Source organism: Pelmatolapia mariae, linkage group LG16_19 (assembly GCF_036321145.2).
Source record: "Pelmatolapia mariae isolate MD_Pm_ZW linkage group LG16_19, Pm_UMD_F_2, whole genome shotgun sequence".
In the NCBI taxonomy this organism is placed as follows: Eukaryota; Metazoa; Chordata; class Actinopteri; order Cichliformes; family Cichlidae; genus Pelmatolapia; species Pelmatolapia mariae.
The window spans coordinates 30,699,435-30,771,523 of NC_086241.1; the positions used below are offsets into that span (position 1 = coordinate 30,699,435).

General features: G+C 40.1%; 1 protein-coding gene across 1 annotated transcript; it reads right to left on the bottom strand.

Annotated features, from left to right (window-relative positions):
• Window positions 1–6,771: 6,771 nt before the first annotated feature.
• Window positions 6,772–59,055, bottom strand: LOC134645622 (SH3 domain-binding protein 4). Its single transcript, XM_063499128.1, has 5 exons — window positions 58,939–59,055; window positions 35,901–36,122; window positions 32,619–34,975; window positions 10,012–10,200; window positions 6,772–9,593 (listed from the first exon to the last, which is right to left on the bottom strand). The coding sequence occupies exons 2-5, from the start codon at window positions 36,022–36,024 to the stop codon at window positions 9,369–9,371; spliced, it is 2,895 nt and encodes a 964-aa protein (XP_063355198.1). The 5' UTR covers window positions 36,025–36,122; window positions 58,939–59,055; the 3' UTR covers window positions 6,772–9,368.
• Window positions 59,056–72,089: the final 13,034 nt, after the last annotated feature.

Genomic DNA, 72,089 nt, shown 5'->3' on the forward strand with positions numbered 1-72,089 from the left:
TTACACTGAGCTCCTCTTCAACTGGCAGGAACGTCAAAGCCTTTGTCACAGACTCAGCTGTAGTCAAACTGACATTTGGCCGCTGCTGTTGACAGAAGGAGCCGTCGCACTTTATGGAAAGGCGAAAAAAAACCTAAAAAGCACAATCGCTGTAGTCAGAGATGGCTGGTCTCAGTCTTTGACTTCTTTGTTTACATTCAGCTGAGGAAAAAAAAAATTGTGACCGGTTAGAGAATCTAATGAAAATGTTTCTAAAGATTCAAAGGAAAACCCACCAACTGTCAAGTCTATCAAGAACTAGTTAGTCTCGACTGAGCTGTCTTGCTGCATTAGTAAATAGGCGTTTCATGCTGTCTGAATTTCAATGTGCAGTTTAAGAACATTCTCATTTCTTAAATAAGGCTGCAGTGTAAAGCTGTGGCTCCTTGACATTCCTTTGGTATTAGGTTTATGTTATTAACTGGTTTTTCTAATGTTATATATGTTCCCTTTAGAAATACTTTGCAGAGGACAATACCTTGTGACTGATAGGCTGTTACATACCACCGAACACTGTATTTGGTATACCTTGCTGGTACTGGGCTGGACCCTCTTTTGCCTCCAACACTGTTTTGTTCTTGGCTTAGTTTCAACAAGGTGCTGGAAACATTGCTCAGAAATTTTGGTCCATATTGACTTGATAGCATCACATTGTTGCTGCACATCCATGAACAATTCTTCCAGTTCCATCACAACCAGTGTTGGAACAGTGCTGTAATTAAATTACTTTTCCACTGAAAAAGTAGAGTAACTAATTACTGTTCATTTTTAGGTATTTTAATTACAGTTACTTACAATGTACTTGCGTTACATTGTAAAATAATTAAACTCGCTGAATATCATTATTTAAATTCAATAATCTATCTTCTAAACGTAGAAGTAAACTCTGCCGCTTTAACATCGCTGTAGTGCAGGTGCACGTCATTTCGCGCCAGTTTGCTGCATAGTCGTATTCTAAAGCGGAAGATGTCGGACTCGGCTGAAGCGAGTGGCTGTTTTATGAAATGGACATATTCCCGTCTCTTCACTTTTCTGAAACAAGCAGACAAGAATATTACAGTAATATGTAAGCTATGTCCTGGGGAGAAAAAACTATCGGCTGCTGTTAATAGCACGAGTAATCTACTGAAGCGCCTGACACGAGAGCATAGACGAACACTTCTGAGTGATCCTTGTTCATCACCCATGGATAACACCGCGGCAACTCCTGCTAAGCAGGCAAACCTTGATTTTACTTCAGCAGCACAGAAAGCGTCTGAAAGTGAGCTTAAAAAATGATTGCAGGCTACATTGTGGAAGAGATGCTACCCAACCCCCGGGCCACGGACCGGTAGCGGTCCGTGAGTCATTTGGTACCGGGCCGCGAGAGTTGAGACTCGGGTGTGAAATGTATGGTTTTCAGGGTTTTGATCGGTTTTTAGCGTTATTTTGTTATCGTTTTTTTCGTTAACTCGGTTTTCCTGGGTCTTTTCACGTGTGTTATGAATAAATCTTATTTTTTTCGGTATCGGTACTAGTTTTATTTTGTTGTATTTATCCGCGACACCTTAAAGGCCGGTCCGTGAAAATATTGTCGGGCACAAACCGGTCCGTGGCGCAAAAAAGGTTTGGGACCGCTGCTGTAGAGTCTCCGTCTTTAAAAAAAATTATTTATTATTTAAAGAGTTTAATTTCTATTGTTTGTCCACTCAAGATTTATAGGGATTTTAAGAAGTATTTAGTTTAATTACTTATTTAGTAATTAAGTTACTTTTCTGACACAGTAATTAGATAAGTATTTTAAATACAATATTGACTAAGTAATTAGTAATTAGTAATTAATTACTTTTTTAAAGTAACTTACCCAACACTGATCACAACCTAAAAGTGCTCTATTTGATTGAGCTCTGGTGAGTGTGGAGGCCATTTTGCCATTTTGTCATGTTCACAAAACTAGTTTGAGATGATTTCAGACATGTTATCCTGCTGGAAGAAGCCATCAAAAGATGGGTACACTGGGGTCACAAAGGGATGGACACAGGCTGCAACAATACCCAGGTACTCTGTTGCATTTAAACAATACTCAGCTGGTAATAAGTGGCCCAAAGTGTGCAAAGATAATATGACCAAGAAAGTTACAGCACCACCACCTGTCTGAGCAATGGATACAAGGCAGGATGGATCCATGCTTCCATGTTGTTTGTGCCTAATTCTAACCCTACCACCCTAATGCTGCAGTGGAAATAGAGAGTCATAAGACAAGGCAATGGTTTTCCATCTTCTATTGTCCAGTGTTGGTGAGCCTTTGTGAATTATAGCCTTAGTTTCCTGTTCTTCACGAGAATGGCACATGGTGTGGTCTTCTGCTCCTGTAACAAGTGGCTATTTTAGTTACTGTTACCTTCCTATCAGCTCAAAGCAGTCTTTCCATTCTCCTCTGACCTCTGACAGCAACAAGGCATTTTTGCCTGGAGAACTGCTGCTCTCTGGATATTTTCTCCCTTTCAGATAATTCTCTCTAAACCCTAAGGATGGTTTTGTAAAAAAGATGTGCAGTAGATCAGCAATTCTTGAAACACTTGGACCAGCCCGTCTGGCACCAACAAACATACCATGTTCAGTCACTTAAATCATCTATCTTCCTTTGGTTTGAACTTCAGGTCAGTTTGCTAAACTAACTGAGTTGATACCATATGATTTGCTGATTCGATATTTAGGTTAACAATCGGTTGGAGAGGTACAGCTAATAAAATGTCTGAGGAGTGTGGTTTGGATGGACTTGAAGTTGTTGGATTCCTGGATTTTTAAATTAGTGTGTATTAGTGTATCATTCCTTTATCTGTGACAAATTCCATAATCTTATAACTATAGTTTTCAGTCCTTATTGTATAAGAAGGGGTTTAGAGATCACAGATTACGTCTTACTTCGTATAGAAGGAATGTATTGCCTGAAACTGAACCTGCCTCTGAATCCTACCAACTGTTCTTTCACATAGTTATAAGGCTGTTTGTCTATTTTCTGCCAATAAATCATTAAGTTTTAACCTTTAAGACCTTGGTGGACGTACGCCAAATTGTAATGGATTGTTAACATGAGCCCACTCCACACAAAGTTTTATCAGACTTATCTCAAAACGTTTTGATCTGTCATGTTTACAGACAGAATAGCATAACCTCATTCCATTCATAGTAGTACACAGGAAACATATCAAATGTTTAAGCTGAGAAAACGTACCATTTTAAGAATATTAGAAAGAATTCTAAAATATTATCTCACTGAAAGATCATTAGCCCATTTTATGAATTTTATGGCAGCCACATGTCTGAATAAAGTTAGGTCCAAGAATTGTCCAATTCTTTTCTCATATGGGATTCTAACTGCTTAACAGTTCTGGGTCACCTATGTTATATGTTTGGTGTCATGATGCTCCCAATATTATGATGAGACTCTTCTACTATGAAGCCATGCTTTTGAAATAGATGCAGTAATCAGTTTAACATGGTCTTGTTGAAATACAGAAGACAAAACAAAGTGTGGATAGGAGCATGTTTCTCTGAAACCTGTAGATACCTTTGGTGCTTTTAGACAAATGCAAGCCGCCCATTCGATAAGCTGTATTGAACTGGCAGCTTATAATCAGAGATGCAGGCTTTTGAAATAAGAGCTGATAGCGAGCCGCAAGTTTGTTAAAAGCTTTGCTCTGTAATCCGAAGAGCGCAGAATCCATCTAAGTGTCGATTTGTCTGACCACAGAACAATTTTCCAGTTTGCTGCAGTCTATTTTAACTAACTAAGCTTTATCCGAGAGAACACAGCGTTGTTCCTGGATCATGTTCAAATACGGCTTCATCTTCATAGCTTTAAGTCTCTGTTCGTGGCCAATTACTTCAGATTTTTGAAACTTTTCCTGATTCCATGCAGTGATTTCTAATACAGAATCACGTCTGTTTTTAATGCAGTGCTGCCTGAAGACCTAAAAGATCTCAAACATCCACCACTGATTTTCAGAAGACAGAGATTTCTCCAACTTCTCAGAATCTTTTGATGACATTATGTTCTGTAGATGATGAGATACTCAGTCTTTGTATATTTACATTGCTTTTTTTTTTTAAACACCACTAACTTTTCCAGCTGTTTCTTTCCCTGCCTTCCAACCTGTATGAGATGTGTTGCTGGCCATCAAATTCAAAATGAGTTTTTTATGTTCTACTGTGTATAAGTTAATTCAATTTTTCACAGTGCCCCCACCTTTTGGTGGTAAAAAAGGGTTAGAGATTTCTGATTTTAGGCAATGGATGGCTTCTCTACATTTTTAGAGAACTTTGATTTCCTGCATCATGCGCCACACCACAATGGGTCCAAATTTAGAAGCAGCATTATGGAAATGGAAATATCATTCAGCAAGCATGAGCAGAAAGAGAGGCAAGGACATAAAGACTCAAACCCCAGTGAAAATGTACAAAGTGTGCAAAAATTGAGCAGATCATTGCTTTTAACATGTCTTTTCTGGTTTGTACCTGTGCATACTGTGGAACCTGCAGGCATTTATGAGGCTTAGACTATAATCCACTTATTTATATAAAACAATAGAATGTTTCTCTGGAAACCAAAGCTTTATGCCTATTGAGTGCAATGATTAAAAATGTTAAACCCCAGCGAACGAACATCCCGGACACGTTGGACACGACAATAAAAAAAGTCAACATGTCGAGTGAGTCGTCTCTTTGTACAGATTATCCCTGGATTTTGAAGCTAAGTGCAGAGCTGTGTGCTGTTCTGTAAGCCCTGTCACCCTGGGGGAGCTCATTACTGGCACTCCAGGCAGGGATTTGAAGCCTGTCAGCCCATACCCTACTGTAATTAATTCTACTCCTTTTGGCTCTTTTTTCTCCTCCATTAATCTGTGTATTTAATTAATGTCTGCTTGCTTTTACGGCACAGAGAGTGAGAGACAGAGAAAGGGATAGAGAAAGGAATGGAAAGAGAAAATGAGATACAAAGTTACAGACCTTTTGTTTTTATATGGAAATCCTCTCAATTATCTGAGTAAAGAAGCAGAGACACTCATTTTTGCTCAGTCAAGATCTGGTGGCTCTTTGCTTACATGCTCTATAATTAGCTGTCTTCATCTCAACATAACACTAAGCTGGTATACTACTATATATGACAAGTGATTAGTAACATATGACCTGTGAATTTTGGAGACACAGACAGAAGCTGGTTGTCTAGAAAAGTATTTGTTAGTGCCCAAGGCACATGATGTGCTTTGAAACTAAAACTTCAAGGCACTGCTTTATTTCTGTCTAACATTCTGCATAACATTATATTTTTGACAGCACATTTATGGCATCTGGGTCTAGCAAGGCAGCTGCAATTTCTTTGTCACCAATTCACAGAATTTATCAAACACCTTGGCACAATCACTCTTGCTGTTTCTGGGTTAAAGTCCATAAAGTTTCTCTCAAAGGAGATGCCAGTTTCCAAGAGACTCTTTAAGCCCAATCACACAGGCCTAGAGACTGGTTGGCAACTGCCTGGCTACCAGTTGCAAGGCAAAAATAAGTATTGCCTGAACAGATGTAGTGGTTGCTGATGGTTGCTATGAAATTAATTGCTAATTGAGTCATGCTGATCCGATCAGTGAAACTCCCCACATTCACCACGAGTTGCTAGGGGGAAAAAAAACTGCATTCCTCCACCTGGTTTGCAAGTGGTTTTGGAGGTTGTGTGCTGTCGCTGAATGAGATTGGGAACACAAAGATCTAGGCCTGACTGACTGAGACCTTAGCTTTGCCATGCACCATTTTAGCATTAGCCATCTTCTCCCAACTTTTTGCACACATGCTGTCAGGCCTGTTAACGATAGTTTTCTTCAAGACAAGAATCTTTCCATTCTTGGAAGACTGAGCAGTTTATCAAAATGAGCTTAAATTTCAGATGTCAAAGAGACATAAAACTGCAAAAGGCAGAAAACTCAAAGAACTTTACCTTTACCACCAAAGTAACTTTCCAGGAAATTATACTTATAAAGTCTGTGCCGTTCCAAAATTCCAGTATTCTCCAGTACATTTATGTTGAGGAATTTTTGAGTTCTATATGCCTCTCCTTTAAAGTCTGTAGTTAAAATCCTCAGTCCAGATAGTCTTTTATTTGGTGGGGATTACACTTGATTACCAAGACGGGCATGGACAGCTGCTGTCACTGCAGACTATGGTCTTTTCACAGATGGCTGCTAAAACTCACACTCATCAACTGATGACAAAATTAATTTCATACTGACCCAAGGGGACCCCAGTAAATTTGCAGTTGTGGAAACTATAAAAGCCTTCCTGGTCATCTACACTGGTGATTTGCTCTATGCACGTGATCAAGAACCTCCAGCCCCCATCTTTAAGAAAATGGACAGTATAAATGGACAGTTCAACAATGAGAACAGGGACTGGTACAGATCATCAACCCTTTTTTTATGCTACCTGAGCCACCCTTCTAGTTTCTCTTGGTCTTGCTATGTATAGCCAGAAACAACCCAGAATCTCTCCTGCATCCCTACCACCTTCAACTGCACACTTTCTCAGCCATTGTTTTTTTTTCCACAAACAGAGCACTGATAACACCTGAAACATGATGGCCTGTCTCCCATGCTTCAGATAAGGAGTTTCCTGACTGTGGTGCCCCGTTTGTTGGTGATGGTGGTGGGGGTGAGGGGGTTGTTTGCGCAGCCAGCAGCAAGTCAATTCTCACAAATGTCGTGTACAAATATTTACATTTTATTTAGAGTCTCTTCCGTAAAAGTATGCAGTCACAAAAAAGGTTTTCAACTCAACACTGGCTGTGTCACTAGCACATTATACAGTATGCAGCACTGGGACGAAAGCTAGAGAAGCTTTGATAGACAGTGTCATTACAACAGTGGTCTCAACATTGTACATGGTTATTTGTGTAGAGCTCTACTTATTTTTGGCAAGCTTTATAAAAAACACAGAAAGAAAAAAAAAACAGATTTTGCATAACAAAGATGAGAGATTTCAGAACTAAGAGGTGCGAGTTTGGTTACTATATGGAGGTACAGGCTCAAGGTAATCGTTAATCAAGACGTAAATCCTTGATGGACCAATCCTAACACTCAGTCAGTGTTCTTGATTGTTTAGTTTATTGTGACCCATATTTCAGCCAGTTCAGTTTAAGGTCCCCATTACGCAGGACACAGTGAATCATGCCCCATCTCCACTGTCCCCCTTCCATCTCTCTACTTTGTGCTTTTAGGGCTAAACATGCTTCACTTTTCTCCCCATAATTTCGCCAGTGCTCTTCTCCTCGACTTTACTTTATCCTGAAATAAAATTAGCATCTAAACCCCACTTACAGACACACACACTTCATCATGATACTACCATTTAGTAGAACAAAAGCACTCTCCCAAAGCACAATGCAATGCAGCTCATTAAATTTACTTTGTTTTGAGTCATTCTGGAGCAAAGTTACAAAGTTTTCTCTCACAAACCTAGCAGTTATTTAAGGTGAACCAATTATACTATTCCCTTTTTTTTCTTTGAAAGTGGTCGTTACTAACAATGAACACGGCCAAGGTTTCAGATAATGAGGTCAGCATATGTAGAAGGAATCCCTGTGTGTCAAAAGCTCAGGCTTCATGCTACTCTAAATACTCTTTCAGACATTTTATTTTTACTTTTGGTGCTTTTTTAATGTCAGTATGAAGCAGTGTTTCTACGCTCACATCTCAGGCTATGAGGATAGAAGCTCCACCTATCTGCTGTTCATGCTTTCTTTACGAGGGGCAGCCAATCAGAGGAAAGTTGGCTTAAAGAGGTGAACAGAGAGCAAAGCTTGTTTCAGACAGAGGAGGAACTGAGGGGCTGCGGAAAGGCCATGTATGAACTCACGAAATGCTACTTGAAATTAAATGAGGTCCACTCTGAAACAGAGATTTTCAGATGTGCAAAGAAAAGCAGCAGGAAGCATTTGACCACCTAACGTTAGCAAGCAAGTCACATGCATCCTGTCAAAGTTCCTTTAAAAGAGAGTCTCATAACTTAACAATTCATTTGAAATGCCTCCAGGCACTTATTTGGGTGAGATAGAGGCAAAAGACCTGCTGTGGTGATCCATAAGATTTGAGGGGATTATCTAAATTAACTTAGATTTCAATGATCTGCAGGGAATAAACACTACATGTAAAGAACCACTTGATTTAAAAAATTATTCTGTCTGATTCTGTCCGAAAATAACGTTTTAAACAGCCCGCCACAGTTTGACTTCTACTACCATCTTGTCTGCTGCACAATTTTTGCACAGATTTTAATTCAGGACTCTTTGAGAGACCTTTCTCTCCCACAGGCGGGCACGATGCATTCACACTCCTCACACAAACTGGACTGTGGAGGGTTGAACATGCTCAAAATTGCCTAACGGGAGTGCATTCTAAGTCAAACATGGACTGAGGATGTCCATGTCTGACATTCTCAGTCTTGGAAAGGTTGGGACAAGTTGAGTGAACTAGAACAAAGTGAGTATGGCTCAGGTCGAGGCTGATTTATCAATTGATGTTTAGAAGGTCAAGTTTGTTACAATAAATTTAATCAGAAAACAATAACATTTTTTTAGGAGGCCAAAACTCAAAAGATGATTTAAAACTGACACAAGGGTTTTAAATTTTGCTGAAACTAAATAATCAGTTTAAATCTAATAAATCCATTGATTCATGTTCTACAAAAACACTGCGCATTTCAGTGTAAAACTGAGTGTACAATATTAATAGATGATTCTGTCATCTTCAGTCTCAGATCTTCGAAAATAGAGGACACCAAAATATTTGGATCACTGAAATTTGAAGGACTGCAGTGAAGGAGAAGCTGAAGACAGACCAAAGGTGATGCTTCTTCTTCTTAATGTATAAATAAATAGAACAGATCTGACACGTGAGGATACGAGGATACAATATCTAAAAATGTCTTTTCTTAATAAAAATGTCTGTGTTGGCATTCAATCCACAGATCTTAACCAAATGGTTGCTTAAAAAACTGCTGTGCCATAATAAGAGTACAAAAATACATAACTGTGCAAGACTGAAGCTATTAAAAGAGTCTCTGTGAATACTGCAAGCTCCATACAGCACTGTGTTGTTTGCTGGGGACTGGGGCCTGTCTGGTGATGTTGCCCTGGGCACGAAGAGCTGAAGGCAACGCTGCAGGAACAATCAACAACGTACGACAGCAGTAGTGGCATTCAGAGTGAGCAAACAGCTGATATGCAGCATTTCAAACGTTGCAATTTCAAAAAAAAAAATTGCTCCTGAAGAGCAAGGTGTGCTGGTGTGGGGCAATGCTTGGGTTCAAATGGCGTAGTCGTCCTGAGCAGAGGGGCTGAAGGCGGAGCTCCGCAGGACATCCAAGCAGTTGACCAGGATGAGCGTGCCGGTCAGGTGCTTCCAGCGTTTGGTGATGGGGTTCTTCATCTTGTCCAGGCCCATGTGAAGCTCTTGGATCACATCCCTGTAGCTATCACCAATCTGAGCCGCCCACGTGACCAGGAAGTCGTATGCCGGCTTCCACATGGCCTGCAGACAAGAAGAGAAACAAACGTGTCATGATCTCCTGGGACACTGACATGTCGGAAAACTGTCACCGGCTGACAGAATGATACAGATGCACTCGGTCCTCTTGTGATTTTGACAGAAGAGAAAAGTGAAACATTTGTATTTCTCAAGATGTCTCACTGTTCCTTTAAAACACAATAATCAGGTCAGGAATCACCTACAGTTTCAGCTGCTTAGGTCAGCTGATTTCATCCTCTGAGGAACATGAATATCTTAATGTTACAGATTCAAACAACAGACAAGCAAATAACTGAGTGTTAAGTCCTAAAACATAATAAAGCTGATCAGGCTTGTACAGAATGGATTTGTTGTTTTTGCCAGTTGCAACTGAAGTTGTTGTTGTGTGAAATCTTTTTTTGGGATGTTAGGACAAGCGTACCTCGCTGTCCACCACCCCATTCTTGTCACGGTGTGGTGCCTCGTAAGCATCCATTTGTTGGCGCGAAATCTTGACGAGCCTCTCGGCCATCTCTCTCCAGCGGCCGGCTACCTCCACAGCAGTGGTGAGGAGGACAAAGTCCATCACCAGTCGGGCTACAAGACCCTGACAGTCCATCTTCAACAGGGCCTGCAGAGAAAGGAGAGGGAGAAGATTTCAGATGTGGGTTCTAAATAAATTATTCACCTTTGTGTGATGGAGGTCGATTCAGATTCAATTCCTGATTCTGAAGAATTCTGGTTTGGAATCAGTTTTTAATTTCAATTCAATTCAATTTTATTTATATAGTGCCAAATCACAACAACAGTCGCCTCAAGGCGCTTTATATTGTAAGGTAGACCCTACAATAATACACACAACATGAACATACATACAGTGTGTTCACAAAAAGTCTGTTTAAGGTGCAAAGTGACCAGACGCCAGACAGAAATCACCCTTTACAAAGATACAATTAATAAATAAATGCACATCTACAGGTTTCAGTCCACTAATATGATCCCATGTTTTTTTTCCACAGCTGGCCTCTCTAACCCACTGCAAATCTCAGCTTTGTGCAATTTTTACGAGCTTCGTGTTGGATGTAGGAGTGAGAACCTTGTGTTGCTTCAGTAGCATATTTATGACATGAGGAATGCAGCAGCTCAACACTGGTACACACAGGATCCAATATGAGATCCAGTACACAACAATGACATGTCTGATGTCCAAAGTGTCCCAACATTTTCTTACAAAATTCCCCAATCTGGTCAAAAATGTCTCTGGTCTTTTACCACGTTCATGATGTAGTTGGGTCTAAATAAACAGTAATTATCTGACTTTCTTCTAACCAAAAATAGGACAACTGAGGACAGAGAGAATAAAAACCAAGAAAGAAAAATGCATGACGCTAAAGTGACTCCTGTTTGTTTGAATTTAACTGGTTTGGACAGGAGCCCGGCCCCTCCCATCAGCCCCTGCAACCTCTCTGTCTCTGTCAATTCTGCCCAGATGACTGGTGATTGTGGGAAAACTAAAGACTGTGGAGACTCGGTGTGTTCCTACGGCGGAGAGGACCTGCAGCACGTCAGAGCAGATTTGCAAATCCAAATGAATCTCATGCAAATAAGTGCATTTCCACTAATGTGTGCTGACTTTTATGAGTACGCTTGTGAAGACAGTGTATTCTAGAGGCTTATATCCATTTATGGAGAAATTTTCATAAAATGAGTTGCAAAGTGTTTTTTGAGCTTTATTTTGATAGATACAGTGAAGAAGGGTCAGGAAAGCAGGGGAAGACATGTGGTAGGCCACGGGTTGGACTCGAACCCGGGCAGGCTGCTCTCAGCAGTGTGGCATGTGGTCGCCACGTGGGGTGGGGGGGTGTACACCTGGAGTGCTAATCTTCAAGCAGTGCAAGTTAAGAACTAAGTCTGAACTAAGTCTGAATCCTGCCCTTTACAGAAGCTAGAAGGCCCAACAGCACTGATATTAACTTTAGGCCCAACAATTGGTGCTGTGCTGGTTGCAGGTTTGTGCCAACAACACTGATCTCTTTTTGATAGAAATGCATGGAAACGGTTTCAGACTGTATCACCAAATGAGGACCGAAAACCTTCTATTCCGAGTGTCCTCACAAAGACAGAAGTGCCGGCACACACTCGGATGCAGCCTTTGACTTGCAGGCTCAACAGAGCGTAGGTGAGTTTAAAGCTCCACTTTGGACCTCAGCTGGATGTGCAGGAATGTGTGGAACGACAGGATATGGGGGGGGGGGGGGGGGGGGGGGGGTGATGGAGGGAGACTGGGGGAGGGGGTAAGGAATGCAGATGTCATGCTCCAGCAGCCTCTCTCGCTCTGAGACAAGACCAGAGGATGAGATAGCGGCAGCTGGGGGCCAATCACACGGCGTTTCGCTGTTCTGCTGGAATGCTGATCTGTCGCCACATTACATCAAAGACGGAGAAGCAAACTGAGTCGATCAGACACTTCTGGACAAAATCTGCAGCTGAAGTTTGATCTGGACTTTGAGTGACAGACAGAATCACACAATGTTTGTTTGGTATTTTTCTGGATATCTTTGTGAATGTTAAGGGGAAGAGGATTTTAGCAATACAAGCACCTGTTTCCTTGCTAGATAACAACAGGAAATTCCTGCCAAAATAAAGGAGAACACTTCCTGTCTCAACACAACTTTAAGTCTCTAACAATATTAGAATTTGTTTACTGCGGCAGAAACTGTTGGACTAACAAAGTCCAGCAAACATTAGGAAAATAAACACATATTTATTGTATTTCGTAGGTTCAGAGTTTTGGATTTTATTAACAAGGCAAGTTTAACTGAGATGTTATTATTTTGCTGTATACTGGTATTTTAATGTTTAACGTTTTAACGTATTTCCAAAAAAAGAGAATAAGCATTCCCACTCTGGACAAGGAACTTTATGAAAGCACACAAAAACAGAAAAGAAACACATGACACAATAAACATAAAAAGAAGTGAGTGGTCACTATAAAGATAAAAATGCAACAGCACAAAAACCAAGAACAATGAGCTAACACACCACCCTGTGTCCTGCCGCAGAGCACACAGCCATGTGGTGACCAGAGACCGAGGAATTCCAATGAAGGCTCACGAGTTAGACGAATCTCAGCTTTGAGGTTGCAAGCTTGAAGCAACTACCAGTACAACAGGGTCACCAACAGCCACTTTATTACCAATTATAAGCTACACAGCAATGGCTAATGAGAAAATGACTTTACTTGTGGAGAAAGGGTTAAAGGGGCGCTCAAACAGGATGACTTGACGCAGTGACGTGGTGACCACACACTAGTGCTGGGCGATATGTATGGGCAGAAATCTGTGCCATCAGAAACTGAATTTGAATAAGTTAAATTTGAATCTGAATTGTAACTTGAATAAATGCTTTTGAAAACTGAATTTGAATTAGTCTAATTTGAAATTGAATTTATGGTTTGAAAATGATCATCACTAAATTGAAATTGAATTTTATATATTGAAAATGAATTCATTTGCTTTGAAACTGCATTTTATCCTTTAAAAATTCAGCTCTCGAATAATTTCAGTTTCACTCTCACCATTCAGTTTCAGTTCTACAATTCAATTTCAGTTCCAAAATTCAGTTTTTTGGAACTTACTTCCGGTTCCGGTTCAAGCGCAGATTAATAGAACTACGTTTTGCCAGCGGACCGAAAGTGTTACTGACGGGAAGCTACAGCATCTTGAGCTGAATTAAGACTTCAGAAGTCATTCGTCATGTCGAATGACCAGCGGATAAACTCTCAGGTTGGTAATAAATGTATTACATGTATAAGAACAAGCGTCATGTTAACAATTGATAGCCGTACACTAACTTTTATGCTTATTGTAGCTGTTAGCTAAAAACGCTAATTTAGCCTAGTTTGCCCTGAATTCAGCTTTGACAAACAAATATGATCGACTGTTTCTAGTAGAATTCCACAGTTGTCATCTTGTACCCTGTCAGAGCCCTGTATGCTTGCAGAGACCCCTACAGTAGGGAAACATGCAAAACAGCGTCCAAACCTTTGTATTTTAGCTTTATTTATGTCTCACACAGCATCCCAACTCTTTAGCTAACTTAATAAGTGAATAGTTAGTCTAATTCATTAGTGTAGCATTACTGGATCACCTCTGTTTGAAGTGATACAATATGATATACAACTATCACTGAAACAGCAAACTTTGTAAATAAACAACACTTCTCATTATCTAAACGTTTGGCCACAGCTGTAGATTATACTATCAGTGCTTTTTCACTCTTGACAATAATTACATTTCTAAATTCTCTTTGTGCATTTACAGGTAAACAATATCTAATATTTTATCTAAATGACTGCTTTGTCTTTGAAAAGGTGAAGAGCCTGAGGCCGGTGACAGTCCAGTTCTACTCCAAGTACATCCTTACGGTGGCTCACAGGACAAGGCCACATTCCTGTCCTGCCAGAAGAGAAGAGAAGCTTCAGAGTCTTCATGCAGTTCAACCACACCTGTCATATTCCATATGACAGGGGTCTCAAACTCCAGTCCTCGAGGGATGCATGCAACTTTTCCATGTGTCCCTGGTGCAACACACCTGAATACAATTAGTAGGTCATTAGCAAGAGTATAGAACTTGACTGCATGCTGAGGTGGCAGCCCCTAACCCCTACCTACTCAAGTAAATTTAAGTAAATATATGTATTTGGAAACATATACTTCTAAAATACTTTTATTGCACCATGTTCATTCACTCATGAGCTGCTGTAACGTGAATCAAATGGCTGAATTGCCAACTCAGCATGCATTCAAGTTCTATACTCTTGCTAATGACCTACTAGGTGTGTTGCAACAGGGACACATGGGAAAGTTGCAGGACAGCGGCCCTCGAGGACTGGAGTTTGAGACCCCTGCCGTATGGTGTTCATGCAGTTTTCTACCCCATAGTTACAGCATGTCTGACTGCCTGTTCAGGATATGCAAAAATATATGAGTTTAAGCATGTGATGACAAAGGCCTTCCATTATGGTGTTTGTCATCACATGTCACAGACATCTGGATGATCATTTGGAATAAACAAAAAACTAAAAACTTGTTACTTCATCTTTTATCTTTATTATTATTGTTCTTATTTTACATTTTTCATTGTTAGGCATTAGGTTTATTTATAGTAGTCCTTTCCAACTTCTTTCCCTCTTCCATGTTACTGTGTCAGCATCTGTTTGGGGTTGGGAGTGGAACAGAAAGAAAGTGCCATTAAAACCAGGAGAGGTTCTTATATTTCAGAAGAAGGGATTAATTCAAAAGAAATGACCTCAATGCCATATTTTATTTAGGAACCCTAGAGAGCACTTTGCAAAATAACACATTCTTATAATTTCACCCTCAGATGAGCCAAGCTACGACTGTCAGGGAAGGTGATGTAGGTACAGAGCATGTGAGAGTGGTTAAGTTAATGTCTCTTGTCTAGATGAAGGCACAAGAGGGATCAATGGCAATGCGTAGAGATTCAGTATCTTCAGTCTTCAGTGGACACTCCATTTCTGGCACAAAACACCTGTAAAAGATGGTCGATTTAGGAGGTGACCCGACAACTTCAGCCTGTCAAACATAGCAATGGAGCAGTATGTTTAAAAAAACAAAACTAATTAAGCATGCACTCAGTACCCTAAGAATTATTATGGTAGTTAAACACAGTGATAGTTACATATCATATCACTTCAAACGGAGGTGATCCAGTAATGCTGCACTAATGAATTAGACTAACTATTCACTTTAGCTAAAGTTATTAAGTTAGCTAAAGAGTTGGGATGCTGTGTAAGACATAAATAAAGCTAAAACACAAAGGTTTGGACACCGTTTTGCATGTTTCCCTACTGTAGGGGTCTCTGCAAGCATACAAGGCTCTGACAGGGTACAAGATGACAACTGTGGAATTCTACTAGAAACAGTCGATCATATTTGTTTGTCAAAGCTGAATCCAGGGCAAACTAGGCTAAATTAGCGTTTTTAGCTAACAGCTACAATAAGCATAAAAGTTAGTGTACGGCTATCAATTGTTAACATGACGCTTGTTCTTATACATGTAATACATTTATTACCAACCTGAGAGTTTATCCGCTGGTCATTCGACATGACGAATGACTTCTGAAGTCTTAATTGAGCTCAAGACGCTGTAGATTCCCGTCAGTAACACTTTCGGCCCGCTGGTAAAACGTAGTTCTATTAATCTGCGCTTGAACCGGAACCGGAAGTAAGTTCCAAAAAACTGAATTTTGGAACTGAAATTGAATTGTAGAACTGAAACTGAATGGTGAGAGTGAAACTGAAATTATTCGAGAGCTGAATTTTTAAAGGATAAAATGCAGTTTCAAAGCAAATGAATTCATTTTCAATATATAAAATTCAATTTCAATTTAGTGATGATCATTTTCAAACCATAAATTCAATTTCAAATTAGACTAATTCAAATTCAGTTTTCAAAAGCATTTATTCAAGTTACAATTCAGATTCAAATTTAACTTATTCAAATTCAGTTTCTGATGGCACAGATTTCTGCCCATAGATATGACGATATATATCGTGTGGACGATAGAAAAGTGTCTATCGTGCCATTTGTCTTCTATCGTTTATATCGTACTAACCCAAATTTTATAAATTATTACATGAAATATATAATTAACCCTTTACAACTGGTCGGAGCAGGTACACTCCGTTTTACCTAACTATTTTTAAATCCCTGTAGAACTGGAACCACATAAGGTAGCGCAATAATTTTTTTTTTGCATGTGAAACCGGAGTTGTACTTACATCTTATGCCATTAGCTTGTCCAAAGTCACGGTTTCCTTCCACATATAACTTTGCAAAAATTGCATAAGAAGCACTTGCAGCAACAAAAACACAATATTCCAAACTTGCAGCAACAAAAACACAATATTCCAGAAACAGGCTTTGCCGACGTTCATAAGACTTCCTACGTTGGCATATACGTCAGCGCGAACTATCGCACGTCCGCCATTACCTGCCCGAAACCGGTGACGTCATTTTCGCGAAAGGGCCTTATAAGCCTATGTTGGTGTTTTTAAAAGACATGTTTGACTTTATGTTTTTCTGTATCGTTTCTGGGATGCTTAGAACTCAAATTACACTGTTGGAAATAGTTTATTTTGATGCATTATAATATTTATTTTCATTTTTCCTGTAGTATATAAAAATTAGTGTATCTCAAAAATAAAACTATGAAGACACTCAAAATAAATTTCTCGTGGTTGGAAACTTTTGTATTTACAGTTTTGAGGGATACACCGCTTAAATTTTTTTTAACTAGAAATATATGTAAAAAACAAAAAAACGATTTTCAATTTTTTTGTAGTTTATTGCACTACAAGTTTTTGCAATTTATGTAGTTACTATGGACTTAATGCATACATATTATTAAAATTTGGGCTATAACGGTTGTATTGATATATGGAAACTTGAAATACTCCCACAAATGGCACTACAGCATGTAAAAACATAAAGATAAGCTCTGGCGGACTTGGTTCTATGGTAGGTCTTAAAGGGTTAAATAGCCTGTGGCAAATATATTAGTGTTGTCTTCTCACTATACATGCTCTTAACTTTATGCAAGTAAATAATATGGTATAAAAAAATGATATTTTTCGCAAAGAAACTCCGTCTCGTGGTTTGCTGCTGTACGTGCACCCGGATTTGCGACATACTTTACGGTAACTCAAAACAAAGACTGCACCCTCGGCACTCGCTGTTTACAGACTGCGTACTTTCCAGATGACCACAGGTCAGGTCGTATATCGTGATATATATCGTTATCGTGATATAAAATAATTCATATCGTGATAAATATTTTTTCCATATCGCCCAGCACTACCACACACCATACAAGTCAGTGACATTTAAGCCCCTTTTCGATTAGTACCTACTCAGATCAACTCGCCACGGTTTTCAGGGTTTTCCATTAGGTCACAGTACCTGGGACGAGGTCGTTTTTTAGTACCTGCTCGGCTGGGGTTCCAAGCAATCCAAACAGGTACTAAATTGTGACGTCATCAGACTGCATGCCACTGATTGGCTGGTCAGTAGCGTCACTCGATGAGTCATGAGAGCGTCTCGTTCACGAAAATCAAAACTGCCAATTTTGAAACTCGACAAGGGAAATGGCTACAAAAAACAACGCTGTGGTTCCTGAGTCTGACGAAAAGCAACAGACTGAGCAGCAGGTATATATTCGCTTCGATATCCACCTTTGTTGTAGCGTTCATCTTGCACATTTATTGTGTCACGGGACGCACAGACAAGCATGCAAACAAGGTACTCCTGGGTTGTAATAGAAAACCAGTCGATCCGAATCGAGTAGGTACTAATGGAAAAGAGGCTTTAACAACTTCAGGGAATGAAATAACTGCTGTCAGCGCAAAGTGGGCGGCTCCTCAGTGGCAGCCTCGCCTCTGTCAGTGCGCCCCAGGGCAACTGTGGCTACAATGTAGCTTGCTATCACCAGTGTGTGAATGTGTGTGTGAATGGGTGGATGACTGGATGTGTAAAGCGCTTTGGGGTCCTTAGGGACTAGTAAAGCGCTATACAAATACAGGCCATTTACCATTTACCATGAAGTCAAGTAATTGAAGCAACTACCAACAAGAGTAAAGGATACTGCTGATTGACATATGAAAGGTTGGTATATAGATTAGGGGGTTACCTAGGCTGCTTATGTCTGGATTGTCCCCTAGCAACCACATATCAGCTACAAAGCAATGCTGAGTGAGCTAATCACTTGCTGTTCCACAGGGGCATCTGAACTGAATGTGAATGACTGAAGCAGCCTACCTGCTGGTGTTACCTTCCCTACCATTGGCGACCCAGTATGTGTTAGGGTTGGAGGTAGGGTTTCTTTATCAACCACCCCTTTTTAAAAGTCTGAAACTTCATTGAAAATGCAACATCTTCTAGTTTCTGAAAATGTGCCTATTTAGCATGTTGCTAAAACAAAACCCAATAAAACCCTTAATCTAACCCTAGACAGGTCATTGGCCACCTGGTAGACCTTATCACACTTTTCTAGGGTAGTAGCACAGTGGTGTAATAACTGTCGGCTGTAGCAATGGTCCTTATAATGACCACCCGGTCCATTACAGGCATTATCATGCCTATAATGGACTGAGTGCTCAGTAATCCTCAGTCTGTTAGGATTTTCTGCTTCACATTTTAAACTTTAAGTGTTATTTTAAGTAAAACTTGAATTTTGCTGCTTCAAAGTTTTATGTTGGTAAGCCAAAAACCAGCATTTTAAGTAAACATGCTACAAACCCTATCTTACATGTGATCTGTAATGCTGATGTAGCTCCAGACACAGTACAGGTTCTATGAATGTTTTTTCCCTGCAGTAATGAGGTCTATTTCACTGTTTGAGTTTAAAGAAGATGTTCTGTGGATTCCCACTTTGGTCTCTTTTTGGAGCGTCTTGGTGGTTGGAAATATTCTCCTTGCTGTAAATTTTTGATGGCGTGTTGTAAAGTATTTATCACAGAGCGTGGCTCCCTCACGAGTCACCGAGTCTGATTCTAAACTAATAATTGCACTGCAGAAGGCCGAGCTGGGCACACTGTCATTATTGCCATTTAAAAAGCTTCTATGCAGTGGGATAATACTCTGCCTCTATAGAGGAATCAACTGCTGTGCTGTGTTTTTCCAAAATGTCAGAGGCTTTATGTGTTATAGGACTCTCTGAATGTGTGTGTGTGTTTGTTAAATGCCACCGAGTTTGTTTCACTAGCTCAGCAATCAGTGCTCTGAAGCCCTGCAGCTCTCCCTGCTGCATAAATCATCTGCTTGTCAAAATGAGAAGAAAATTCCTCCAGACATATTTTCAGAGATAACGGCGATGTGGAAACGAACGAAGCGGGTGGTTTCGGTGTCTGTTGTTACACACCAAAACACACACACAAACACACAGAGAGAGAGGGTGCCTTTAGACTTGTAGAAAACAGCCAAACTAAAGCTTAGATGTGACCAGCAATGACAATTTTGATAAATGATTTGTTTCTTCCATTGTCCTGTTGCAGTTTTTTCCCCTCACCTAGAAAACTGACAGTCAGTCTCTCCACTTCAATCTCCTCTTTATTATTTTTCTATCCCATCTTCATTTTCCATCTGACTTCCTCCACCTCACCCATTTGCAGCCTCTGTGCTCTATCTTTGGCGCACTTCTTTCTTTCTTGTCTGTTCTTTCTCATCTCTTTACCACTTTGCGAGCAGCGGCATCAGCCTCAAAAACCAAAACGTTGGAGAGATTGGAGAGCCCAGCTGCTGGTTTTTACCCTGCATCTGAACTCTCCTAATTCTTAAGTAACTCCCCCCAAAAAGGCAGAATCTCCTGAGAGTAAGCGAGCTGTTGTTCAGACAGTTATTCCAGAAGCAGCAACTCACCACACCCAACCACTGAAGGAGGGGGAGGAAGAGGAAGTGGAGGGAGGAAAAAAAAGAGGAAGGAGGCCAGGGATGGTGAAAAAAAAAACCCTAGACTGATCTGTGTACAAAAATGGCATAGCAGAGAGCAAATTGCATATAATGGGCCTCGCCATTTTTCAGAGCCTTCCTCCAGAAATAGGATGTTATTATTATTCCCAAGCTCGATTTGCTCCACTGATCTCACTGCAAGTAATTCAGTGGGGTCAGATGTTCAGCTGCAGAGCTGAGTGAGAGCTTTGAAATGAAAATCCCCTTTTAGCTCTGAGATACAACAGAGGTCCCCCGCCCCCCATGTGGTCTCACGCCTCAAGATCTTGTGGAATCTCTACACCGGCATCTGACTGAAAGGAAGAACAGGACGTGGGGTTTCTTTGGTGCTGAACAGAAGACATTAGGCTGAAAGAGCAAAGCTCACAGTCTTTTTTTAAGGGTGACAGAAGGAAATGTGTTTATTACATACTAAACTTAGTGAGCCAATACAAAATTCTCTTTGTATTTGATGCTTTATGTTGAAACAATGGAAATTTTTCTTTTGATTTTCCTGTTGTTGGGTCAGAATTAGAGCTTAAACGATTAATCCTATGACCTCTAAGTGACCGTAACCCTCATGGTCTTCCAAAGTCTGGAAATCAGGGGGCAAGCAAAGTAATCATTCAAACTGACATGCATCATAATTTAATTATTTTACAAAAGTCCTTGTTGCTTTACATAGAGTTTCAGAGATCAGGTTGATCAATGATTACTTGCACAGCAGACGGTTCATCTAGTCCAGGGGTCCCCAACTCCAGGCCTTGAGGGCAGGTGTCCTGCAGTTATTAGATGTGTCTGTGATCCAACACAGCTGATTCAAATGGCTACGTTACCTCCTCAACATGTCTTGCAGTTCTCCAGAGGCCTAGTAATGAACTAATCATTTGATTCAGGTGTGTAGACCCAGGGTGAGATCTAAAACCTGCAGGACACCGGCCCTCGAGGCCTGGAGTTGGGGACCCCTGATCTAGTCCTTTGACTTTTTGGGGACTTACCTAAGCTGTACTTGGCCTTTTACCAAGAGTCAGGTGGGATAGGCTTCATCCCCACTGGACTAGTTAACAATAGAGACTGATGGATGTTTAGAATATTAATATTATGAGTGACATGAAATCATAAAGGACTGATCGCGGTGGGAATTCAGTATTTTTGTGTACTGTGCGAAAGGAATGAAAGCTAGGAGATGAGTGTGGCATCAAAGACCTTTCGCATACCATAAATTGTTTTGAGCAGCCACCTATCCCACATGCTCTCATAAGCCATGAAATTCAGAATCAGAATACTTAAATTTTCAACTTTTTGATCATTTCTCACACCACAGTACGGACGTTGGTTTCTGTTACTCTATGTCAAACAGTAATAGAAACCAGTGTCATGTTTTTGTAATTGAAACTATGATATATCTCTTGACAATGTTGCTGTGAATGGATGTAGAAAAAAAAGACCTGAAAAAATCTCTAGATCTCTATATTGTGATACTTGAATTGGATTCAAAACTTATTTGGTTGTACAGCTTTAATATGTTTTTCAGCCATTATAATTTTACAGTATTAAGAATAACATTTTGCATGGCTTCATTAAATATACTGAAGCCACTTCACTATAACTGATTCTGAATAGTTTTGTACTCTTTCCATTTTTAGATTTGCCTGAGTTTGTATGGAAGTACCCTACTCATCTATGAGGCATTTGTCTTGACCAGACTGATATGGTCCAGAGACCTCAACTACTTTGAGCAGGCACAGAGCAACCCTGAATCCTAATATCAGAGATGCATTTGAAAGTCCTGCATATCCACTGACAAGAAAAGCAAACATCAGTGTTACTGAGGAAGCCAGCACTGACCTGCCACCATCGAGATGGAACCACAGAGATGGAAACACAAAAGCCTAATCAGACTTAAATGATGCTCAGAGGATATCTGGAGAAACCTCAAAAAATTTTACACATCATACTGGGAATACCTCACAAAGTTGCAAGGAGATTCTTTTTTTTTTCACTCTTTCAATGAAAATGAACAAGCTGCCACAGAAAAGCTACAGAACACTCACATCAGTGTCCACACTGAAAAGGTCTGTGGAGTTGGTCTTTTCAGTCATTTAAAGACCCATTTTAAGAGCACCACAGGAGGTCCATCACACTCCACTACTTTCTTCAAAGTGATCACTGCTGATAACGGCGTGTAACACTGTTACATTTACTGTTGCATTACTACTGCAAATGACCATCAACAGAAGGTACTTTCAGCTGATCCCCTATTTCCCAAGAGGCCACCACAGTGGATGTATCCACATGTTGACTTGCCACATGTTTTTGCTCTTCCTGATGCAACCCTCACATTTTACTCAGGCTTGGGAGAGGCACTAGGACTACAGCAATGTGAGAACCAGTTAGGCTGGGTTTGTTTGTACCCCTCGGAATCGAGCCAGGGGTCTTTCAGACGTAAGGTTAATGTGTTTAAGTAATAGACTTAGGTGTCTATACATTTCCCTTTAACCATCCAATCCTTGTCATAACATAAAATGACTGCATTTGCAAAAGAATTTTAATAGTTGTAATAATACATGTTTTGTCATTGTCATTTATATTTCTAACACAAATGCTGGCAAATTATCATAAAAATTGGATTTAATCAGTTTCCACCTCTGTGTGGAAGAGAAAGACAGAAAGGTTATGACACTGACTTGTCAGAAAAACATTAAATATTTACAAGTTTATTCCCTCAGATTTTTATGATTTAGCTGCAGAGAGATTTTCCTAACATTTCTACTGCTTTAGCCATTTTCCATTAAAATGCACACTATTACTGCAAAGGCAAATCAATGTTGGCAAACGAATGGTGTCTGAGTAAGCATCTAGCAGGCAGGTTTATATGGGCTCAAAATGTGGTCATAAATATTTTGTACTTGTAAATCAGTTTTGTACTTGTAAATCAGGATTTGTATGTGTAAAAAAGATTTGTGTGTGCGTAAAAAAGATTTGTACGTGTAAAAAAGATTTGTGTGTGGACTTAGCCAAAAAACCCCTGCAAGTTACACGTACGAATTTTGACCCTATTTTTCTTCCTTTCATCTGATTGGTCAATGTCATGTCAATCACAAATGTAATAATCCAATCAGAGAACAGATGGAGTTGGCTGTCGGAGGGGCACTTTTTTGAACTGCAGGTCCTTGAAGGGTAATACAGTTTGAAGCTGGAGGATCTCTATATAAATATCCGATAGCAGCTAGGTCCGCTAATTTTCAGCAGCTGTTGAAAGGATAAAGTTGTGGTATGTCAGTGGTTAGAAATACCATCATTACTTTAGGATTAGTTTAACACAAAGTCAGGGCTGACCCGGGACCATTGCTGTGAGTCACAGTGCGCAGCATAAAAGTCCTTTCACATCAGACGCAGGATGTGCTGCTAATGCTAACTGCTAACTAAAAGCAAAGGATCCAGAATTTGTTGCGCTGGCTGCTGGGCTCTGTGGGTTTTTGCAGCAGCTCTACCTGTACTAGATGCACCTGCTCCTTGTCATTTCTGTCTCTGATTTTATGTCCTCTACAAGAGTTTCGGGTTTTTTTTGCTAGTTCTTCAAATGTTCAATAAAAACATGTATGCTAATTCATAAGGAAGAAAGCTTTGTAATGAAGACTGTCATTTCCAAAACACTGCCCGCCCCCCGCGGTCCGCAGCGCTGTTGAAAAGGCTGTGGAAGTCCCTGTATTAAGCACGTAAACCTGTGACACAAAACTCACCAAACTCAGACGACCACAGACTGTTTTCCTTCGTGGTGATGAAGGAAAACGCTGGGTTGGCATGTAAAAGGGCATTTATTCCCTTCAAAGACCTGCAGTTAAAAAAAAGCGCCCCTCCGACAGCCAAACCCATCTGTTCTCTGATTGGATTGTTACATTTGTGATTGACATGACATTGACCAATCAGATGAAAGGAAGAAAAATAGGGTCAAAGTTCATACGTGTAACTTGCAGGGTTTTTTTTGGCTAAGTCCACACACAAATCTTTTTTACGCACACACAAATCTTTTTTACACATACAAATCTTTTTTACACATACAAATCTTTTTTACGCACACACAAATCTTTTTTACACATATAAATCTTTTTTACGCACACACAAATCTTTTTTACACATACAAATCTTTTTTACACACACACAAATTCTTTTTACACATACAAATCCTGATTTACAAGTACAAAACTGATTTACAAGTACAAAATATTTATGACCACATTTTGAGCCCATAGGTTTACAGTTTAGTGTAAAAACCTGAACGTGCCCAAACATCATGTTGAGGTTACAACAGGCCATGAGCAGATAAGGGGAGAGGAATGGAGTGAGTTAAAAATAAACTTATGGGGGAGTGCAGGACAGAGAGAGCCTGTAAAAACTTGTCCAGAATTTCTCAATCACACAGCACTCAGTTTAGGGCAACATAGTGTTGAAATCATGTAATTTTCTTATAACATCAATAAATATTGTTCAATTTTTTGATATGGGTGGGTCTCTACTAACCCCTGAGGGAGATGTCTCGCTCTTTGATGTAAGCATACTGTTATCAGGAAACCTTAATGTGTCTGAAGTATGTGAATCCCTTGCAACGCCCTAGAAAAGTAGAATTGCAACTTTAAAAAATAAAATGATTCAGGTTATATGTTAAAATTCAACTTTTCTGCTCTCTTTCTTAGGTTCACAGCAGTAGTATCTCCCAGAACATTAAATCTGAATGCTTGCATGGCATCTACAGCATTTTATTGAACATTAAGAAGTGCTGCTTTATAATAGCTTTGGACAATTTGAAACAAAGCATGAAAAATTAATAGAAACAACCACAGTTTATGACAAGACTTTGAAACTCTCAAGCTGCTGAAATTCCTTTTTAATCTAATTTCTTGGTGAACAGAATGCAACCAAATGACACTGAATGAATTTGGTGTCCAGCCCGACACTATGAAAGCGTCTGCTGAGGTTTTCCTGCTGCTGTGGGTGAAGCACAGGAAAACACCAGCAGAATCAACACTGAGCTGAAAATGAAACCACGTCACATCATTTTCTCTCTTTGCTTTTCCATAACAATTTCACAGGGAGGGTCTCACATGCACCGACATGCACACACAGATTAGCTACCAAAACATATAATAAAAAAATCTCAGATTACAACACACACACAGAGAGAGAGTGACTTCATTCTCTGCTCCTGTATATATTTTCATAGGAAAAAACTATCTGCTGTTACATTATATTAGGCTTCTAATTCTCACTTATAGAAACTTTAACAGAAACTTGATTATACTTGGACCTAATTGCAGGCTTCATGAAAGAAAATCAGAAAAGTTAGAAATCTGTGATTTTACACTGTGTCAGACATTTTTCGTTCTACATCTCAATTTTTTTCCCCGACATGTTTTTATCTTTGTCACAAAACCCTTAGTGTCACGCTCTCTTGCTCTGGAGAGTGTTCTCATGTGTGTGCAGGTTGCCGCCCTGGTGCGTGGAAGTTAATAAGATTGTGAAGCAGCTGGATGCACACACCTCATGCCCATTCTTTATCACACTTTTGTGCTTTTAAAGGCAGGCTTCTCCCATCCACCTTCCCCAGCAAGTTCAGCTTCAGTAGCTGTAACGTTAGACTCTTCTTTTTATGCTTTGGTTTTTTTCACAAATACATACCCGCTGTTTCCATCTTTAGGAAACTCTTAGTGTGTGCTTCATACCCATGTGACCCCCAAGAAGAATTCACAACTGACTTCCAAGCTAAACTGGAATTGGACTTTGATTATCAACCTACCTGCCTGCTTATCAGTTAGTTACCCTGCTTTCCTGCAGCAGAACAACAGCAGAACTCTGGCTCCTCTAGCTATGCTCACCACACCAACTCTCTCCTTTCTCTGGTCTCCAGAATCCGATACAGACTTCCAAACCTGACTATTCCCCCAGGTTTTTAGATTATTGATGTAGATGCCTCCCTTACTCAATCAATCTCCCAGAACATTGGCTCAGATGGTAAGCTACATGCTGTCTGTCTTCATCTGAAAAGAACAACGATGTTGCCATTAAGCTAGCCCCAGAGAGTGGAAACATTGGTTCCTTCTTATTGGCAAAGCACACCTGATCCAGGTAACCAGCAGCAGGTAGGGCAGGGATAGCTCAAAAACAAGCAGGATGCTGGCCCTCGAGGATTGGAGCTTGACACCCCTGCTCTAAGAGGTCGAGTCCTTGTCATGCTGGGTAGGGACTGTTTGTGGGTGTTCTAAATTTCCTTTTACCTATTGCTCGAAATCCAGGGATATAAGACCAGACACACATTCCCAAAGAATGTCCCAATGCTCCTCCCATAAATATGGGTGAACTAACATGGAGAGACTGACATGAAGCCACAGTCCACCAACACCAGACAACACGATCCAGACCGAGGAGGAGGCCCTCCCAACTGCCTTTATGTTCACTCCTCCATACACTCTCAAGTAATCCAGTGGGCTCAATGCTGGGAGATTTGCATGCCATCCTCGAGTGAGTTGAACCAGAAACTTTATTAAACAAACATTCTGGTGGTCTGCTCTGGAAAGGGAGGTTTATTCTTATGTGTCAGCCTGCTCGGTCTATGCCTTAAATAAATCCTTCCTACAACCCCCATCAGATCTATTATAACCTCTGGACCCTACTAGAGCAGGGCGATATGACCAAAAATATTTATCACAATATACATTTGAAAATTTGCGATAACGATTTAACTGACGATATAATTGACACTAGACAAAATACTTTACAACTCCACAACTTTATCAGTGCAAAAAAACCCATCACTGTATTTTCACTTAAACAAGCAGCTGTTTTTTACGTGCATTAAAGTTATATAAAAATGTAACAGTGCAAATGCAAATTCCTTACTGACAGTTTAACCAAAAGGCATTTCCAGTGGAAATTGGCCGACATATCCTCAGCATAACCACGTATAATATCCACGAAACTTAAAAATACGGTAATATTATGTTGAAGCACAGTACGTATCACTCCGCGAGGCTCCTGCCTACGATAGCCGTAATGCTCCGACAATCCATCAAGCGGTGCAGCTTCGTAGCTTAGCAAAGTCGTACTAAACATTTGATAGATTTTCGAGCGCTGTGTACCACATAAAATAGTTTCGAGGTCAGTAAACACAACCAGAATTCATACATAAGGCACACGGGATTATAAGGGGCACTGTCGATTTTCAGAAAAATCAAAGGATTGATTTTAAGTGTGCCGTATTTTCCAAAAAACACTGTAATAACGACGGCCCACTAGCATGCTCTACCAAAAATATTGCTTTGTTGTGTATCTGAGGGACGAAAGCTAAACCAGTTCCACACCACTGAAGTTGCAGCATTTTTACAAACCAATTCTGGTTCATCCGTTTCATTCAACGATCCGCTTTCGCCCTTCTCATTCTCCGTCGCCGCCATGCTTTTTCCGCCATTTGCGTATGAAAACAAAGGCACTGCGCATGCGCGCTTACCCATATTCTATCGTGATATTTTATTTTCTTATCGTTGCCCAACATTATACCGGTATTACCGTGAACGGTATGATATGGCCCAGCCCTAGTCCCTGCCAACACACCCTGGCATTGGAATAGGTTTTGTTACTGTCCTTCTGAAGGGAATACAGTAATCCTTAGTCTAAGTCTAAGATTTTCTAAATCTTTTCACTTCAAAGCACCTTCTAAATTGCTCACCAGCTTAGAGATCGCTCATTTATTGATCCACCATGTTTTTCACCTTCCCAGCATTCCTAATGACACCGGTTCAGACTGCGAGTGTCAGTCATTTAAGGTGTGCAAGGATTTTTGTAAAATGCTGGGTGCTTAGGTTAGCCTTTCCTCTTGGTTTCACCCCAAAGAAATGGCCAGACAAAGCGGTGTAGCTCTGTGCACTGTACAGCCTTCTCCAACCAGTCTACCAGTTAGACCAGTCTACCAGTTGGTCTACCAGCTCACAGTTGCTTTGGATTGAGCGCACATGCAATACACTCACGTCATCAGCAACAGGAATGACAGTCTTTGAAGCATCCCCGTTTTAAACCAAGGAGCAAGAGTTGGCAGTGCCATCAGTCCACCACCACCTACATCACTGCTATAGGATTTGGAATCAGATTAAGGCAGCGCTTCTTTAGACAGCAGAGCAGAACAAACAACTGGCAGACCACAGGAGGACCCTCCTCTCCCAACTATGTGGCAGGTCACAAAGTTTGGCTCTCTACTAGAGACATTCCACTCAAAACTGACTAGGAAGATGGCTCCCATATTATCGGACCCTGTTTTATTTTGTTATTGAAAGACTAATAAATCATGCAGCTATTCTTAAACTCACAAGGTCCATGAAATTCACCCCACTTTCCATGTGTTTGTTAAAACCCGTCACCTCCAGCCCATTTCAGCCAGTAATGTCTGGGTTTTGTCAGAATTGAAGTAATTCTGAGCACAGAAAAGTACAGTCAGATTTTGCTTCAGCTGGAAAGTATCTGACTGGTAATGCTTTCATTTTTCCTGGATTACAATGTTCCCAAACATGCAGTAAAAAGCACACCTGAATATACGCAAATCAACCACACAAACGTTATCAACAATTGATTGGCCTTCCCAGAGCCTGGACCTCAACATTACAGAACCATATATATATATATATATATATATATATATATATATATATATATATATATATATATATATATACTGTAGCTCCATATATGCTTGCACATCTTTTAATAAATTAATCCACCTATTTCCCATTTTGCACAGTACTGTAACCAAATGATTATTTGCTCATTTTTACTGTTAAAATATCAATCTGTTCATAGACATCATCCACCTGCCTCAGACAAGTTCAAATTGGTCCTATGTGCAGGGTCTGGGTCAAGGAAGACTAAGGGAAGGACAATGGGGTCGTATGGATTGCAGGCGCCTGCTAGTCCACAACTGCATCTTCTGTTTAGTTTGGGAACAATGAGGCAGGAAACATCTGCAGGTTTGAGATCCAACAGACATAACTTGGATCATTTCCATTATCCACAACAACAACAAAACTCTCTTTACATACCAACAAAACTCACATCTGACTGTCCTGCAGGGCCAAACTATTACATGTGTAATGGAAGCTATATTCACACCACTATTTGTATTTACGCACTGAAACAATTCCACATAAGATGTATTAAATGAAATAACAGTCAAGCACTTTTTAGAATTTAAAACTTCTCTAAAGCTCAAAGCAGCATCTGAAAGGGTGAAATTGAGCATAATAATAAACACACCCCATTAACATCAAGTTTAAGTGTGGTGAGATTTAACCTGTGAGTTTGCCTCATGATGGTGTTTTTACCGTCTACTGGTGGAGTATAAACTGCTCCACAAATAAATGGTTTGTAGACAAAGTAAAGGGAAAGTACATTGATGGTGTAAATGCTTTTTTTTTTTTTAACATAATGCCACTTTATTTTTCTGTTGCCAACTGAGCTGTCCATAAATCTGAAATCACTCCCCATTTATTACACTGTTTAGGGTGCTAAATGTTCATGTAGTCCACAGCATGTCTCCCCTTTACTTCCTTTAAAACATCTACCATCTATGGCTGTGTTATTATGAGAAAGAAAATGCTTATTTTGTTTAGATGAGACATTTTTACAGCATTATAACACAGATTTTTTTTTCATAATGACTGAAAAAATCACAGACTCCAGTTAGTCACACAGAGACAGCTGAAATAAATCTCCAGCTGTACTCCCGAGGAATCGACAGAGACGTCAGGCTTGTCCCTGTCTGTTGATATAAACAAACCTTATGGAAAAAACACTAGAATGCACTGTATTGCTCTCTGAAAATCACTCTCAGCAAACCAAAAAAAATTCACTTTAATCCTAGTTTAGTATTCTGACTACTGTTAAAAAAAACAACAACAACAAAAAACTTAGCTACACTAAGTTAGTTAGTGTAAGAACACCCTGACCTGATGGTGGCGCCAGAAAATACCCGCGGTTGTCGTAATATTAAAAATAATATTTTAAATTGAAACCAGCTAATTGGTTTGAAGTGTAATAAACACTCAGATAATCCAACATGTTGTGGAAATTAAAAAATGTAAGAAAAGAATAGATGGATTTATATGAATATGAGCACAGCAGTACAGCCCATACTGATTTTACTCCTGAATAAAACATCATGCAGATGTATGGGGAATTAGTCTGAGTGACAGACTTCCCTGCTGTTCACTGCCTTCCTGTTATGGCTTATAAAAGATCTGCAAGTTACTCACATGGCAGAAGTAAGTCTCAAATCGTTGTCTTGTTTCTGCCTCTCCAGTGTGAAGATTTGCTCAGTTTCTGTTCTAAATTACAGAAAATTAGTTTTGGACTGTTGGTGGACCAAAATATGGCTTATAAAGATGTCACCTTAAGCACAGACTCTGGAACACAGGATACATCAGTGGCCAAGTTACAATATAAACACATAACATAATCATCTCATAACATAATACCTTTTGTGCCTCTGCAATACAGGTGCAGCTTAAACTGAAGCTCATAATCGTTGCAAAGGAAGATGTATTGCAGGACTGGATGTGTGCATATATACATATGATGTTCCTTTTCTCTACTAATAATCAAAGCACACTAAAAAAGCATCATACATTTTAACACAAAGGCTGCTCTTTGGTGCAACCACAGTCCTTTTGATTTGGTTCTCTTTCGTCTAAAAATAGACTTCAAAATGGCACGTCAAATGGCACACAGGCGAATCGTTGGAGAATGTCCCCCCTGACACAGAAAATAGCTCACTTTCCAGAGGAGAGGAAGATTTCATCACGCAAACGATTCTGCTTTCGGGGAGGGGGGAGCAGTGTTTGCACATCGGTCAAACAAGAATATGTACGCTGGTAAAACAACCGTTCGTGATACCGAATCTGAGTGATCATTGCGTGCTTTGATTGTCCTGAGAGTAACCAGTAGTTTAGGTGTAATCCAGACAGGAATAACATAAAAACAGGCCTATGTTCAAACTACCCAGCAGGGCATATTTTCAGTCACCACCTTTTATTATGTTCTTTTCCATACTGCAGTTTCTCTGTCTATAAATGTTTCTAACTAGTGTTTACAACCCTGTGTAAATTACAGTGTTTCTGCTCAGCGTTACTTCAGCTGTAAGATGTCTGTGACCTCCGAGAAACTCTCAGGAGGATAATGTACTGATACAGAAACAAAGCGTAGAAACAGTGCCTCAAGTCAAAAGGGGACACAGCCCACTAAAAAGGCGGTAATATTTCAGGGGCACACAGACGTGTAAAATATAAGTCGTAAAATGAAAAATGCCAAATTTTACGGAGCACAGTTCCACAAACAGTGTGTTTAGGCATGTAAGGATGAGGCTCGATATCCAGACAGCCTGAGGCGCTGAGGCGAAAATCCACATTTCCATGACAGAAGATGCACAACCGAGTGCCAGACAGAGCTGGTTTGCACATTTACAGTGAACACAGCTCAGCATTTTGGCCTTTCCCCCTCCGAGAAAGAAAAAAAAGGCTGAATGCACTGAAAAGAAAAAAACACAATACATAAGCATAATGACCAGGCTTCAGACACATCTGTTCACTTTAGAAGAAAAGCCCCAGTAAAATCCCTAAAAATGTTAAACTTGGCTAAAGCGTTCCACATTTGATATTCTACTTAAAGCCCAACTGAAAAAAGAGACGTAAAGAAAAGGGTTTTTGTTATGAGCTGACAAGCACCTGTGTTTCTTTCTAACTGGCTGAGCTGTATCGCTAACCCTAACCCCTAATGATAACCTAAGAATATGTGATTTGTTTCCCAAGTTGTCACAACCACTGGTCAAAATCATAGTAATTGGAACTGACACAAATGAAAAACATACATTTTTCACCAAAAAATACAGTTGGGTTTACTTCTCATCATCAATCACACGTTAGCCTCACAGAATTAATTAATTCAGTATTATTGTATCAGTATATTAAATTTGCCTGTGTTTCCATTCCTGAAATGTCTTAGTGTACATACCAGAGTAAGAGCCAGTTTCATTAAGCTCTCCACACTTTTTCTTCTTTCCTCGTGTTTGATTTATTTGCACATAAAGTAAAAAAATTATAAGTGCAGTCTATGCTATCTATTGGATTTGTACGATCAGCATACTCATGGGGACAAAGTATTCTGCTGCTCTGCATAGCTCCTCGGTCCTGATTAGACCCCGATGCCTACACAGCAGTTATTGACTGCACTCCCAGCAGAATCAGTAGACTGGACCACAGCCTAAATCCTAAGGCAGCTGTGGGAAGATAACACAGCAGAGGGATAATTTTGCTTTAAGAAACAAGTGTCCAACCAAGGGGATAAAGAACAAATAATCCCTCTAATTGGACCAATGAAGGCCATAATGTATCGAAATGAAACTGAAAAGTTAAAACAGAAAAGAACAATTTTCATTTCTTAAAATCAGTTGCTCAAAGAAAACGCTATGTCACTGCTACAGAGGAGGATGCCAAGGTAGTAACTTACTGTCAGGAGTTCTTTCTGGAAGGACTTCCTCTCTTTGCTCTCGGCATTGTTGCAGTCTTCCTTCAGCCTCTCCAACACTGATGCAACCCTCTCTGGTTCGCTGTCCAGCTCAGCGCGGCAAAAATGCGTTAAGGGTAGGTTGACATATCCAAGGGCATCTGCGAATGCTCGCCAGTTGCCAATGTTCTCCATCAATATAGTTCTTACAGAGGCGTAAATATATGTGAGGAACTTGCAGGGCTTCAGTATCTGCTCAAGTAACAATGAGGTTGTGAGGTCAGGCCCAGTGAAGTAAATTGGCTTAACTTTGCCGACCACTAGCACATTCTTACAATGGACAAGTCCCATTCTGCCTTGATAATATCCAATGTACCATTCTTTTGTCCACAACTGGCCCTTCAGCTTGATCTTCTCCTCACTTAACAGAGCTACAAAATCTCCTTTCCTATATTCAAGCAAGTACTGATTTTTTGTTTGTCGTATGACAGTTTTGATTAACTTTCCAAACTTCAGGTTGTTTATTCTCCTGTCCTGAAAAACAGGATACTTAGTGGCAATGGCAAGAGGAGACAAGACAATCTTACCAACTTCCTTCTTCTTCAGGAATCGCCGTTGCGCTGATGTCTTTGGGCCTGCTTTGGGTGGCGGTGTTGGTGTCTGGACACAAAACTGGGCCAGTATACAATCTTGGTCATCTTTGACCTGGATTCTTAGGGTGAAATCCGACACATCGTCTGCGCGTGATGCAATGACATAGACAAGCCTGCTGACTTTGCCTAGCTTAACTTGGAATCCTCGAACTACCCTGGCCTGCTCACTAGCCTTTACCTCATAATTGGCCATGTTGGAATAAACTCCAACACGAAGGTCCTGCGGTCGGGACAGGATAAACTGGTGTTTGCCCCAGAGCTGGAGAGCAACTGGTGGTGCAGAATGGGCCTGCTTGCCAACCTCACTCACCAACAGTGTCTTTGGCGCACAATCATGGCCGAACATAGCCACCACTGTTTTGAAGGATGGATGGATGTGTTTGGGACCATACACTCCTAAAGTGATCTTCTTAACCACATGCTCCCAAACTGTGGAATTTGGAGATAAGGATTGAGCCTGAGCCACGACACACACGTACATACATGGCTCAAGGTTATCCAGGCACACCTGGACTGTGTCTCCATACATGTATGCCTGAGGAACAGGAGTGTAAGGTCCCTCTTTACAATCACTTCGTACACACAAGACTTCAGTAGTCTGCCTGCTCTCCATTTTTACCACAACAGACACTTTCATCTCCAGGGTAACAGTGGTTTTGGTTTCCATGTTACTGAGTTTAATCTCCACCACAGGGCTGACAGTGGTACAGCGGTCACTGTTGAGCTCTAGCGGCGGGTCTAGCAGAGCTTTAATTGAGATCTGCTGTGTATCCCCAGGGGCGACATGGCCCTCTGGTACATGGATGCTGATGCTGGTGTCCGGAAGCTGGACAGCTCCGCCTGAGCTGTCTAGTCGACATACGATGTTAGTCTCCACCGGCTGCGTTTGGCCCCAGCCTGGGTTCTGGCCAAGGGAATCCAAATCATGGCAGGACCTGGCCAACTTGCGGTGTGTGAGCCATGCAGTCCGGAAATCCTCCCTGCTCTGGAACTGCTCCGGTGCTGGTGCTTTAAGGCCTCCAAAGAAACTAGCAGAGGCCTGAGGAGCATCGGACTGTGCCTGCAGGATGGATAACTCGGACAGACTGTAGGAACGTTTGCTTCTAAAAAACGGGTTGTCTCTGCGCATAACCTGACCGACCCCCACAGGACTTACAGGGTTCAAACTGATAACACCGCTGCCAAAACCATTAATGTCAGCAGTGCTGCTGGTGGACTTGGGCAACGATGGAGTGACGGTATCAAACAGAAGAAGATCAACTGATTTTTCATTACTGTTTTGATCAAGTGAGCTCTGGGGACCCCCGTTTAGAAAGGGATTTGTAGAGGTATGGTTAGTTGCAAAAGGATTTCCATTTTGGAAGGTGGTTGGTTTAAGAATCACTCCTGCCCACTCGCCTAGAAGGTCCATTTCTTTGGCTGCCTCCTCGTTACAGTCTCCCACGGTGTCAATCATCCCACTGTCGCTGAAGGACGAGTCTCTGTAGTTAATGGGCTCCACATATGCTGCAGGAATGTAACCCATCTCTTTGTTATTGTGGGCATACCACCACTCTCCTCCTGACGAGTCCAGAACATAGAGGCGATCTCCTTTAGAGAACTTCAGGGTGGTGAAGCTAGACGGGCAGTAGTCCTTAATGGCAACGACCTCCCTGGCAGTGCCAAAGGAGGCAGTTGTGTCCAGTCGTAAGGCACTGGGAGAAGGCACTGGAAAAAAATAAATAAATAAAACATGAAAGTGTGATATTTTTGTGGTGAAATACATCATTATGTATATAAGGCAAGTGCTAGTCATCAATTTTTCAGTGTTTCTATAGAGAAGTAGGGTTAACTTCTAAAATCCTAGAAATAGGGCTTTAACAAATTTTTATTTATTACAAATTATTTCAAGAACTAAATATTTTTTGTCTACATATGCAGAACCTGGGCCATTTATATTCAGCTATGGAGTGTCACTACCAGATGTGCAGACATGGAAGGAAAGGTCTCTCACTAGTTCATGCCCCTGTTTTTCTGGTAGAGACTGACTGAACAGAATGCCCTTTTGGTTCCTTTTCACCTCTGTAATCTGTAATCTGCTATCTCTCTCTCTCTTTCTCCCTCTCATAAACACATGAACCCTAACAATCTGGTTTTATTTATCATAGGACAATTATGCACCAGTCAGCATCATATTTTTTTTTTTTTGGGGGGGGGGGATTTGGTTCCTGTGTATCTTACCTACACTTAACAACAATATGTATGGCAGAATGATGGCTCAATGCGGAATGAGTTAGAATGTTCTTTGTGGAGTTGTTTACACAGGATTTTACAGAGAGCTCTACAATTATCAAAGATAGTACCTATCATCCCCATAAACACAACTACAAAACAGAGTCTGCATCTAAAGAAGTTCACTACTGAGTCTGGGGTTTATTTAAACATTATTCCTAGTTTTAACAGTACTGAAAAATTTACCCTAAAAAGCTCTTAAAAGTATTATTTATTAAAGTTTATCTCTGAAAAATTGTAATAAGCTTATTTAAAGTGCTAAGTAGTTAAAACTACTTCAAACCTGAGAGAAAAGCAGAGAAAAAAAGAAATAAATGACTCTTGTGTCATTAATTTCAATACGCTTTTCAGGCCTGCTGACCTTTGACATCGGTGAGACTGGCTTCTGACACTCCTTCGGTGAGATCGATGAGCGTTCCCTCTGATTTGCAGCGAGGCAGGGAAGCGTTGTTGTTCGTCGTGGCTCTGATTCGATGGGCAGCCATGTTTGGACCAGTGACTGCGCACCCAGCGGTGTTTTCGAGCTACTCTAGCGTCCTCTGAGCTAACAGGGAGATCAGATGTCAACAGCCTCCCATGATCACTGTAAGACAGAGAATATATTGAGTCAGCAGTTATTAATTATTATTTAGAATATACCAACGCGTCCTCTCAAAGTAAGATTTTCAACCATCTTTTAATCTGAATGTTTTTGGTTTTCTGTCTTTCTGTTCTTTAAGACAAACTAAACACCAGTGTGTATACATATAGTGGATGTTCAAAATTATTTGGATGATTAAAGTCTCCTAAAACTCTTTGATGCTCCTTCAGGAGTTCAGCATATTCATGTACAGATTCAGCCCAGAAAAGAAACATCAGTAGAATACGAAATTAAGCACACGCATGAGTTTTGGCTGCCTGGGCGATGATAGCAATTAATCTTCATAAATGTTAGCTTATTTATTCAGACTAATCTTCTCCTTAGTGATAAGACTATTTCTGTAATAATTAACATACTCGAAAGAAAAAAGAGATTATCTTGTTTTTGAGCTTCTAAAATCTAAAACGCAGAAGGGTTATATTCAGGGGACAAGTCAGCTGCCAGATATGATCAAGTTAAAACACAAAATATTCCCTCATCTTTGGTCAACAGAAGGCAAACTCACACTGCTGTCCACTCTTAGCTGTTGGATTCAAATTAACTAAAACACATAAATATAACACAGGATCAGTGTTTCCTCCAAAGTGATTACTATCACGCTGATAAAGGTTAAGGTTAGTAGTCTGTATTTTTCCTTCTATTAATAAATCCTCCAAAAATGCCAAAACAAATAAATGTTAGTTTCTCATAACTGTGTGACATTCCTGCCCTGTTTCAGGCCCACAGCCCCAGGCTGTCTGGTTCCTGCTGAAGACACGAATCTTTAAAAAGTTGTTACAAATATAGTTTCATCTTAAAACTGAAACTATTCTGTAAACAGCATTTCTATACAGGTGGAAACAACAGCAACTGATTCATTCACCTTCAATGCTCCAGCATGTCTGTGGTGCTTCGAAAAAAAAGTTTTAAGAGCTCAGTTGCTGTAGTAACTGTGTGTCTGTCTGTGAAGCAGTTTATACTTTCACACAGGAAAATGTGAACGATACAACATAGCTTGTGTTCAGCATCCTTTAGTGCAATACCAAATATTGAATGAAATGTCTCCTGGTACAGTTTTAGGATAGAATAATTGGACTTTTATTTTCTCTTTGTGAGTTACACGTGGCACATATTTCCACACATTGTAATATTTCTTGTTTTTTGTAGATGCATCATGCGACGTTTAGTATAACTTTCTGTCTGCTTTTGCAGTCCTTGCCAGGCATCAGACAAGACTTTAAACCCACTGCAGTCAATATAAACACAAGGCTTAAAGAACAGGAGCGTGAAGAAATGCAAACAGCAGATATGGGTCAGTGGAACATAGCAGTTTGAGAGACACCAGGCATTTCACTGTAATCCATAATTTATAACACAGTCAGCTCAAAGATGGCATAAAGCGCAAGGAGGAAGAGGCCGAGGAAGACTTGCAGCTGTACTGCACTATACAAGCAAACATCCAGTCTTTCACTGGGCTGTAGCTCAGGAGTTATAGCAGATCATCTACTAATCTGAAGGTTAGTGGTTCAATCCATGGCTGCTCCAGTCTGTATGCCAAAGAATCCTGATACTGAACTTGCTCTGATGTGTTCATCTGTGTGAGAATGTTAAATAGAAAGCACTTAGGTGTAGCTTGTGTAAAGTGCTTCGATTGCTCAAGTACAAAAGCACCATATATGAACCATTTCAGCTTAAGCTAACTTTGGCAGATGTCAGACACACTTTGTCTATCAATACAATGTTAATATTCATGGCTTTGAATGCCACCTTCATAAAATCTGGTAAAGCCAATTTCCTGTTCTCTGCTTTGTTAACAGTTATCTTAGTTTGAACTATTTTGATTGATCTACTGAATTAAATCAGAATTTCTAATGGAAACCAAATACAGTTTATGGAAACCTATACAATGTGCAATGAAAAAGGTGACTGAGGGTATTTCATCACATAACAGCAGGAGATCCTCTTAGACAGCTGCATGCAACCCTGGTGTGCTTCTAACTCACACACGTACACCAAACATTAGATCAAAAACATTGCAGCCAAAGTTTTACAGGCTTCTTTGAATCTTATGTGCACCATGTGTGTTACTGCTTAATTAAACTGGGACTCTAAAGTTTGTCCTGCAGTCATGCTTTGCAAAATGCAAAGCATGACTGCTATCCGTGAGCGCTCCAGTTTAAATTTGTTAAATCAGGACATGTATGTTCTTTGCTTTACATCACACTCACTGAAGCAAATTCAAGTTCAGTTCATTCTGTTGCTTCACATAAAACATAGATATACAGACTGTTTCAGACACAAAGGGGATAGAAAGAGGTTCAAACAAACAGCTGTTCTGCTTTAGGTTCTGCTTTTAAAGTTTGATTTTAGCTCCAAAACAAGAAGTCACAGCTTTACAGCTTCCCACTGTCAGCTGTTGACATTTAGAACATCAGGGGAAATTACTGTCTTATGCTTTGGAAACCATTAACAGCCCATTCATTGAAGCCGAATTATTAATTTGGTATATAAAAGCTGCAGCATCAGCTACTTTATAGTATCCCCATAAAACCACATGCAGGGTTTCTGAGTCCTAACAGGCTAAACAAATACCAGCTTATGATTAATCTCTATCCTGCTGGGAGACAAAGATTCACTTTATAGCTGTAGCAATGCATAAAGGTGTGCGTGATTAACCTTCATTACTCTCTAGCACATTAAATATGGTTTTGTTTTGTGCTATAACCCTTAAAACTGTATCTGTATGCCATGTTCTCAGTATTAGCACAGGCTGGGCAATGGAATTTAAGGCACATTAGCAACAAAGGCCATTATCACTACTGTCATAAAAATGACTTTATTGTCTTTAGTTTAAACACTGACACGTTCTTGTGGGGCTACTGTTTAGTTAGTGTTTTCAACAAGATAAATTACTTGTCAAACAATATGGCCAGTTTCCTGTGGGAAGGTTGTACATGTAAATTCTGAGCATACAGAGCTGCAAATACAGGTAAGCATATTTACTCACTGTAAGTTAATTTAGGATAGATTTTTTAACTTTTTTTTTTTTTTTAACTAGAATTTTTAACCTCTTTTAGTTGTCTGGCCCACAAATGTTATATTTTTTGTTAGCTTAGGCCTCATTTACAGTGGTTGGAAACTCCCTAGCAGTCTCTGGCCACTAGGAAAAAATGTGCATTCTCCAACCAGTTGGTGAGTGGTTACTAGAAGCTGTTGGTCATCGCTGAGTCACAGTCAGAATTAAAATGCTGCACCAAAACCCTCCCTGAGATTGTTTAAGTCACTAGCAGACTTGCATGGAAGATGTTGACTTGTTTGCAAACACTCGCTACTAGTGCTGGGCGATATGGAAAAAATATTTATCACGATATGAATTATTTTATATCACGATAACGATATATATCACGATATACCACCTGACCTGTGGTCATCTGGAAAGTATGCAGTCTGTAAACAGCGAGTGGAGAGGGTGCAGTCTTTGTTTTGAGTTACCGTAAAGCATGTCGCAAATCCAGGTGCATGTAAAGCAGCACCATGTCGCAAAACCACAAGACGAAGTTTCTTTGCGAAAAATATCATTTTTTTATACTTTATTTTCTCTTGCATAAAGTTAAGAGTATGTATAGTGAGAAGACAACACTAATATATTTGCACAGGCTATTTAACCCTTTAAGACCTACCATAGAACCAAGTCCGCCAGAGCTTATCTTTACATTTTACATGCTGTAGTGCCACTTGTGGGAGTATTTCAGGTTGTTATACATCAATACAACCGTTATAGCCCAAATTTTAATAATATGTATGCATTAAGTCCATAGTAACTACATAAATTGCAAAAAAAGTGCAATAAACTACAAAAAAATTGAAAATCTTTTTTTTTTTACATATATTTCTAGTTAGAGAAATTTAAGAGGCTTATCCCTCAAAACTGTAAATACAAAAAAGTTGCACAAAATAGTTTCCAACCACGAGAAATTTATTTTGAGTGTCTTCATAGTTGTATTTTTGAGATACACAAATTTTTATATACTACAGGGAAAATGAATAAATGCAAATTTGCAAAAATACAGCATGTGCATCAAAATAAACTATTTCCAACAGTGTAATTTGACTTCTAAGCATCCCAGAAACGATACAGAAAAGCATAAAGTCAAACATGACTTTTAAAAACACCAACATAGGCTTTGAAGCTAAAAAACTACATTTCCGCAAAAATGACGTCACTTTCGGTTTCGGACAGGTAATGGCGGACATGCGATAGTTCGTGCTGACTTATATTACAACGTAGGAAGTGTTATGAACAGCTGATCGGATCGGCAAAGCGTGTTAATGGAATATTATGTTTTTGTTCCTGCAAGTTTGGAATATTATGTTTTTGTTGCTGGAAGTGCTTTTTATGCAATTTTTGCAAAGCTATATGTGGAAGGAAACCGTGACCTAGGGGAAGCTAATGGAATAAGATGTAAGTACAACTCCTACGGTTTCATATGCAAAAAACATTATTGTGCCATACCTAACGTGGTTCCAGTTCTACAGGGATTTAAAAATAGTTAGGGAAAACGGAGTGTGCCTGCTCCGACTGGTTGTAAAGGGTTAATGATATATTTTATGTAATAATTTATTAAATTAGAGTTAGAAACGATAGAGACGATAGAAGACAAATGGCACGATAGACACTTTTCTATCGTCCACACGATATATATCGTCATATCGCCCAGCACTGCTCGCTACATACCTAACCTAAGTGACCAACTAACCAATTTTTCTTCAATTAGTCAATTAGTCAACGATCATTTCAATAACTATCATCCTGTGGGCAAACCTCCTGTTCTAGGCTCCAGTGCCTCACATGTTCAGGTCTGCCCACCTGTGAATATCACCCTGTTGTCTCGTCTCACAGCAAATTAAAGTAATGACTTAGGAAACATCTGAATTTGAAAATAATCAAATGTGTTTTTAACAATACTCAATAGGATCATCAGAAAAAAATAAATAAATAAAAATATTAACTAATATATACTAATACATTTACGTGGTAATAGTATATGACGTGTCGACAGTAAAATTTCACGTCGACTAATTTTCATAGTCGACATCATCGATTATGGCAACGAACTGCTGCAGCCCCTCTGGTGACCACTTCACCAAGTGGCAGCAAGCAACATCCCACAAAAATTTGCCGAGAAATACACATTTTTCACTAATGAATGGTGGTTACTGGGGGATTGACTAGTTTCTAGTGCTGTGTGACTGGAACTTAACAACTGATTTCACTGCAACTGCCAGCAAGCAGTTGAGGAATACTTACGACCCTACCAGGTACACGCCAGCCAGTCTCTAGACTTGTGTGAATGGAGCCTTACGCAGGTCTAGCACATTCATTTTTGGCCTCTGCTGGCCAGAATTGTTTAAAAGACATTTTTCAGGTGAACTGCCAGTAGACCAGCTAAACACTTCAGTATTTTCTCCGGTGTTGGAGGTAACCAAATGCAATGAAATGAAGTGAGTATCAGATTCCCATTCATGAGCATTTTTGCCACCAGTAAAGGTGATATAATATTGCTATCATAATTCACTTCTGCTGCCCACAAGTGGCCAAAACAACAGCTCTGAGGCAATTTTAATTAAGATGATTACTCATGTACATTACAGCAATATTAAAGCTGTAGCACTGGTTGTAATTGTATCAGTTATAAGTATGCCTCTTATGACTTTACACAAGACTACATGCTCATGTGCCAAAATATAGTCCATGTCTGAGTTTTTTGCTGGATGAAGCAAGTGGGTCCCTTGGGTCGTCTGCACGAGCCGTTTTTAGGTTTTCCAACGTTCAGGCCAAAATCCTCTGGTGGGGCACATTTTTGCTTGGCAGCTCTGAGCTGCTGAAACAGCCTGATGAGGCTCTGAGAGGAGCAGAGTGTAGTGACAGCTTTATACATATTTTAAATCCACTCTTTTAGTACAGCTTCATGTTTTTGACCATTAATTTTGTTATTTTTTTAACTTGTGTCCTCATTTATTGTTTTATCTGATGTCTTATTGGATTTCCAGCCATCCTTAAAGCTCCTTTCTGAATATAAACTGCTGCACAAACAGGTTCATGTAGAAAAAAATTAGCTTTAATCCAAAAATATCACTATAATCCACATTAGTCCAGCCCTAAAGACAGTTTTCTCACTATTAACTCAAAACCAGTGTTAGCATGCTCTGCTCAATGGCATATTGTCTGGATCTCATCTGAAACGAGTGGGAAGACCTGGGTGAGGTGAGGTCAGATGTAAACTTTGGGTGGTCTGCAGCAGCAGCTATCCAAACCTCAGCCTGACCACCCTGCACTGTTTAACTCCCACCGCAGAAAACAATGGTGGGCGAGGTCCTTCTGGCATGTAAATCTGAGAAAGCGAAACAAGAAGACTCTATTCATGCAAATCACAACATGCTGCCTGGTAATAAGGCGCTTGGAGAGGCCATAATGAGGCTCAGCCGGCTTCTTTGCTAACAACATGTCAAAAACTCTCCCTCCAGACTTTTTCTAATAACATTTCTGCAAAGTGTAACTGCTTTAACTGACTTCCATAACAGTTTCACACAATTTCATGTTTCTCATTGGGAGGATTGTGTCAAAAAGGAAAGCTGTGGCTGGTATTCTCCTCTAAGCCACAGTAGAACAGACAGATAAATGCAGAACAAGTGACCAGAGAACACACAGTAACAGTCTTTTATTTTCATCTATTGTGAAGAATTTTATGTAAAGACCTAAAGCCTGACCGTGGAGGCAGTTCAGCTAAATAAGGCTCTCTGAAAAGAGTAATGCACACAACCCAAGTGTGTGGACAGAAATACTTGAGCAAATAAAGACTTGATGAAGATGTACAGTATATGAGCAGAAAGCTGCATGAGGGCAAGGTAATAGAGTTAGTAGAACCGAAATAGGAAAAAGTGGGAGACAGTTTCCAAGAAAATACCAAGCGTATCTGGATCCAGGGACTAATTCATGCTTAGAGTGGAGGTTATTTCCAGCCTTGGTGGGGGTATACAGTCTCAGGCTGTTCTTGACTTTCAACAAATTTGGCAGCTTTGTTCATCTAATTGACATTTAAAAATACATTTTCTATTATTGTCTAAAGTTACAGCAAGCATTACATCATCTATGAAATACATGTGCGGTCAGTCTCTCAACGTATTTTCTAGTTTCTGGAACCTTTTTTAACTTTCATTTAACCGAAAAGTTTAAACTCCTGACATGAACTTCAGATTGTGTCCTGGGACAAGTCAGACAGCATTAACTTACCATGTTTTTAAAGGTGAAAGAAACCGGAGCTCCCTGAGAAAAACCATGCTAAAAACCCATACTCCACACACAGAAGGGCCCTGCAAGGGTTTAAAAAGGGTCTAAAAAAACCTCTAGCTTTTTGGGATTTAAGAAATTGTGATTGCACAGACCAAATGACCAAAATAAAGGTTTATCAGGAATACAATGAAACTTTAGTAGCAACTCCAGTTTGGAGTTGAAGAACCTCCTTGGACAAGAACCTCCTTCATTCTGCTAGAACACTTAAGATAGGTCATTGGGGGATCTTCCAGTATGTCAATGACCCAAAATATATTGCCAAGGAAACAAAAGAATGGCTAACAAAAAAAATACTTTATGAGTGGCCTAGCCAGTCTACAGACTTCAGTTTTATAGAAAGTCTGTTGAGGAAACTGAAGCTTTAAATTGACTGATATTCTGAATATTATATTATTCTGTCTCTCTCCATTAGAATGAAGCTACCATAAAAATAAGAGACTATTCATTTCTTTGAAAGTAGCAGACTTACAAACTCAGCAGGGGATCAACTAATTATTTCCCCCAGTGTAAATGTCCAAAAAGAGACTTCTTGTCGCCTTTAACTACTGTTTGGCTTCTAGCTTTAAAATGTACATCCTTAAAATACATCTTTACAGAGCAACAAGCAATAAACTCTAAATTATTTACACACCCCATTTAACAGGTTCAAAATCGTCCAATAAACTCTGGTGCAGTGAACTGTACTGCAGGCAGCGAGGAGAGATAATTTGGTCATATCTTTTGTTTTGCTGTCTTTCTCTGCGTACTTGTTTAATGGTACTGATCCACTGTCAGCCCAGTTAAAGCCCTGCGCCCTCAGGCTGTCTGCTGCTCTGTCCTTTAAACTGTCTGCAGAAGGAGGGATAAGAGGAGGAGAAGGGGGAGTGGGAGGAGGAAGTGTTAACTGCGTTGCAGGGTGAGACGATTCTCCCGATGCAAACCAAGGCCATGAATATAGAATTATAATCACATCCGTCATTCTCCAACCTCTGCTCTCATTTCCTGTCAGGGCAGTGAGGTGGTCAATTTAGGCAGGCAGCAGGAACGGCAGATAGTTGACCCTGCTGAGGCGCCTTAAGCCGATTTCCACACTTCAGTTCACTGCAGCGGCCGCGGGAGAACATCTCAGCTTGAAGAAAAAGTCAAGTCACTCAGCCTTTCCTTCACGGTCCCTGCAGAGGAAGTGCTCTGCAAAGCTGTCAACCGTGCCACTCCTTTTATTCAGCCGTTCACTTCCTGTAGGGTGGATGTCCCTCAGGAAAATGCTGGTGCCAACTGGTTTTTATTACAGATTCACAGGGAAATCACAAAGAGCCTTTGAACAGCTTATAAGGCACAGTGGGCATCTTCATTATAGAAAAACCCACAGTTTAGAAATAATGTGCTCTCCCTGTGGCTCTTAGTTATGAAATGTTTTGTTTTTCCCAGACTCTCTAACTTTAATGTCCGTATGAGGTTTGTAGCATAGAGAAATGTTATTAAACCTATAAAAAAAAAACAACACAACTTTTTTAGTGTCAGCATCCATTTCCTGCACAGCAGTTGGGGTGGAGTCATCATATGTTGTTAAGCAAGCGTCTGTACTGCAACATAAACTAATTTCAATCCCAGTACAGTTTGCCTTTATAAATGACCATGCCAGTATGCTAATTAAGCATGTGTAATTTTAAATTAGTTTCCTAGATTAGTAGGGCTGTCAGAAATGACAAAGAAATGCAGCAAGTGTTAATGATAACAGTCGAATCAACCACTGGATAAGAGGACAGGTACATTAACTAATATCAACTCCAACACTGCCTGTTTCACTTGGAAACATATAAGTAGGTTCCAAAGGCACCTTCACGTTCACTAGCAACAAAATGTCTGCTTCAAAACCATGACAACGAGTGCGTGAGTGACTTTATGAGTGGACTCAGCCTTAAGTAGGCTAATGTTTGTTAATTAGCACTAAATGTTAAGCAGACCCAAGGCTAAAGAGACAGGGCTGATTATTGCTTTGATGTTTACTGTCACAAAATATGAATATTTCAGAACGTCTGGGTGCACATATTTACAAGTACCACCGGTAACAGGATCTTCTGTGTTGAGTTTTAAAATCCCAACACCAGCCTGTGCGCGGTGAGCTAATTAAACACGACTTCGCCTTGGGCACAAAGCCTGCTAATAAATTAAACATATGACAGATTGTGATTTTACATTAATGACACATTTATTTTATTTTTCAAGTACAAAACCGTAGGAAATTATTTTTCTGGCCCCAAGTTTTTGGGTGGATTTGAACAGTTACCAATCAATTCATATTACAGATGAAATGTCCCATTGGACTGGTGAAAGGTCTGTATTGTGTACTACTCTGTGACTCTTTAATTCCAGCTTCATAAAACAAATCAAATCCAGTTTTGCTGTTACTAACAGTGAGATTGGATTTAGCATTTTGAATATACTTGGATCACAGATTGTGGCTTGAAACAGACCCTGCCTTCCTGCTTGCTCATCATTTTTTCCTTTTATGCTGTTACTTTAAAAAGGAGAGTACACCATTTGTAAAGAACAGGACTGCAGTGGATAGCCACTAATGATGCTTTGGGCTATAAAACCACCTACTGTACAAGGTTAAAGATGTTTTCCTCACAGCAATAAAAGCAGCCCGATGACCAAATGACAGGCCTCATATTGACCGTCAGCGTAGCCTGGGCCTCTGCTGTGATTTTAAGGGCGACTGCTCCTTAGCAGGAAGTGGCTGAGGAGGAAATGCCTTTGTGATGAGAGGCGGCCAGATCTCTGCTTACTCTCCCTGCCTGTTGCATTTCCTTCAAAGAGCCGCCTTCAATACATTGATAGCATCTGCTCACTTGCAATCATAGATCCTCAGGACACACCAACAAAGAAGATGGCAGAAAAAAGGGCATCATATTATGGTTTCCCTAACACCAAGCTTTTTCTTATTTCGAAATGTTAACAAAACATTCTTGTATAAGTTACTTTCTGACTAAAGACGGCCTGAACAGAAACAACAGTGACTCCACCATTGCGTCACATTTAAACCCACTAACACGCACAGCCATCTGAGTGTGTCTCCAGCGAGGGAGGATGAGGCAGCTGACGAGCGCTGGCTGTTAAACAAGCTCTCAGACCTTGAATTAACTTGTGAATTCATGAGATAATGAGAGAAACCCAGCTGCTGTGTTTGCAGGCAGCAGCCCTGCGAGAGATGCAAGAACACAAACACTCTCATACTGAGTCAACACTGCCGAGGCCTTGAGTGTGCGGAAACAAAGCTCCGGTATTTCATGTCCCGCAGCGAGACAGAGCTCTGGCGCAGGGTATACACAACTGTCAGGGAGACCTGTTTCTGTGCATCTGGAGAGTCATGCTTCGCTGTCACAACTACACCTTAAAAATATTCAAACTAGGTACTGGAAAACAATTGCAAAAAAAAAAAAAAGGGGGGGGGGGGGGGGGGGGGGGGCTGAAAAGCGATAAATATAGTGGAGGACATGGGATGCTCTGGTATGGAGTTAACGCCGGTGTTTGCCACCATGGGACATCGTACACACACAACAATAAAAAGCAGAGAGTCAAACAACAACTCAACCCTAATTTGTGGCGATTGCATTGGTTGTGTCTCAAGACACTCATGACATCACTATAGCCCATTTATGCTGGCATGAAGGCATGCATGACTCATCGAAACAGGAGGCAAAGAAATCGCTGAGTTTGTTTCTCTGAGATTTTCTCCAGAAAAGTCTCCAGAAAAGTGAGCATTAAAGAACAGAACCAGTGAGAGATGCTCATTAATCCCAAGACAAAAGAAAGGGCATCTTGGTTCCAGCTGAAATAAACACCGTGTAGCTCTCGATCAACACAGAAGCTAAGAAGCGTTCAGTCCATTGAGTCGAATGTCGAATGGTGAGCGGTTAAAAACATTTCCTTAACAGAAAAGGGAAAATAACAATAATAATAATAATAATAATGTATTGATCCCCGTGGGGAAATTACTCTCTCTGCATTTAACCCATTCACTCAGTTAAGCAGTGGGCAGCCACTAATCAGGCACCCGGGGAGCAGTGTGTAGGGACGGTACCTTGCTCAGGGGTACCTCAGAGTAGCCATTCAGTGGATTTGAACCCCCGACCTTCCCATCATGGGGCCACCATGCTACCTACTGAGCTATCCCTGCCAAAAAAAAAAGAGGAACGCTTCACGAAGTTGTTACAGAATTTTTTTTCTCTAATGATTGGCGACCTGTGCAATTAACATTTTACACCTCAACGACAGGCTAAAGTTGCTGACATGGGAAGGCCCAAAGCAAGAGAAAACACCCAGATAGGTGCAGACACCTAGGACAGATGTTTGTTCATGTACAACTTTCTAGTCCATTAGAAAGAGAATGTGACAATAAAAGTGATTTGATTTGATTTGTGTCACCGTTGCATTGATACCTTTCAGTGTAGTAGTAAAAAAGTAAATGACCCCTAGAATTTACATCACACCAAGAAATTTGCTTAAAGATACAGTAATAACACTAGTGTAAGCAGTGCTCTGTGCTATTGAAATTAGGACAAAGTGCTGCTATATAGGTAGGGATGGGTACCGGTATCCGGTGCCATTGTGGCACTGGTTCTGACATAAACAGTAGTAACCAGACCGAAAAGCAGCGCACATTTCGGTGCTTTATTTCGGTGCTTTTTTTTCCTGAGATGTCATACACTTTGGATTTCTACCTTTCCAAGGATAGTAGGCGGGCCCAGGTACGTACATTCTTTTAGAGCAGAGCTACAGATTAAAAATGCCCAAGGCGAAACGGTCAAAAGTCTGGCTGTACTTCACAGCAAAAGATGCAAACTCAGCAGCCTGCAACAAATGCTTTAAGGCAGGGGTCCCCAATCCCAGTCCATGAGGGCCGGTGTCCCTGCAGGTTTTAGATCTCACCCTGGGTCAACACACCTGAATCAAATGATTAGCTCATTACCAGGCCTCTGGAGAACTTCAAGACATGTTGAGAAGGTAATTTATCCATTTAAATCAGCTGTGATGGATCAAGGACACATCTAAAACCTGCAGGGACACCGGCCCTCGTGGACTGGGATTGGGGACCCCTGCTTTAAGGTGATACTGTGCAAAGGAGGTAACACCTCGAATCTGATGAAACACCTGGCAACGCATAGCGTTTTTTTAAAAGCCGAGAAATGCACCGTATTTGATAGCTTGCTGCAAGACTTCACACCGAGCAGCACATCTACTGCGGGTGTGGTGCCTGTTATCAGACCCGGAGTTAGCAACATCCCCCAAGAACCCGAAGAGGAGAGTCCTGGCCCCTAGCCCTGCCAGTGTAGCAGAAATGATGACGGATGATGATGGCAGCAGCAGCCGTTCTTCTCTGGGTGAGTGGCTTAATGTTGTTCGTGTGTAATTTACGTTGAGTAGGCTAACCACGTTATTAAATTAATGCATGTAAGGTGAACTAGCAAACACCGTTGTAGTTACGTGCGGCTGTCTTCTTGTTTGATGGCAGATACTCCCTTCACCCTGGCCAAAAAGGCTAAAATGACCAAAGAAAAAGTGGAAAACAGCTAAATATGAGAGGTTTTTGGACCTGTGTTTTTTCCATTGTTTAAGCACTGCTTCCAGCCAAGAGTGATACCATATATGCCCTATAGCTGAAGAAAAGGCTTACATTGTTATCTTTTTACAAAAAAACAGTTAAACATGAGAGGTTTTTGGAGTTTGTGTTTTCCATTCTTTAAGCACCAGTTCGAGCACCGTTTAAGCTCCGGCACCGTTTCAAAAGTACCGGTTTGGCACCGGTATCGGATAAAACCTAAACGATACTCATCCCTATATATAGGGCTGTGCAATATGACCAAAATCTAATATCCCGATATAAGACATTTCCCCACAACGATACATATCACAAAAATTTTACACTTTCGGTAAATTCTGTGAATCTCAGGCAACTCAACTTGCGTGAAGTGCTTTAAGCTGGGCGTCGTGTACCTAGAGTCAAGTGTTACATAAGTTGAAATGGCCGCAAATTTCTTTGTGAGTATTTATTACATGGCGTGCTGTGGGGAAAAGCCTGTTCTAAGGTTTATTTTTTAGCACCTGACGGCTCTTTTTAGCTTCTCGTCCGTAAACACTCTGCATACTATTTCACGTGATTCAGTTTATTTTGAAAAATCTCAACAGGCTCTTCAGCTTTATTGTGAAAGGTTTATGTGGAAAATCAACAAGCGGACGGTGGAGCCACACGATGGTTTTACGGTCGCTGCTGCTAACGACAATGCATAAAAACAGTGGCTTGTCCGTCCGTAGTGTGGTTATATTAAATATAAGAGAAAGAGAGAACTTTAAGGAATTCTACAGTGACCATCAAAACAATGAAAAATATTGCCAGAAACAGTTTATTTTACGACACCACGAAACAAATGATAGCATAATATGAAGCAATAGACGTTTTCATATGGTCATCCGATATATATTGTTGTATCGAACAGCCCTACTGCTATCTATAGCAATAGTTATAGAAAAAAATTAATGTATGCTGAAAAGGAGAAAAAGGAAAGCATGAGCAACAAGGAAAAATAAGGGGTGAAGTTAAAGCATTGAAAAGAGGAAATAAGTTATGTTCCATTGCAGTAATGTTCATTAGCAGATACTGCACAAGCCAACAGTAAACAGTCTGCTTTTGTTTTATTCATTATTCAAAGTCATCGGACACCACAGAGGAAAAACCATGATGATTCTGGCTCCTGATGTGAAAATTGCTGGTATCTAATTTGCCTACAGATTTTCAGGTGGAGCAGAAATGGAAACGGATATGGAAATACCTGACATTCACTTGTTTTAGTTTAAATTTGTATACGCAATTCCTGGAACCAGGAAGATGACAAAATTACTAGTAAATAAATAGCTGTTAATGGATTTCCTGTTAACCAACGGCTTAATGATCTAATCAGCACTCAGACTTTAGAACCAACCCTGGTTCAGACTTCTCATTTTGCCGATGCTCCACCACTCCACCAGGTTGAAAGAAATTCAGCCTGCTAGTTTTCTTTCAATCTTGCTGATTAACAGACAAGTTAATCAGTAAAGCAGTAAAGCGCTTGTCTGGAAACAGTTTTAGCTATCACCTAAAAACCAAAGAAGGAATCTGCTCATCTCATTGAGCCTGCACTGAGTTAGGTGTCACATACCGTCATTGCTCTTGTTTTATGAATTATTAGTTATTTCTGTTTTTTGACTAACAGAACTCTCCAAGCCAGAACTCCTGATTGTCTTAGGGTCTGAAGTCCATGTGTCTGATTTTAGAAAAACCCACATGAATGCCGAGGACAAAATTTCAGTCCACTTATTCTTTTACACTCAGACACAGACTGTGCTGGCTCACAGACTCTCCTTAGAGTACTGCAATGATGACCAGGGGCAATAAACCGTGCATGTTTGAATATTTTGACTCTAAACTCCTCTGTCTCTGGCAGTCCCGATTGCATTCTCTTAAGTACATATTTACAGATAAAGATTAGTTGTAGATACCAGTTCAGTTTTCTTCTGACACCACAAAAGTATTCTGTGTGATGTGTCACTGCTGCAGCAGATGCCTCCATCATCCAGTCTTTTACTTCACTATATAAACACACCAAGGTGGAATGGAGCTGCAGGAAAAAAAAGTATGGAGGAATGCGAGGAATGCCAAGCTTCAAATGAAATCATGCACTATTCAAGTGAAGGAGGAGAGAGAAAAAGAGAAAAATGTATTCTTCTGACGACAAAGACGAGGTTAGAGATCACGCTTTAACTGTCACTCTCTGCCTTTACCAGCAAATTCACTGGGCTGTTTTCAGTGTTACCAGTCTTGTCACGATCCTGAAAACAATGGCAGCACACACACAGACACACACCCCTATACCCTAGCCCCAACACCCCCCCACACACACACACTTCATTCCCTTTTGCTTTCTTTAACAAGTCCACAGACTGAAGCCAATGATATGTAAGCTGTGAAGCTTGAATCTATATTACACATCCTAAAAATCACACTGATGGACACGTCAAACAGTCCATCAGTCCACCATGATCGTTTACTAGTTTGGTCATGTTTTCCACTCACAGTATTAATTGATGATACTGAACAGATCGATCACAATACTTGCAAGCTGCGACAGTTACATTTTACACTGTAGGTTGTGTTGTAGGGTTTCATAGGGGGTTGTGGTTATGATGGAGCTAAAGTGTAGATTTCCCACTTATTCCATGGTCCCCGGAGAGGTGATACTTTAAGAATTTCAGCTAGAAAACAATGACAAGGAAACTTGCTATTTTCTAACTCTGTTAACTGGCCAAACTGTGTAAAACAGCTAACAAAAACAGCAGGCTAAGGTAATACAATAACTAATGTTATGGATGTAGCTTAAAAATAGTTGTAAAAGTGCATGTTAAATAAAAAGTGCTGCTTAGCTGTAGCAGCGGGTCAACTTGTAAACTCTGCAAAATGGGTGGCTATTAGAATTTCCTTTAACTAAAAAGGAATTCAACCAAAATATTGCAAATACTGTATGGTAATTTCTATTTTTTTACAGTATTTGTACTATAAATACAAACAGTATAAATACTAAATGTATATATGGTCATTTGATATTAAAAGATATATATGTGTAAATACAATAGATACACATATAAATGAAAACAATTGGTGGTCATGATGAGGGACAGTGGCGTGCCCTCATTAAGAGGTGTTTCTGACCATCAAGCCCACCTCACAAGTGTCCCTGCTGGTCTACAAGTGTATATCGGGAAGAAAAGAGGACCAGGTGAGGGACATACCAGGGAAGCTCTGCCATAGGGCCACAGGTCTCTGGTCACTAAATCGCTGCTAGTCAATTCTTGTGTGAAGTCCCATTAAGCCAACAGCAAATATTTATTGTGAAAAACATTTGTTCATGTTATCTCCTACAAAAAAGAACAGTTTCCAAAACTTTTACAGTCTTAATAACCACTCAGGAAGGCTAGAAAATCAACAAGCCACACAGAATTTGTCACTCTAATGAGGCCCAATTAGCATCTCATCAGACAAAGTACTGTGTAATCTAAACAGATTTACAGGGTGTTTTAGATCTCTGTACACTCGCCATGTACCTCACATGTTGTTGAATTCCTGTCAGAAACGTCACACTCCTCTCAGAACTAACACAAATGTCTGACCATCAGACACTGCCATCCTTGGAGTCACCTCTAATGTGCTGCAGTTCTGAATACCAAACAATGTTGCAGGGACACTGATGTTCACACAGACTGTCATACAGCACGGTTTAAAAACCTTGAAGCAAATCAATCTGATAAACACTGTGTTTCCTTCTTGATAACAGGTGGCGATGACTCGCGTGCAGCAGTGGAACACTCACTCTAAGCGCCAGCTGATGCTGAGCGTGAAAAGAGGGGAGGTAGTTAGGGAAAGACCGAGCTCCAGTATGACTCACCCCTGATATAAAGGCTGGCTTCAGTCCCTGACAAGTAAAGCTGATGATGGTGGCCCTGTGCTGCTGGGTGGGAGTTGGAGGTGAGGACCAGCTGCCTGTCTGATGCCAACAGCAGCAGTGCCCATGCTGTCATAACTCATGCTGTAATCAGCTGGAACTGAGCTAGAGCGACACCAGGACACGCACGTTCACCCCTGGAGGGGAGAGGGAAGGAGGGGAGGGGTGGGGGTGACGCTTATCTGGAATCACATGTATTCATTCACACAATGAAGTCCGTTCAAGTCCAGCTGAAAGACAGGATCAGGCCTCCAAGTGATAGAAAGATGAAGTAAGTTTTGCTCCGGGTGATAAAATGTCCAGAACAAACAGACAGACCTGTAAACGACGTTGAGCCACGTTAACCTCAGTCACGCACCACAAATCAAATTTACACTGCAATCAGCCATATGACTGTTGGTGTATCTGCAATGTGTGGCTCATAGAAATGTCTGAGACAAGGAAGGGTAGCCTGGAATGAAATAATAACACACGTGGTATGGTCGTTTCGGATTCAGAAGCTGCTGTAGAGGATACTGTTTACTTAGTTTTGTGTAAGCCGCACACTTCAAATACATTACAGAAATATTTAGAGTTTTTCAGTAATGTCCTTTTTAATTCATAGATTTGTTTTCTATCTCTCAAACTTCTGGTAATATTCTAAATGTCTCTTTTTATACTTAAATATTGTGCGTGCATATCTTATTTCTCTGTGTAACAGACCTCCACTATCATCCAAAAACTATTAAAAATACATTAGTGAGCCATAATGTTGCACTGGGTGACAAGTTCATTAATTACGATAAACACACACACACACACACACACACACAGAGTAGTTATTCTGACTTAATCACACATACCCCATCGTGTTGTCACAAAGATGCATTAATCCCTCACTCAAAAAGGTCCCCAGTAAAATGGTACATATTCTCATCAGAGCAACAAAGATCATTTGGCTTTATATATTTATAAAGGCTTTATATTGTGCTCTGAGAAATGTGTATAAGGGGAAAGTGGTAAGCTTGGAGTGGAAAGTTACAGACAGGGCAGTGTAATCAGTGAATATTTAAAGATGGACTGACAGGCTGTTGGATTTTGTGCTTTCATTGTACTTGTTAACTATGGAGGGAAAAAAAAGAAAACTTCAAGCCTTGTAGCAGTCTGAACAATTCAATTAAATTTTATTTATATAGCACCAAATCACAACAACAGCTGCCTCAAAGCACTTTATTTTGTAACATAAAGAGCCTACAATAATACAGAGAAACCCATAACAATCAAACAATCCACTATGAGCAACCACTTTGGCGACCGTGGGAAAGAAAAAAACCCTTTTAGCAGGAAGAAACCTCCAGCAGATCCCAGCTCAGGGAGGGGCACCCATCTGCCCCAATGAACACTGTTTCTTAAACTAACAGCAGTCCTAAAAAAAAGTCCATATTTTTGGGTGATTTTTGTTTTAATGCAATATGTAATGCACTTGTAAATAGGGCTGCCACAAACGATTATTTTTATAGTCGACTAGTCACCGATTATTTTTGCGATTAGTCGACTAATCAGATCATGCATCCATTGGACGTAAAACGTACAGCTTATTGCACCAGCATGCATCTGCTCTTATATAACTATCATTAGCTTACAGCTTTAAAAATAAAGACAAGATGATAGTTTATTAAATTTTAATGAAATTTGCAGATTGTTTCGTTGGAGTTTAATAAACTCAGCCATCTGCTGCTTGCTATCTAAAATATAACAGGACACCGGAGTATATTCTCGAGCATCTCACACTTCTGATAATCAGTTGTCTGCTTGACGTTTATTCAGCTGTGTAAAAACTAACTTTAATCTCAGCCAAACTGATTTACTCAGGAACAAATAAAATACTGAAAAAAGCCAAACAATAACATTTTTAAGTTATCTAAGTGACTCATATATCATGTTTAACCTGAGTAGGGAAAGACGGCGGTGGGTTTGAAAACGATTCCGGTGTCCGGTGTTCTCACCGGCTCTAGTGAACCTTGAACCCCGGCTAGCTATCGAGCTGGTGGGTAACAGACGTCTCCGAAAACGTCGGAGCGCTTTTGAAAATATGTGGTGTCTTGATAAACCGAGCAGATATTTGAAGTTTACACAGCTACATTCTCGCCTGAAAATTTGTTAAACGTTTATTTTGTGACCCAGAAAGAATAATAAGAGTAATATTAAAACTAACTAGCTGCCGCCTTTGTTGGAAACTGAGCAGGGCCATGCTATGAATTCTGGGATAGGTTGGGCCACGAAGTATACACCCGACCCATCCTTCAAATCTGGGGAAATGAAGGGCGCATTTGTCGGCCGCATTTGTCGGAGTCTTCGAATTTGGACAGTCTTCGTCGTGTCGCTGTAACGTAATCAGCCTACAAATGCGGGCACAGGAGGATGCGGTTCCTGAATTTGGACACAGCTACGACACCAGACACTGCTTCTTCTTCTTCTTCGAGGTTTAACGGCAGCTGGCATCCTTGTACATGCAGTGCTGCCATCTTCTGTTTCAGTCCGTTATTACACTCTTAAATCCTACTACTTATTCCTGCGTCTTTTGGGACCTTACAAAGCTTCGCGTTGACTATTAAATTAGTCGTCAACGATTTTAATAGTCGACGTAATCGTGACTAGTCGACTAATGGTGGCAGCCCTACTTGTAAATAAACTTACCCTCTTCCCTTCCTTACACAGAGAACATTACAGCAGGAGACAGGAGGCAACTGGCTTTAAAATCCATGTACCAGCAGCTCTAAAACTCACCGATTAACCAAATATGTAAAAAAGAAAACAAGCTTTAGTAACAGAGCTATTCTGTGGACTTCTTTTAATCTGTTGATCTTTTCATGCTCTATTTTTATATCAACTTATCAGCATTTATGACGCTCAAAGCAACAGAGCTGTGAATGAAATTTGACTATATTTTCATGATGTCAACAGATGACAAGGATATCACACTCAGCGTAAAACACAGTTTGCGCTTTGAGACGTGACGTACAAGTGATTACAAAAGAACATTAGAAAGACTGCTCTGAAGTGTTATTTAAATCCAAAGTGGGCGTTAATTCATTTGTAGCCGTTTTTCAACCCAGTAAAAGAATCATCTGATTTCATTTGAAACATGACTCACTGACAGAAAAACAGCCTTCCTATTGACAAAAAGGAAAAAGCACTAAAGATGCAAAAAAAAGAGAGTGAATCTACAAAGTGGCATTTGTTAACAACGTCAAGGAGCCACCACCAGTACACCACACAGACAAAGTGACTCTGGAAATGTAAATAGCTGATCGGACTCTCAGCACAGAGAAGTAAATAGCACACTGTGCCACATCAACCCATTACACGCCAGGTGTGCTCAAACAATCAGCTCAGAGAGCTCAATATTTACACACTCAGTGCATTTATATATGTGCACATCACACACCATGCCACCTTGTATGCTCTCATATACTGTGTATACACGGAGAAAATGACAAAAACAAGAATAATTCTCTACAGAGACTTTTGGGATGCATATTTGCCAAAGTTTAATTATTTTATTAACTATTTAAGTATGAGCTAGTAAACTGTAGTTGCATATTTTCTCCACGCTGAATCTATTTTTCATGTAATTGTCTAAGCTGTCAGAAAGAGATCTCTTATTTTTGTGACAATTAAGTCTGTTCAGCTGTCTTGAGTGAGTGATGATCAGTCTGGCTTGCAAATACGTGTTCACTGTCAGCTGACATTTGGCAGTCATTTATTTTAAATATTATTGGGAGTAAACAGCTCTTAAATCTGCAGTTAAGATTCATGTCTGTCTGAAACAGTTTGTTATAGCTTTCTTCAAATTTCCTTAAACCCAACTCTCTTCTAATTGGCTGCCCTTCATGAATCAAAAGTTGGAACAGCGGGTGGGTGGGGCTTATGTGCTTACAGCCAAAGCTGTGTGCCTAATGTGTCCTTATGAAGGATATCAACTTTCACTAATACTATACAGATTCAAGATCAGAAAAAGCTAGCATGCTGTTTTTGTTGGCATATTAATTTATCTCAAGATTCTTTACATATTTCTCAAGATTAAGATTAGGCTACTTTTACCTGGGGTGGTAAGGGCTGGGTTCCAGATAACAAATGCCCCAATGTAGCAAAGAGATCATAAAATATGTGTAAAGTTAGCAATTATTCTACCAGTTATGATCGCAAAGTCACCTGTGATGCTAAATAACTTAAGCTAACCCTGGACTCCCCTGGAAGCATTTTATTCGAACTGCATTTTTGAAAGAACAAGATGACTCCCAAACAGCTTCGAAGTGATGCTCAACAAGTGTCGACACATTTTATTTAAGATGATCGGAAATAATGATGAGCACAAAAAATGAGTTTACACTAGTCAGGGCTGAGGACCATCATAGAGACGTATAGAGAACTAAAACAACCACAGCCCATGGCCCGGCTGGCAATTAAAAAGGCACTTTCATATTGTTTTTACTTTTAATACCCAGAAACTACACCCATCCTTTATACTGTACATATATGAATGAACTCCAGTTATTTTGTTTTGTTATTACTGCTGTAATACTTCAGTCAAACTATTTTTACTTGTGTAGGTTCCACTGCAGGATAGACTTGCATTACTGTATAAATAAAGTACTTTATGGAACACACAAGTGGGGAATTCAGCACTATGTTATCTAAATTCTGTTGGAATTCAGATAACATAACTCTGCTTTTCACCTAATGTTTTTGTGGGTTGTTCCTTTTTGTTCCATTGGACATCAGACTGAGATGTGCACAGGACATATTTTGCCTGTATGTGTCCTAGAACCTACTAGCTTCACTAGATGCTGATAACAAAAGGGTGACAACATCGAGCAAGTATCTAGAAACCGCCACAGCTTTAAAACCTGTACAAATGAATCCTACTGGTGATGAGCTTTTCTTAAATGCAGCATTTTTACATTTTATACAACAAAATTATACAAACAAAAGAGTTTCTAATGACCCATGGGAGCTCTAGAGTGGGGCTAGTGCTAGGACTGCATTACAGTCAAATGTGTTCTGTAGTGATGGGGTGGATTTTTCTCCCCTTGGGCCAGTGAAAATTAAGGGAGCCAGTAAAGCTCTGATCTACTGGTCCAGGTGGTGAGTAGGTGGAGGAATGATAGGTGGGGCGCTGGTTTAGGGCCCTGGAGGTCAGGGATGCCAATGCAGGAGCAAGGGTGATGACCCAGTGTGCATTGTGTGAAAGCTCTGACCCAGAAAACTGCAGCTTGTAGTTATTGTGAGGATGATGATTGTGGTGGAGGTGCTGCTGTCAAATCTTGAGTCGTAATCAGTGTTGTGGTTAATGTGTTGTCATGGAAACCAGTGAGACCCCCACCACCACCACCCACAGTACACGCACCCACAGCCCTATTTGAGCTAGGAACTAAACATTAGCATACAGTGAGACTATCAGGTTGTAACACTGCTACAGCTCACTATCCGACAGTTATTACAGCTTACCGAGGCTTTAGCTGTGTTTCAGACGGATTTTACACTTGAAGAAGAGTCACACATGACTTTTAGCAGCGCAAACGAGGCAAAAGAACCGCTACATGAACGGCGGAAAGACCCGTTACTGTAGTTATTAGGCAGGTATGATAGAGTTGCACTCACAGAGAGGAAACAGCGAGACAGGGAGAACAAGCCAAATAAAGCCGTGTAACTGTTTAAGTGAGAACATTTTGGAATTAAAACCCAGCTAGAAAGTGCCGTTTTCTCCCCTACCAGCCTAAATGTAAGCACCACTCTCCACGCTGAGGTTCATAAAAAAAGAAGAAAAAGTTGCTGCTCTTAAACTGCCGCCCTCAGGTAGAGTATAATTGTCTCTTAAAAATCATTTCTAACTGACGCGGAGGCAAGTGAAGACGAAAGAAAGATGGAAGCTTACCTGGCGGGGAAGTATTAATATTGTTTTGTCCCATGAAGAAAAGCGGTTAGAAAAGCCGAGCAGGCGCCCTTTCCGTCGAGCTCTCCCGGTGGCGGCGCTGGATGTGTATGTGCGGTTACACCGAGGACTCCTGGAGGAAAGCAGCCGAGCTCCGGCTGATGTCACCCGGACAGGGAGGGGCCTCACCGGGAGACATTTCCATAAGGACATGATGTCACGATGTTGCTGCTTCAAATGACTCTTCTAGAGCAGCAAGCAGCAACAATGACATCTACAGCCACATTCAGCATTCAGTGTTAAAGTCAATAAACGGCTAAGCCCAAGTGCTTTTTTAACTGTTGTTAAAAAACTGTTGTGACTGTTGTTGTGTCACTTTATGCTTTTATCTTCATGTATATGTAGTGTTGATATTATATGCTTACTGCTTACTTTTAGCGTCACTGATGCTGTCTTTAACTCGGTGTTAGTATTGTTACATCAAACTATGACGTTGTCTGTCTTTGAATATTTTAAAAGGACTTTTAGGTTATTATAGCTGACTTAAACCAAACTTAACACATAAAAATACTCAGTGTTTCCATCACCTGGAAAAATTCCTGCCACTTTATTATTCACTGACAATATCTGTGGTTTCCCCCATTTTCAGATGGGGGTGATAAATACACCCTGTGTGAAGAGGACTGCAAGAGTAGTTTGATACACTCTAGAACATTTGTCTGATTATGGCTGCAATGATACATCATGACCAGGGAATATTTTGCATATCTAAGAATTGTGTGATATTCACATTGTGACTAATATACTCTTCTGTCTGTGACATTTCAGAGTATTACTGTTCAGCAACAGCATTGAATTTGATTTCTTGCTGTTCTGAATTTAAAACTGTGCCCAGAAAAGTGTTTGATTTATACACAGGTGTTTATTTTTTCTGCTTAAGTGTTTGGCCAGTTTTTACAAAGTGCTGTTGCCAAAAACATCCAAAATGAAAAACGAAAAGCTGCATCTCTAGATGTGGATTCCAACCACAAAAGCTTCTAAGCCAGTTAGAGTTGAAGGATCACTATTAAATCTAAAGTTGCACTGAGGATCTTTGGGACAACTTCTCTCAGTTTGGGTCACAAACATTCCCTTTTACATCGCAGACACTGTTTTTCTCTTGTCCCTAGTTTGATGTGCTTTGCTACTGTGGCAACAAGTGCCTCAATTTCATCTCTTGGGTGTGATTTCTGCCGTCTCTCTGCGTAGCTTTGCCCTCTCTCCTTTGCAGTATTGTCTTTCTCTGCAACATCCAAAACAAACAAAAACAAAACAAAACAGATTCCCGTTAACAACAGCACAATCAAATTTATGCAACAGTTTCTGATACTGTATAAATACACTTATTAGTTACAGTATTCAGATTAGTTTTGGCGTTCACACAATCAATATGGCGAAAAAAGAAACTGTTAGAATTATAACTCTAAGGCTTTGACTTCCTGTTTACTTTCTTTCAATTCAGTGTGTGTCCAGCCACCTCTGGTCAGCCACACATAAATAGATTGTATTAAACCAGATTGTAAGATGCAATCTGATAATAAATAAAGCAAACAAGTATTTGTGTATTGAAAGCAAAAGTAAGAGGAGGTTGGAGATCATCCACGTGTGATCTGGCCTCTTTCTCTCTTATTCTCTCTGTCCATCCCTCCTCCTCACTTGCAGGTTCTTTACTATTATTGCATGCTCTTTACCTTACAATATAAAGTGCCTTGAGGTGACTGTTGTTGTGATTAGAATTGAATTGACCTAATTTGAATTCCTCTTTGGGCTTTTGCCAAAAGGCAAGCAAAGTATAAGCTAGACTCAAACAAGACTCAAACTGATCACCTATAACCTATTAAGAGGTTTAAATTAATTCAGATCAATTAAAAAGATTAGAAAAAAAATTATATGCATCTAAACGTGATAGTAGCAATGAATTTTTGTTCTTTAACTCTGTCAGGGACCTGGATCTGAGCAACCCAGGGTCCCTGAGCACTTATGGACTTGCATCATATTATATGTGTTTTTGCTGCTCTGTGCTGCTGTCCCTGTTGTCCACGCTTGTGTGTATATAGGCATGTGATTGTGCTTGTGTGGGTGCGGCTGTGACAGGCACCTTCAGGCCTGGTGGGTGTGGCCCTGCCAGGTGGTTGGCCACACCTGAAGATCATCACACACCACAGCTGATCAAGCCTCGTTGGAGGAGCTACTTAGGAGTGTGGTGGAGCTCTCGCCAACGCTGGATCATTATGTGACTACCCGTCAGTGTTTTCAACATATCAGTAAGTGCAATCCTGCTGCAGTTGGAAAGTGTCTAATGTCAGTCTCTGTTATTTCCCAGGAGGAGCCTGGAAATGAAAGGGCAGCAAGCACGGGGTGCGTGGACACTTGTAAACGAGGACACAGGGCACGGACACTGGGAGGAAGACACGGCATGGGAGTCTGGGGCGCATGGGGATTTATTGTTGTGTATTATTTACGTCACTGTAAATAAACGTACTACTTGAGTCCTGCATTTGGGTTCTCTTTTCCCTCATCGCCATGGGCTGCCAGCGCAGCCGTGACAAATTCACTGTCCATAATTGCACTCAAACATGATTTTCACCCTCAATAAACATGAAATAATCATTTTAAGTAGGACGCACCTAAAATATATATACAGACTAGCGGTCAAATGTTTTAGAACACCCCAATTTTCCCAGTTATTTATTGCAATTCAAGTCATTGAAGTCCAATGAATAGCTTGAAATGGTAAAAAGGTAAATGGTGAACTGCCAGAGGTTAAAAAAGGGTAAGGTTACCTAAAACAGAAAAATAACGTACATTTCAGAATGAACAAGAAGGCCTTTCTCAGGGACCACAAAATGGGTTAACAATTTAAAACTGTTCTGCAGCAATGGAGGTTGATCAAGCCTTGAAAACTGGTGCTACTAATTCCTACAGGTGTTCCAACTTTTCTGGACTACTTACAACCCCCGCTGTCTGCATAAAAGCAGTGTTGTAACACACTGTGGTACCATACAGTTGTGAGCATCAGTTCAACAGTATTGTACTGCAGAAAGTAGTGGGTTGCCACAAAAATGGTGAGAAAAGGGCAATTAACAATGGAAGAAAGACAGACCATCATGACACTTAAAAACGTAGGTCTTTCCTACAAAGAAATTGGAAAGAAAGTCAAGATGTCAGTGAGTACAGTTTCCTTCACTATATCACAAGGCACTCAGAAACTGGAGCAAACTCTGACAGGAAGAGGTTTGGCAGGTCCAAAGCCACAACTGAATCAGAGGTCAAGTTTCTGAGAGTTAACAACTTGCCTGATAGGCGGCTCACAGGACAACAGCTTCAATCACTGCTTAATAGTGGTCTTAGTAAGAAAGTCTAAGCTTCGACTGTGAAGAGAAGACTTCGAGCTGCAGGTTTGACAGGACTAGTTGCAGCAAGAAAGTCATTACTAAGACATCAGAATAAGACAAAGAGGCTTGGGCGGACCATGAAACACCACCATTGGACTACTGAAGACTAGTTTTATGGACTGATGAATCAAAATTTGAAATCTTTGGTTCAGGATCTTTTTACGCAGTCTAGACTGTAAGATGCACTGCAGCTTGTAGCTTAAGTTCAATTGCATTGCTTTCACATTGCGCATTAGAGGTGAACTGTGAACTGTTCTTCTCCCAGTACAAGAAATCTAAATTAATCAACTCTTGTTAAAATTCAAAGTGAAGATTTTACTGGAGCACTTCCCCCAATAAAAAGTGTCTGTCGATGGTTTTAAGGAGCCACTTGTTGTCATTTGTCAGCCCAGGAGGTTTCCACCTGACTAAAGCAGGAAAATAGGAAAAATGTCAACATCCTGTCTGTTTTTGGCAGTGGTGGACAGCTTTTTGGGACATAACTGCTACCTTCTAGATTAGAGTGTAAATCAGATTCCTCTCTGTTCCAAAAAAAGGCAAAAAAACAAAAAAGAAAAACATCAAGCAACAGGAATGTGAAGAACTCAACAAAATTGGAGGGGACAAAAAATATCACCATCTATGACTTTGACATAATGCACAAAGCAGACAAGCCTGATTGTTAGCCATATACTGTAGTACCATCACATTGTACAGAATTGTAAGGAAGTCTGACATTGACACTAAGTACAGATACAGATTCCAAATGCCTGAAAGAATAATTTATGATTGGAGGAGAAAAGGTGAGAAACAGAATCTTCACTTTAGCTTCCACAGAGGTTTCTGTCTGGACCTACAGCAGACCAACACTGCCATCCCTAAAATAGTGCTATTATTATTATGCTTTAAAAAATGACTTATTGTCAATATAAGTCTTTCAATTAATATGATTAAAGACAAAGTGGAAATGTAAGGCTCCTGTCTGCAATATATCAAAGTCTGGGTTCCTATCTGTCGCCACATCCTGACAAAAGCAGGCAGCCAAAGCATGCCTAGGAAAGTAGATTACATTACACTCAGCGCGATAGAGCTGACAGCTGATCTACATAATCGCTAACAACACCTAACAAATTGTGCTATGTTTCACAGACCTGAAAATAAGAGGACTTCTATCTCTACAAACACACAAACAGCTTCACTATGAGTGAGCAGCCAGAGTAAAACCAAAAAAATCCCTTTAATTATATTCAGTGGTAGAACTGAAAAAATGCATTAGCTTTTATTATATACAGAACTTGCTGTGCAAAAGTTTTGGGCACTTTGGATGTTTAAATTCATAGCCGTTACTAATACCATAGAGGAGGTGTCTGATCATTTATTCATTTTATATTGCAAAGTGCACTGAGGTGAAGTAGTGCACTTTCAAAGATACAGGGTGCAATATAACTATTTATTTTCTGATTATTGCAAGTTTGGTTACAAGACCTGTTTGGGGTTCATCCATACACTCATTTATCCTGAACCACACAGCACAATATGAGTTTTATCTTGTGGTATGTAGAGGTAACTATCCTTGGTCTAAACTTAATACCAAAAGTAAGTAAAACTGTGTTTGGTGGTTTATTTCTTTGTTGTAACAGTGCTTCTTGGCAATAAATCTCATACTGTTGGAAAGCCTGTTTGTTTCCTCTTAATTGGTGTCACATTTGTACAAAAATGCATTTGGGGTTGAGTAGCAGAGTTGAGTATCGGGGTTGTGCAAATGTAAAACTTTCCAAATCTTCTCTGCCAATATGAGCTGAGTGTTAAAGCAGATCAAGACAAGTTTGCATTTAAAAAGGAATCCCACAGTGTTAGCCCTTTCATTTTAACCGAGCACATAAAATGAGGCTGTGGCAACACTTGAGTAGCAGTCATTGTACAGGTTTGTTAATGTCCACCGGGTCACCATGGCTCCATTTAGGGTTAGGGGCTTAAAAGTCTGGAGTCTGACTATTACTAAGAGATGAACATTAAACTAAGTAAGTCATTTAACCCAGTCATTACAAGCAAATTAATCTGCGGTTCACCAGAGTGCAGCACAGCTCAGCTCCTACTCTCCATGAGATGTTAATTCCAGCTGTCGCTCTAGAAGAAATGCTGGAAGTAGCTGAACAAAAGAAGGAAAACCAACCTCTGAGCAACTATTGACATGTAACAAACTTTGTTTACCTCCACTTCCCACCGAACCTGAATTAGAGCTCATTTCCTAACTTGTGTCTGCTGTTCGAATGGTGTCACCAATAGAGATTGTTAAGCCGTCCTTCGGCTTCTTGACAAACTGCAACATCCGTTTGCATTTACTCTTGGCTTCATGTGGGTCAGCTTTTGTCCAGGAAATGAACTCTGGGCTGATGGATGGAGTTGCAGCTCCACATTCACATCCTGTCTCATTATACTGGGCTGTGTAGCCCTACCATATGGCACCTGACTTTAGAGAGTTGTTATTATATTGTTGTGAGATAAAGAGTGCTTTTCTTTTTCTTGCCTTTTATAATTATTTCCTCTATGTCCCTTCCAGGGCTCTGTGGTTTTCTTCAGTCCCTGTCCAGGAAGAAGATTTTGCCTCTGGCTCACCAGCTCTTCACCTGTCAGAACAGTTTCCTGCACAGTAAATAGAGCACAGCAAAGAGGACTTCCTTTATGCGAAATATACTCTATCAGAGAATTCAGTTTAACTTTTAAGCTGTAAAGTCAAAAAGTAATCTGCTATCTACATCTAATGTTGAAGGCACCTTGTTGTGCATAAGACAGCAATTTTTTCTGACTATAAAGGAGAAATTCTTCTCTTCAGCTCAATTAGAAAAAATGACTCTGAAATACTAATACCAGCTGACTTGATGGTAGCATTGGGTTTAAAATCTCACACTAAGTTAAGAGACAAACTAGCACAGCTGTAGGACAGACAAGAGTGCAAGTACATACTCTGGATCAAAGCAATGATTCCTGTGAGGAAAAACTTAGACTGTAATAACCCTGCAGTTGGGAGGCTATATAAAAACTTTAATTGAGACAGGACTCCACAGATGAACTTCTCATCACAGCGGCAAGTACAGCCGGCATGTCTGCATGAAAGGGAACGTTCTGAAAACAGCATCAAATATTTAACGAATCATCTTTGAGCCATCAGTCGTGCTGTTGTCGGGTAAAGGAAGTGTAAACACACTCTGAGACTCCCGTTCACTCACAGCTGGGTGAAGAACAGGCCTAAAGACTCTTTTTTTTTCTCTAAAGATCCGATTAATGTTTTGATTGAAGTCGACCACTCACTGTTGTCAAAACAGAAAGTCTGACTAATTATTAATGTTTGTATTTTTGACAAATTAAGAAAAAAACACCAGCAGATTAGGCTCGAATTTACAAATCTCTTATTGGGTTGACCAACACGAAGAGTCAGGTTGATTTTTATAAAGAGTGTCTCACTTTACCAGTTTTGTTCTGTTGTCACCTGTGATCATAAGATCTGGGTAGACACAGAAAGAAAGAGCAACACGTGGATGATCTACATACATTTTTGTTATGTTTTTCTAATTTTGCATCTGTACACTAACACAGCAGATCTTAAACCAGACAAGCAAGATGTGACTGGCATGCCGATGTTCAGTTTAACAGAAGTATTGCATTAATTGTTTATGAATTACCCACATGTTTATACATAGTCAGTCACTGTCAGAGGCTCAAAATTAATTGGTGAAACTAACTTAAAAAAAAAAATTGGACTGTTTTTGATACTTGGATGAAGAGGTGGTCAGACCACCATTGAAGAATATCTCATTTCTTTTCCTTTTGAAACCCTTGGCCTGGTTTTGCAGTATGCTTTGGGTCATTATGCAGAGGGTACAGCCCTTTACACTGCTGAATCCTGCTACTTCTGTCAGCAGTCACATCATCTATAAACACCAGTGGCTTGGTTCCACTGAGCCATACATGTCCATGCCATAACACTGCCTGCGATATGATCATGAACCGTTTCTCTCCTTCTCCGCACTTTTCTTTTCCCGTCTGGTACAAGTTCATCTTTATTTCATCTGCCCAACTGTGCAGGCTGTGTTAGATGTTTTCTGGTACAATCTAATCAGGCCTTTCTGGGCTTGAGCGTAACCTTTTGTTTGGACCTTGTTGTAAACCCTCTGTATTTGCATTCGTGAAAACATCTCTTGATTGTAGACCTTGAAAAGGATGTGCGCACCTACACAAGATTGTTCTTCAACTGAAATAATTCATTTCAAACTTTAGTTGTCGCCTGTGAGCTGGTCAGTGCATTCATTCTTTTTAACAAAGTATCAGACTATTGATTTGGTCGCTCCCAAAGTTTTCCTGTCTGATAGGTTTATTCTGGTCTTTCAGTATTATGGTGCTCTCCTTCACTTGCACTGACCTCTCTTATTGAGAGCTCCAGTGAACAACTACCAACAAATACAACTTAATGATTCACTTGGAATCAGCTCCAGATCTTTGAATTGCTTAATTTGCCATGAAATAATGAGGGGGCAGGCCCTACTTTTGAGCCTCTGACAGTGGGGGCTATGTATAAAAATGTGGGTATTTCATAAAAAATAAAAAAGGCTTTTGTTAATCCCTTTGAATTAAAACTGATCATCTGCAATCACATCCTGCGTGCTGGTTAAAAATCCTTTGTGTTGGTGTGCAGAGGCAAAAATTATTATTAAAAAATGTCATTTTACAAATAAATAAAAAAGCCTATGGACCTACCAGTAGGTAAATTCTTCTCCTGATCCACTGTTGGTTTGCAGTTGTATAATGGCTACTTATGCAAATATAAATACTGACAACAGTCATTCTTCAATAACAAAGTTAAAACACCTTTGGGTCACCTTTGGTGAAAACAGCGATTGAATTATTCATTGTCCCGTTATCCAATGTGTACAATGAAAACTCAAAAAGCATAATGCAAGCTGGAAACAGACACAGTGTGCTTTCAGAGAAAAAGTTACATCTTTTGAAAAGTGTTGGATTCATTACACTTTGGAAGAGCTAAAGGAAAGAAATAACAAATTACCTTAACAATCAACAGACAGAACTCCATCTTTTATTTTGTTGACACAAATCAACAAGAGACACCGGAGAGCAGCCTCTGGATTCCCATGAAGCTCTGTGGAAATGTTGCATGACTTGTGTCAGTTTGTCTGACAGCTGTTTTCTGAATGAAGCAGTCACAAAAAGGAATTACTTCCTTTCCTTTTGGGTTGTTTCACAAGTACAGCATAGCTTTGTTTTTGAGCCTCATTAGTTCTTGAAGGTTGCATGACAACAATAAGGCTTGAGCTTTTTCCTGCACTATGAGGCTTGTAAGATTCAGATTGTTAATGAATCAAGTCAGTAAGGGTATATCACCATGCTCTGTGTGGCTGTGTTTGTATACTGTAAGATAGACAGGACTATATATATTTGGCCAAAGCAATATTAATATTGCCTTGGTTTATTTACTTAAAGCTGCTAATTATCATTATCAATGGAGACCAAATTAACTGGCTGACAAACATGTGCTCCCATCCCTAGAGCCATATGCCACATGGATGCTAAAACATTCGTTTAAACTGGAGATTTGCTGGAGGAATGTAAAGCCCGGGGGGGGGGGGGGGGGGAGAGACAAAAGCTGCGAAAGAAAACAAGCTGCTTGGATGCAAAGTCCTCTTTGGTGCACTGATGCTAAACATTGGCTCTGACTGCTGAACAAACTTTCAAATTGAATCATTTTTCCTGGAAATCGCTAAAATTGCCATGAATTCTCACAGCACACATGCTGACTTACCCCAGCAGCTGAAGCACAGGTGTAAGCAGTGATAACACTGAGCCAGCTGGTACAATGCAATGTCCTTGAAAGTGTAAGGTGAAAAGAGAAAGCAGTCACTGATAGTGTTAGTTATACCTGTGTGTGACAAATCCAAATGTGTGCTGTGACAAAAAAAACCCCAAAAAACTTCTGTGTCTCATATCAAAGTGTTCAAAGCATGTAGTCTAGCTGACCACGCTGCTGTTTACTCTGAACTGTACTGCACCAAATTAGATGGTCTCTCAAAGGTCAACCGGCACAAGCAATCATCCCCGTGGTGTCAGAGTCTGGTGTCAGAGAGCAAAATTACAGCCCTGCTTTCATATTGTCTCTTCTTGTAATGCATGCAGTCATGCTTAAGATTTATGCAAGTTCCAGAAAAAAAATGCTTGCACAACAGTTACTGTATGACATCAAAAAATACCAATTATAAGTGTACACGCAGCTGCAGCGCTTGTGAAAGTTGGAGATAAGAGCCAAGTTGGTATTTTAAAACCGCTGATAATGGGCCTAAAAGACGGTGAAATCAGCCTGACTTGAAGGTCGATCAGTCTCAGCCTTTGGTTTTAAGTTAGGGAGAGATAATGATGAATAGCAATGTAAATTTCTTCCCTTGCGGGGACTGATGCTGCACAAATGCAGTACATTCTGTGGAACATTTAACTGTTTTCTCGTTGAACACACATCCACTGTGCCTCAGTAATTAGGCCCAGTGAATGTGTTACTCTAAAAGGGCAAAAAAACATCTTAAAAATGCCCCTCCGGCAGATTTGTCCCAGTGGTGGTTCACTGCACTGCAACAAAAAAAGCCCTTGCCCTCGCCACCTTGTTTGGACAAAAGTGTGGGTCTCATGAGTAGAACTCCAAAGCTGATTTGGGAAACCTCCATTTGAATACTAATATTTAATTGATAGGGCTTTCTTTTCAAAAACGAATCCTAGCCTGATCTCTCATCAGGCTAGGAAACAATCGTAAAAACTTATTTTCCTGAGAGACGCAGATGCTGTTTGAATATGAAACCACTGCAGCCAGGACCTTAGCGGTACTGTTCTGGCTTCACTGTTCCATCTTCGAGGATACATCCATCTATACCATAAGCTATATGTGTCAAAACAAAGGCCTGTGAGCCAAACAATTTTTGGGAGATAAAAAGCTTCAAATAATTATTTGGATAAATGAGCTAGTTGGGCTGTTGTGTCTTTAGGCATCTCGTGCAAAGAACTCTGTAACAGAATTCACATCAGCTTTAAACAAGCTCAGCTGAATCTATAATTTAAACACTGTCCGAGTAAGGGTACTTGGTGCTGTATTATATCCTCAGCTTATCTTTAGAGAAACGAAAGTTCTTAAGATACGTCGTATTAGTATAAAGTATAGTTAGGGTTTTTTTTTTAAATATATGTGTATACACTACATGCGTGGCATTAATTTCATTGTTTAAATGTTTAGTAATAATTATAAAGTGAACATTTTTCTTTGCTATAAATGGTCATAGCCTCTTAATGTACATAACAAAGGCATAATGCAAAGATATTTAGAATCCACACATATCATTCCCTATGTGTTGTCAATACAATCAATGGTAGTAAGTAACATAGTTTTGAATATCTCTATATCGCATTATCACTTTGGCCTTCAGATCAATTTATTAATGTTTAAGGAGAGGTCAGAGGTCAAATATGGCATGATATTTTAAATCTTTATAAGTACTTTCTATATGTTGACAGTACACACCACACTTCTATGGCTTTTTGCCATTTTCTATCCAATAAATTGTAAAGTGGACCTTAAAGACTTTGGTGGATGTAAGGCAAATTTGAATGGATTGTTAACATGACCCCACTCCACACCCCTACAGTTTTATCAGAGTTCATTCAAAATTTCTCAAGCTATCATGCTTACAGCCTGAACAACACAAATGTAAATGCTACCAGAAGCATCAGCTCTTTGATCAATGTAAAAATCTCAAAAGCAGAGAAGACAATGTTTCATTTCTAAAACATGCCTGAAGGTGGTTTTCCAGAACAAACACTTGGAAAAAGAACTCTAACCATAAACTATCATAATATGTAATTTATGTTTTTTAGATTATTCATTAATGGTTTTTTAAATAAGAGTACAAAGAGAATTATTATAACTGAAACAGATCAAAAACTCTCTTTCCCATGGCCAGTTTTTCCCTTTCTCCAAAATATAGGGTTAGAGTGAAGGTTAGGAGGTTAGGGCCATCGCCAACTCAGAGGATTAAGGCATTTAGTTATTTAGTTATTTTTAATGAGGAAGAACTAACAGAGTAAATGTGAATTATCTGGGTATAAATTTGTGGCAGAGGTGTGATCCCTGACTCAGCTGCAGGGGAGGGGTGGTGCAATGAGCTCAACGGGGCTTTTGCTGTTTTATAGTGAAGCCGGAGACCAGATAGGAGGAGTGCGTGCGTACAGTCAGCTGGAACGTTGGTGGACGAGGTGCCATGAACATGAAACATTAGCATGAAACATGAAAACTATATGTGTGCAGCGTTAATAAACACTCCTAAAACTGTGTGTTGGGTCCCGGTCTTTGCAAAATTATTATTAGATTCTCAATTTTTTACTTTTTAGTTCTTTTTGCTATTTGTTTTATTTTTTTATATGAGAATTTTGTAAATAAAAATATCACAAAAATAAAGTTTAATAAAGAAACCTGCTGAACATTTCAGGACTTTGTACAAGGGCACCTCAGCAATCACAAAAATGACTGCTACGTTGTAGATTTTTCCCACTTATTTCACAGCTATGTTTTACTCTTGTAAAGCAGAGACGAAGCTCTCCTTCTCTTCTCTGTATATTCTAGCTGCTGGTTTCACTTTTTTTTGCATTTCATACATCACCTTTTCTGTAGCTTATCAAACATGCTGCTTCACTCCTCAACCAAATGATTGATATTCTGTCCTCACCATCAGACAGGAGACAGAAAACACCCGCTGCTTACAACCAAACACCACCTGAAGAAGCAGCAGGCATGTGTCTTGTTCAGCATTCAGTTTAAGGTCTCCTCTTTCAGCAGTGGCCCACGTCTGCACACAGAAAACAGGCAGAGAGATCACTGTTTGATTAGTTTAAAGTGCAGTTGACTTGCACTTCTCCGCAATTAACCCCTCACTGTTGTATCCAGGTACTTTCTTTAATTCCTTCTTTTGTAGCTTGAAGATGAGAAAAATCATCTTGTGCAATAACATCAGTGCACAATATCATCCTGTTGCTCCCCTGAGATTTGTTTTACGGCTGCATCATTCATATTCTGAATGCCTTGTGAGTCGTGTTTTGCGCACTGCCCTAAAATCCAACCTGACAGTGTGTAATTGTTGAAAACATTTGGGTATTTATTTCTGTCATAGCTCTCCCCATGCTTCAGGAGAAAACCCCATATTTCTTTTCTGTCCCCTGCCAGCTTCTGTCGGTTTTGTCCCTCTCGTGCATGTGTGGAATAATTCTGTGACAGCTCTCAAAAACACACTAAAAACCTGTTTGTTCACACAGGTGTGTGTGTAAAGTTTTATTTTGCTTGGACTTGTAAACCTATACAGGTTTTTATATTTACATCTTCTGTTGTAAGCACACTGAGTTTACATATAATGAAATACACTATAGATGTAAAAACTGCCAGTTCTGTGATCCTGACCCTTGTCTGTGGTCATCACCACATTGCTGACCTCTCAGCGAGATTGCTACAGTTAACTAAAACTTAACTACCCAGCAGCCTCCCAGTAGATCTACCCATGGTATAAATGTGAAAATCCTATGTAAGTTCCTACTCGACATATAACATTCACAAGATTTTCAGAAAACTTGACCTCTGACCTTGACCTTGTCCAAGATTTTGAGTAGATACACCTATGGTATCAATTTCAAAATCCTATGTCGGCTCGT

Coding starts and splice junctions, on each gene's coding strand:
- LOC134645622 (XM_063499128.1), bottom strand. CDS start 36,024: ATGGCTGCCCATCGAATCAGAGCCACGACGAACAACAACGCTTCCCTG. Junction 10,201..32,618: donor TCCAGAAAGAACTCCTGACA/GTAAGTTACTAC, acceptor CTTTCTCTGCAG/GCCCTGTTGAAGATGGACTG. Junction 9,594..10,011: donor ATGGGGTGGTGGACAGCGAG/GTACGCTTGTCC, acceptor TCTTGTCTGCAG/GCCATGTGGAAGCCGGCATA.